Source organism: Urtica dioica, chromosome 3 (genome assembly GCF_054948205.1).
Source record: "Urtica dioica subsp. dioica isolate 48M chromosome 3, U.dioica_male_clone48M_v1_H2, whole genome shotgun sequence".
Taxonomy (NCBI): domain Eukaryota; kingdom Viridiplantae; phylum Streptophyta; class Magnoliopsida; order Rosales; family Urticaceae; genus Urtica; species Urtica dioica.
Window position 1 is genome coordinate 14,319,725 of NC_142758.1, and position 72,089 is coordinate 14,391,813.

A 72,089-nucleotide genomic window follows, 5' to 3' on the forward strand; every position below is an offset into this window, starting at 1 on the left:
GTCATTATTTACGGCTATTTACCTAAGATTTACCAAACGTTGGTTATTTAACAATGTCAAACATTTAAGATTGTTATTTTCTTAATTTTTTTAATGACTTTTATTTAGATACATTATCAAGGGTAAAATAATTAGCACACTTTTTTTTTAAAAAACAACTAAGAGGTATATCGTTAAATACCAGGTAAAATACTTACAAATATAGATATCTAACAGCGATATATCTAAGGAAATGTAGGACCTCAAATCTCAAATTGAATAAAATTCAAAACAGGAATCAGTTGATCGCAAATAGTGTGTGAAAAACCGTAAAAAAAAACTATATTTAAGAGTAACTCTATAGCTCCTTTAATAACCATGCATGGTTAATAGATGAATCCAAATACCCGAGTACCAACCAACCTGAAAAAGAACGTCTGAATATCTGTACGAAAACATCTCGAGTAGAAATTACAAAAGATGACTAATATGTTTTCGGGACATAAACACACAATAAACATAAAACTAAAATCCAAAAGTTGCAATATACAAGAATAATTAAATAAAAAAATTTAAAAAATAAAAATAAAAACATAATTATTCTACTTGTTAGAGAAAAGACCTTTGTAATCGGCCGTTGCTCGGGTGCACGAAAAGGCACTTTTGGGAATAAAATAGCAATCCCATAACGATGGTGGTGCAAAAATGGTGGACGAAAAAACTCATTCGTAGTAACAAGAGAAAAAAACTAAAACAACTTATTTATAAAATAAACATAAACTCCTGTCTCCCAAAGTTGAGACACAAAAGTCTTTGAGCGGAGAGGTTGCGCTCAAAATTAATAGCATACTTATAGTTAATTGCAAATGAGTATTCTGAAATCAACCAAACTTAATAAAAGTATTATCCATTATATTTAGTTCGGGCAAAATTTTATATATATATATAAGGGAGAGGATATTCTTCGTAAATTAAATAAATGTAAATATAACACTAAAATAATATATGATGTTCAAGTGATGAGCATTTAGCGAACTCAGCGAGAACTTCTTTCTGGTTGACTTTTCAGTTTATGTCAACACGACCGCAGATATTTCGCTATCACTAGAGGCTGATCGCGATGAGCTTATTTGGCATCTTGACAAAAGAGGTGAATATACGGCCAAGTCGGCTATATGTTTTGGCGGCCTCATCTGCTGCACAGATCTTTGTCTCTACAGTAGATCCAACACAACCTCACTACTACATAAAGAGCTTTTAGAAGAGACATTGAAGTCGCTTCGAATTAGAAGTGATATTTTTCTTATAGAAGCGACTTGTCACTTCTAAAAGAAAAATCAGGATACCAAAGACGCGTCTAGGAATAAACCATGTTGGCTATAAATATTCGTCAGCCACTTTAGGTTTAGGTCAAGTTTTAATTAGCCGTCTTGGTATTCGAAGCATCTAGGGAGAGTTTCAGGTCGAAGGAAAGGCCAACCTTTGTTATTTATTCATTCAATAACATAATTACGGGAGCACCATATTCCCATAATCTTCAGAAATTTGGAACTCTTTAGAGTAAATCCTTCCAGATCCTATCAAAGTGGGAGAAAGAAAGAGAGAATTATCATTCTTATTACCCTGTCAAGAGACAACGACAAGGGTACGATAAGACTGCGGCACGGGAAAACACCACGGTGGCTGGAGAAGGTTGCTACGGTGGGTTTCGAGTAGAGGAAAAGAAAAAAAGGGAAAAGGAAACCTAAATAACTTCTGAGTGGGTTTCGAGTAGAGGAAGAGAAGAAAACCACAACGTTACATTGACTGAGCTCACCGCTATTATCGAGCTCCTTCACAAAAAAAACTCTTGCTGCTCATTGTTCTCTATTTCTCGCTCTGATCTATCTTTCTCTCGCTTTCCTTCCCTCTTTCTTGATCTATATCTCTCGGATAGAACCTGAAACACCACCATAAATACTTCTTCAGTTCAAACAAGAATTCCATACAATAAATTATAAAATAAATATAAATAATACATATCAGTGTACATAACAGATCTTACCATGTGCCATGTTTGACAAACAATCCCCAAAATTCTCATATTACAATTCCACACAAAAACTTCAAATCACTAGAGGAGATTTGCTAAATCCAAATTATGAAAAACGCAATTCCAAAATTCGTGAACATTCGTAAAACATTCCTCTATGGAATTCGAACAAGAAAAAGAGGATCGATATATTTACCTTGTTGAGCCCGCGGCCATATCATTCTCTTCTCCTGACCGAGAGTGAACCATGGAGAGAGAGAGAGAGAGTTGTTGCTACCTGAGAAGAGGAGGGGTTTAAACATTCGTACGTGAAGAAGAAGAAGAAGAAGAAGAAGAAGAAGAAGAAGAAGAAGAAGAGAAGGGATTCAAACCCTAATTTCTTTGGAGATATTCAAAAAAGAAGAAGAGAATGGATTCAAACCATAATTTTCTTGGAGAAATTCAAAAAGAAGAAGCGAATGAAACAAGATGTTAGACCTACTTCACTTGAGCTCCGACGAAGCTTCTCTCTCTCTAGCTCAATGTTTTTTTTTTCCTTTTTTTCGTTGCTGAGACCCAATGAGGGATTAGAAAGAAGTGATGTAAAAAATAAAAAAGAGTTCCGAAATTTAAGTGATATATTTAGAGGGAAATTTACCTCTTAAGAAATTACTTCATTTGCAACAAATTTCATAATATTTTCTCACTTTCTACCAAAAGATTAATTTAGCCCAAAATATCATCATCTATGTCAACAATATTGACATCTATTTTGTCGTTCACTATTAGATGTCAACATTGTTGACATAGATGGTGGCATTTTGGGCAAAATTAGTCTTTTCGTGGAAAGTGTGAAAATGCTATGGAATTGGTGACAAATGAGACAATTTCTCTTCCCACTTTTTAAAACATTGAAAATTTTGGCAACTTTTTTGTTAAACGTTTACGCTACAGCTTTACATTGACCGTAGTGGATATAAATCTAATTACTATAATTTTGAATTTGAATAGAATATAATAAATCTTTTAAATTTGTTAACCGCAGTCTACTTTAATAGACTACAATAACGACCCAAACTATAGTTAAAAAAAATTATAATTGATAAATAGTTTTGTGGTAGTGCCTATAGTGATTCTTATGCCGTCGTTTTCACAGTGTTAAAACGACATGCCGAAAGCAAAAAAAGGTCATCTCTGGAACAAAAATCATATATATGAATATATATATATATATATATGTATGTATATAAACACAAGATAATGCATGCAATAGCGTGAATGTATGTATGCATAAATATATATATATATATATATATATATATATATATATATATATATATATATATATATATTGCAAAAGACTTTCGGCATTTACTCAACACGGGCTAAGTATATATATATAACATAAGAAAATGTATACATTACGTAAATACATGCATGAAGACATGTATACGTTAATAATATATGCATTATATATATACAAAATACACACTCACCAATGAAAGAAACTATCGGTCAATGCACCTGAATACTATCAGCAGAACAAGAACAGCCTTCGGCCAAGTAAAACTATCGGCCATGTATTGGTGTCCCACGACCAAAAATAGCTCTCTCGGCCCAAATTGCCTTTGAACTCCACACATCACACATCTATAAATACCCCTTCTCCTCCACTCTCAAATGAAGTTTTCTCAAACTTAAGAAATCTCTATTTCACTCCCGACTCACTATATTTTTCTCTCTCAACACTTGAGACGAGATATTAGCCCCCCACCTCGACTAATGTTGAGCATCGGAGCGTGGGATAGGGAAAACCCCTCCGCGTCCCTCTTGTTCACGTTTCTTGTCTTTTCAGGCGAAGGACTCGTTGAACACGAAGAACTTGGCAAATCCGAAGATCGCGAAGAACCCAAAGAACACGACGAACACGAAGTTGAACTAATCACGAAGTGACGAGAAGTTGGAAACCTCTTTCCGGCGAGGCAAAGACGACGAGAAGAGAAAATTTCACCATATCCAACCTACGTGCGGTCATAGGGTCCGGCCCTAGACCGAACCATGGGCGGTTCTAAGTGTTGACCAAAAAACGCGGTTAACAGTGATTAGCTCCAATGTCTGTGACAGTCTCATATTGTTAAGAGATCCATGTTGTTAATTGAGGCATGCAGTGGTTCGTGGTATTTTATTTCTCGTGAGAGAAAAAAGCTAGCTTATACGCTTGGCAAAGGGCCGATTCACAGTATGATTAATAATTTTTTGTCTCTAGAATGTCCTTCATGTATCGAACCTTTTATTTTAGCTGATATGACTGTTTACTATTGATGAAAGGCCACTTCTACCTAAAAAAATAGGTAAAAATTTTTGTTAATCCAAAAAATAACAAAGATATTTCAAAATATATTAAGGCATGAGGAAAATTATACCTATTTCTATAAAAATTTATAGCATAATTAGTTAACAATTATAAGCACTGCCTAAATGAGAAAATAAATGTTGTTGGTCGTTTTCGGAAAACCCGGAATACCGAGAAGACACGCCGTTCAAATGGCTGATGGTCAGGCCGGAAGTCCTGAAGAACGGCAAGCTTTCCGTCACGAGTCGACTAGCAAGTCCTCGTGCCGAAACTTTCAGCTCCTCGAGTCGAGTCAAGCTTTGCTCCTCGATTTGGGTCACCCTCCTCGAGTCGAGCCGTCCTCCTCGAGTCGAAATAACTCCTCGAGTAGAATTACGTGTCCACGAGTCGATTGACGAGTCCTCGTGTCGACTTTAATTACTCGAGTACAGACTTTTATGTTTCACACGACTTGCATGAAATCCTGAGTCCCGAAGGCCCAACGGGCAGAATAAACGAAGACCACTAAGGCCCATAAAAGGCCGACAAGTCAGGCGCGCGAGCGCAGCAAACCGTGCGCCGCGCCAAGCACGCCGCATGCCCCTCAAGGAGAGCGCGCGAGCGGTCTTGGAAGTGAGGCGCACGTGCATAGCGCATTGCGCGCAGCGCCAGGCAGGCCGCGCGCCGCGCTTCGTGTGGGGCACTCTGCGCGCTGCGCGCGCTGCGCTCCTCTTCTTGGCGGGGCGCACTCTCCAGTCCCACATGGACGAGCTACAAGCCTCTTAGGCCCCTCCAACTACTATAAATACCCCCTTTCTTTGAGGAGGAAGCAATCCTATTCATTCTCTTGAATACACACTCTTCTCTCTGCTTCTCCGGATGTCATCTTTGTCAGAAGCACTTTCTACAAGTTCTCTCATTCACAGATGTTCTGATGCACTCTCGGGGACTCCCAGACGTCGCTCCCTCTAATCGAACACCGAGTCTAATGTCCAAGCACGCTCCTAGGGTTTTCCACTGAAAATTCCCTACGCGTCCAGCATACTAGATGCGTCCGCAGTTTCCGACAGAAAATCACCTACGCGTCCAACGCGTCCCACAGAGTTTTGAGACATCGCCGAGGACTCCTCCGTGCTCCGTCTCCTTCATCGAGACGCCATTTAGGCTCCGCGCCTCATATTACGTTACATACGCCTTGAAATACGTTCTGACCTGATCCTACACATGGACACGTAGGCAGCCTACACAAAAAAGGCACGGTCACTCCTCCTATTCACCCCCTCTCTCCTCTGAGAAGCCCTCTAAATGGAGAAAACCCAGCTCGAGACTTTTGAGTTCACACCTTTGGCTCGGGTGCGGCCACTTGGTCCGGCCTTGGGTCGAACCGCCTGAAGTTTTCAATAGTTGTTCATTTTCGTGCGACAACATTTTGGCGCTAGAAGGAGAGGAACTTCCCGACTTGTTCAGCCCGAAATCCCTTTTGTCCATCTTCTTCTTTTCTTCTGAATGCTCGACTTTCTCGGACACAGAGAAAAGATGAGTAATCAAATACCCATACGTTCTGAGGGTGCTAACAACCCTGATAACGCTACTGGTACCAAAAAAATATTCTTGCGCTCCCGACCGCATGGTGACGAAGAGTCGCTCCCTGAAGAGAGCTGGACTCGCTCACCATCTCCATCTCCAGATAGCAGGGACGACCGCATCTTGTCTTTGGAGGAGAACATCCGCCTACTAAAGGCAAAGAATGCGAGGTATCACAGCCGACTGGCTGCGAAATGACCTGCGCATAATGCGGTGATACTGATGGGGATCCCGATAACCTCAATGAGGAAATTCGCAACCGCGACCGTAATTACGAGGGTACTTGCGATTCGGAGGATATCGAGACTTCTCTCACGAAGGACGGGGGAGTCCCTGCCATGAATGAAGCCGGTCCTTCGAGCCCCTTACCCAAGACAGGGGATGTGCCTGCGGCCTCCCAAGAGGGGAAGTCCCGACGTTCGGCCCTTGACCGACTTGGTCAAAGGGAGAATGTTGCAGAAAGTCAGGGCACACGGAGAGTGCGTCGTCTTAGACGAAGCCTGCGCCTCCATGCGGCAAGCCCTGATCTTAGGGATCATCTTACTGCTCAACGCAACGAGTGTGGCAATGACTTGAGAGAGAAACTAAGCTCTCGGCTGAACATCCCCCTGGCAGCCCCAACTAACTAGAACCGCCACACGGGTCAAGGGTCTAATGAGAGGCGGCATGTGACTCCTCCCGAACACGAAGTTACTCCGACTACGGATCTCGATATGGTCACTATGATCCACAATCTTCGAAATGAATTACGAGATCTCCGAGAATACGGAATAGGCGGAAGTGCCTATGGGGTCGTTGAGGAGAATTCCTCGCCATGCACGGCTCAGATATTGGCCGAGGTATGGACGGGAAATTTTAAACTCCCGAACCTCGCTCCCTCCCTATGATGGAAAAGTGGATCCCGCTTACCACATCCAGCATTATGAAACCTGGATGACGATGCAGGGTGTCGCTCCTTGCGCCATGTGCCAAGCTTTTAGTCTTACCCTTACCGGACCCGGTCTCGAGTGGTTCAAGAACATAAGGCCGGGAAGTATCCACTCATTCAAGGACCTGAAGGACATGTTCCTAGCACGGTTCGCCACATCTATGGTCCAAAAGAAGACCAAGATGTACCTGTGGTCAATTAGGCAAGAGAGTGACGAGTCTCTTAGGTGATACCTCGCCCGATTCACTGAAGAGTCGAACAAGGTCGACCGCTTTGACGACGGTGACGCAGTTGCCGCTATCATTGAAGGCTTGCGCACGCGTGACTTCCTCAATTTCTTCGTTGGCCGTGTCCCTTCTACCATGGCCGAGTTGATGACTCGAGCCAAGACCTTCATGGGAATCGAAGATTACCTCGATGGCCGCAAGAGCAACAATAAAAACTCTTGTCGTCAAGACAAACCTAGCCACGAGCAAGGCGACTCTCGTAAAAGACAAAATAAGGGGATTCAGGCTTCCAATAGCCAACCCCCCGTACCCCACAAGCCGCGACTTGTGGAAGACTTTAAAGGGTATTCATCGTTCACACCACTGAACACGACGCCGGATCGGATCCTGGCTTTGGCACGTGACAAGTTCATTCCCCCGGCTCCAATGAAAAAAGATCCCGTGACTCGCGATCGATCTAGATATTGCGAGTTCCATCAGGAATATGGTTACTTGACCTCCGAATGCTACAATCTTAAAAGGAAAATTGAGGCTCTGATCCAATGGGGTGAGCTGAAAGAGTTCGTGTTGCGCATGATCAGCGCTGCGGGTGTTGGAATCGATCTAGGGTTTAAGAAAAAGTTTAACGCTTCGTTAAGCAGCGGAATTTTAAAAATTTTCTTTTTAAGTAAAACTAGTTTTTACTAACGTAGACAAGAGCATGTACATGTAAATAAAAACTAATATGAGCTATTAAAGTTACTAACCTTTCTAGAAGCTTGAACCTTGTAGAAGCTTTTGGAAAGTTGCAACGCTCGTCTCCCCTCGCAGCACGTCTCTCTTTCTTTCCTCGGCACCTCGAGCAACCACGAAAGTTTCTATCACTAAATCACTCGAAAAGAAGGAATCAGTGAGTGGGCACTTTTAAACACTACGACTTGAGAACGAGTCTCGAAGTCGCAGAGCTAAACACTAGGTCGAGTGAGGACCTAGGTGCCAAGACAAGAAATAATCGAAAATAAACTAGAGAGAGAGAGAGAGGATTTTCGGCCAAAGTTCTAGAGAGAGAGTCTCTCAAATCTCTTAAACTTGGATCAATTGAAAATGAGAAGAATGAGGCTCCTATTTATAGGAGAGGTCTCACCTTCAATAAGGTAGTTTCCTCTTCTATAAAATGAGCCAATTTCCTCTTTCTTTTCCTTGAGAAGCTCGGCTAAAATAGACTTCATTAAGTCTTGGAATAGTTTCCTATTTTGTTCCATGCCTTGCCTTGTCTCTCTCTTGGCCGAATTCCATATAGCATCCTCATGCAAATTTGTTTCCTCTTTTTCTTTTGGCAAGTATCTTGATACATTTATGCACAAAATATTCTCTCTTGGTTGGGTATGTTGGGCGCCTATGTCCTTCTAGAATGGGCTTCTAGAAGCTTTTCCATTTGTTCATGACAACATGAAAAAGGCCCAATAAGAATTTTCAATAAAATTCTTATGAAATGAAATTAATTCACAAGGCCCAATGATCAAGTCATGGCCGAGTGAAACATGTCATAAAATGACCTTGTCAAAAATTTATTGACATTCATTTCATCGTTTGTCTCAAAAGACAAAAATACCCTTTTCACTATTTTCGTTCTTGTTTTGACTTAGCTTCCAGTTTAACTATTCCTATCGATGTGATTCGTGACAGTGACCTCATGGACCCAAATGAACAAAGCTTTAGCTAAACACTTGTACTCAAAAGTTCACAAACCTTTTCCAAGTTTAGCTTAATGCCAACTGACTCCACTAAAGAGCTGACACTGAAAATCTCTCGGTTCAAATGAATTTATTTTCTACTCAAGAATTCGACCTAATTATGATGAGCGGATCCACTGAATATTATCTATGTTTACCCTTCATGAATGTCATCAGCTAGTCGGGATTTACTAAATTACCATTTTACCCTTCTAGCTGTTATTTCCTCAACTCCTTTGTCGCTTGTGAATAAGTTAGAAACAATGTATTGACGAGGAGCTAACAAGTCACATTGTTTCATCCAAAAGAGTCAGGACTCAATTTGGACACTGGCCAGTTCATTTATTCACACTCCAAGGAACAAAGCATGAGGTGACATACATTGCATTTCAGCAATCTTGTACAGGAATTCCATATCTATGAGAACTTCACAAAGTTACTCATGACAGACTCACAACTTAGTACTTCACCAATAGGCCTTGTTCGGAATCACATAGTGAGTCCGAACTTTGACTTTCTCAAATGAGAATACTAAGGTGTGAAATGGCATGTCTCATTTCAGGATTAAGGTAAGCATGATGCAATTCATACATAGTGACTTCGAGACATAAGAGGTTAAATGGTTTGTTCTTATATTGTCTCTAGAAGTGCACTGGTCAATTCAGTATCTTCGGAAGATACCTAGAAGAACTATAGAGTCCCAAACTCTCAATGCCTCATAACCAGACATCATAGATTCTTCTAACAATCATACTGAGGTCAATAGTCCTTTGACCCTAAGATTGCGAATATATCGTTTTAAGCAAACTACGAAGAGTTTGTTCATGCAAATCTACATTTGTCTCTTCGTAAGTTGTTAAGTTTGTTTATGGACTAAAAGACTATGGTTTTATCATAAAGCTTCAGACAAGGAAGATTGAATGAACGTTTCAACTTTATTAATGAATGAATAGGCAATTACAAGCAAGAGTCTTCATGAGACTTTATTACATCAAATGTTCAAAATAAAGACTACAACTCTTCTTGTGGGCACCATTGACAACAAACTCCCACTTGACTCAAAGAAGATGTGTGTAGTCTTTCATGCCTAATCCCTCACGATGTTGGTCGAAGACCTTGTTCGCTAGGGCCTTGGTGAATGGATCTGCTAGGTTGTCCACCGTTGAGATCTTCTTCACTTCCACGTCTCCGCGCTGCACGATCTCTCGAATCAAATGGTATTTCCTCTCAATATGCTTAGAGAGCTTATGGCTTCTAGGTTCCTTTGAGTTAGCGACAGCCCCACTATTATCACAATAAAGGGTCATGGGCTCGTCGACGTTTGGAACAACTTCCAAATACTTAAGGAATTTCTTAAGCCATACAGCCTCTTTGGATGCTTCACAAGCAGCCACATATTCTGCTTCCATTGTGGAGTCAGCAATGCAAGATTGCTTAATACTTCTCCACACAACAGCTCCACCATTAAGGATGAACACAGATCCCGAAGTGGATTTCCTGGAATCCTTATCCGCTTGAAAATCGGAGTCGGTATATCCCGTCATAGTCAGGTCAGTACCTGAGTATGTGAGCATCAAGTTCCTAGTTCTTCGAAGATACTTAAGAACATGCTTAACAGCAATCCAGTGCTCGGGTCCAGGGTTGGATTGGAAACGACTAACTACGCCAACGGCGAAACAGATGTCAGGTCTAGTGCAAAGCATAGCATACATAAGGCTTCCTACGGCAGAGGCGTAAGGAATTTTCCTCATGTCTTCAATCTCTTGTGCAGTCTTGGGAGACTGGTCCTTAGAGAGTAAAACTCCATGCCTAAAGGGTGTTTGACCCCTCTTGCAGTCTTGCATCGAGAAGCGATCCATCACCTTATCAATATAAGATGCTTGAGAGAGCGACAGGGTCCGGTTTTTCCTATCTCGAAAGATTTGGATTCCCAGAATGTACGCGGCTTCTCCTAGATCCTTCATATCGAATTGCTTTGCTAGCCAGACCTTAACCTCAGATAACTTACCCACGTCGTTACCAATGAGTAGTATATCATCGACATATAGTACCAGAAACACAACTTTGCCTTCGTGTATTAACTTGTAAACACAAGGCTCATCTATTGACTGTTCAAAGCCGAAGCTCTTTACAGTTTCATCGAATCTAATATTCCATGACCTAGATGCTTGCTTTAGTCCATAAATGGATTTAAGCAACTCACAAACCTTGGTCTCTTGACCTTTATCCACGAAACCGTCTGGTTGAGCCATGTAAATGCGCTCGTCAAGATTGCCATTCAGAAAGGCTGTCTTGACATCCATTTGCCAGATCTCATAGTCGAGAGCTGCAGCTATGGATAGGAGTATGCGGATGGATTTAAGCATTGCGACTGGCGAGAAGGTTTCTTCATAGTCAATCCCTTCTTGTTGGGTATAACCCTTCGCCACAAGTCGTGCTTTGAACGTCTCGACGTTCCCATCAGGACCCCTTTTCTTCTTGTATATCCACTTACACCCTACGGGTTTAATCCCTTCAGGAAGGTCTACAAGTTTCCAGACTTTGTTGACATACATCGAGTGCATTTCAACTTTCATGGCGTCAAGCCAAAGGTTTGATTCAGAACAAGCCATCGCTTGGCTATAGGAAACAGGATCATCCATGTCAGAGACGGCTACAAGAGAGTCTCCATAAGACATGTACCTGTCAGGCTTTTGAGTAGCCCTCCCACTACGTCGAAGTACTACTTGACGAGATTCTGATGAGTTAGGTTGTGTTTCAGTTGGGGTAAGAACAGTTCTTACAGATGAGGTAGACGCTTCCTCACCCAACTTTTCTTCAAGCACAATTTTGTTTCTAGGTTTCGCATCCTTCATAAAGTCCTCCTCGAGGAAACGAGCATTCGTGCTAACGAAAGTCTTATCGTCCTCGGGACTATAGAAGATGAAACCCTTGGTTTCCTTTGGATATCCCACAAACAAGCACAATTCTGACCTACTAGCCAACTTGCTAGTCATTTGCCTTAGTCGTAACTCGTAATAAAGACTCGCTATTAAAATTGATGTAAACCCATGTCGTGGATAGAATGGGCGATCGTCCGGCAAGGGACGGAGAAGCGCCACAGACGTCGGAATGGCGTATGCCTCCCTGAGACCATCAAATGTTCGGTAGATGAGCGAGCTTGAAGCATCGATCCCCGAACAATCGAAGCCCTTGGGAGCAGCAAAGCCTTCCACGGGATACCACTCCGTCCTAGCGAGAGTCCTCGCCTATACTACCGATTCCGGGTCTGAGAACTCGGACCTGGCACCTCACGGTCCCACGGGAGGGCCTTCATCCTCCAAAATGGCCGTGGCAATCGCCGTTGGCCCCCCGGGATGCTCCACTGTAGGACCCTCGGCTCCTGGACACGTCTCCGAGTCACCTCCGAGATCATCTGACTCTGGCCCGAAGTCATCCACGCAGTCAATCTCGTCGAGAACCAACTCTAACAGGGTCGGCGCGACCACGCTAGCAACTTCTCCCGGCGCGCCTTGAACGTCCAGGTCGGACTCTGGCACATTAGAATGGGGCACGTCGTGCGCCCCCTCGCCAACTAAGTTGATCACGAGGCGAGGCGCAGTGTCTGTTATCAATGGTGCCCACAAGAAGAGTAGTAGTGTCTATTTATGTACATTTGATGTAATATAGTCTTACGAAGACTCTTGCTTGTAACTGCTTATTTATTAATAAAAGTTGAAACGTTCATTCATTCTTCCTTATCTGAAGCTTTATGGTAAAACCTTAGTCTTTAGTCCATAAACAAACCTAACAACATATGAAGAGACAAATGTAGATTTGCATGAACAAACTCTTCATGGTTTGCTTAAAACAATATATTCACAATCTAAGGATCTAAGGACTATTGATCTCAGTATGATTGTTAGGAGAATCTATGATGTCTGGTTATGGGACATTAAGAGTTAGAGACTCTATAGTTCTTCTAGATATCATTCGAAGGTACTGAATTGACCAGTGCACTTCTAGAGACAAGATAAGAACAAACCATTTAACCTCTTATGTCTCGAACTCACTACGTATGAATTACATCATGCTTACCTCAATCCTGAAATGAGATATGTCGTTTCATAGCTTACGTATTCTCATTTGAGAAAGTCAGAGTTCGGATTCACTATGTGATTCTTAACAGGACCTATTGGTTAAGTACTAAGTTATGAAGATGTCATGAGTAACTTTGTGAAGATCTCATAGATATGGAATTCATGTACAAGATTGCTGAAATGCAATGTATATCACCTCATGCTTTGTTCCTTGGAATATGAATAAATGAACTGGCCAGTGTCCAAATTGAGTCATGACTCTTTTGGATGAATCAGTGTGACTTGTTAGCTCCTCGTCAATGCATTGTTTCTAACTTATTCACAAGCGACAAAGGAGTTGAGGAAATAACAGCTAGAAGGGTAAAATGGTAATTTTATATATCCCGACTAGCTGATGATATTCATGAAGGGTAAACATAGATAATATTCAGTGGATCCACTCATCACAATTAAGTTGAATTCTTGAGTAGAAAATAAATTCATTTGAACCGAGAGATTCTCAGTGTCAACACTTTAGTGGAGTCAGTTGACATTAAGCTAAACTTGGAAAAGGGTTTGTGAACTTTTGAGTCCGAGTATTTTAGCTCAAGCTTTGTTCATTTAGATCCATGAGGTCACTGTCACAAATCATATCGAGTAGGAATAGTTAAACTAGAAGCTATGTCAAAACAAGAACGAGACAAGTTTTACGAAAATTATCTAAAAGGTAATTTTGTCTTTTTAGACATAGGATGAAATGAATGTCAATAAATTTTTTGACATTGTCATATGATGACATATAAACATTCGGCCATAATAAGATTTTGGGCCTTGAGGATTAATTTCATTTCATGGAATTTTAGTTGAAAATTCTTAATGGGCCTTTCTTATGTTATCATGAACAAATGAAGAAAATTCTAGAAACACCTTCTAGAAGGGCTGCACGTCCGACATAGCAAAAGCGAGACAAATTTTGTGCATTAATGTATGAAGATACTTGCCAAAAGAAAAAAGAGGAAAAAATTTTCCTCTAGAAGGAAAGTGAGGTGGGCAGCAATTAGAGTCAAGGGAGAAGCAAGATAAAAGAGGAAACAAATCCAAGGACTTGCTTGGCAAATCCTGGCCGTGTGACTCAATAGGGTGAAGGGCAATATTAGCTCATGAATATGTGATATTCTAAAGAAGAGGAAACTATCTTATTGAAGGTAATCCCTCCCCTATAAATAGAGGCATCATTCTCATTGTTTATTCATTCCAGAGTTTTAAAGATTGAGAGCTTCTCTCTCTAGACTTGGCTGCCCCATCTCCCTCTCTCTCTCTCTCTAAGTTCTTTTCGTTTTTGTTTTGGCAACTAGGTCCACATTTGACCTAGTGTTTTAGCTCTTCGACTCTTAGACTTGTTCTTGACTCGTCGTGTTTAAAAGTGCCCACGCACTAATTCCTTCTAATCACGAGTGATTCATGTGATAGAAACTATCGTGGTAACTCAAGATCCCGAGGAACAAAGAAAGACGAGCTACGTGGTGAGACGAACGTTTCAACTTTCCTAAGGCTTCTCAACGTTCAAACTTCACAAAGGTTAGTAAATGAGTAATGCTTTTACTAGTTTTAAATGAACATGTACTTACTCTTTGTCTAGGTTAGTAAAATCGTTTTACTTGTTTAAAAGAAAAATTTTAAATTCTGCCGCTTTCTAGAAGCGTTAAATATTTTCTTAACCCTAGATCAATTCCAACAGCGCCCCTAGACGCGTGCCGACCAGCATCCTCGTCCGCACCACGCCCAGTTGGTGTCTACTCTTCCACTCGCTCCCGAGGCTGAGATACAGGCGCGGTCGCGCCTAACTCGCCCTCTTCGAGCCACTATTCCACTCCACTTGGATCCTCCTCCACGTGCAAGGGAACCTCCCCTAATCCCGAGAAGAGGTCGTGCTCAGAGTCCTGAAGCAAGAGATAGAAATCTATCTCGGGATCCTCAGTTAAGAAGGAGAAGGGAATATCCATCATGCAAAAGTGAAGAGAGAGAGAGAGAGAGAGAGAGAGAGAGAGAAAGTGTAGAGAAAGAGAGAGAGAAAAAGAAAGTAGAAAAAATAGGAGAGTGGTGCCTTGGAAAAAGGGTAAAAAATCCCGTCAAAAGTTGACTTTTCTCGTGCAAACGCGTCACCCGCGCTCGTGGAAATTCTGTGAACCGCGCAACGTGCATCGCATGACACGCGTGCCGCGCCACCTGGGGTGCACGCCGTGTGCCACAAAAAAATATGTGTGTATCCTCGCGACGGTGAGGACTTTGAAAATAAAGTTTCCTCAAACACCCGGCTGAAATGACTGAAAGTTCATCGCCAGGAGCTTCCCGAGCGACGAGCCTTCCGTCATGAGTCGACTAGCAAGTCCTCGTGCTGAAATGAGCCTTGCTCCTCAAGTCGAGTTACTCTCCTAGAGTCGAGCCGTCCTCCTCGAGTCGAAATAACTCCTCAAGTAGAATTACGTGTTCACGAGTCGATTGAGAGTCCTCATGTCGACTTTAATTCCTCGAGTAGAGACTTTTATGTTTCACGCGACTTGCATATGAAATCCTGAGCCCCGAAGGCCCAACGGACCAAATAAACGAAGACCACTAAGGCCCACAAAAGGCCGACCAGTTAGGCGCGCGCCGTGCCAAGCACGCCGCGCGCCCCTCAAGGAGAGCGCGCGCGCGGTCTTGGAAGCGAGGCTTACGCGCATAGCGCATTGCGCGTCGCGTGGGGCACTCTGCACGCCACGCTTGCGCGCCGCGCGCACTGCGCTCCTCTTCTTGGCGGAGCGCGCTCTCCAGTCCCACATGGACGAGTTACAAGCCTCCTAGGCCCCTCCAACTACTATAAATACCCCTTCTCATTGAGGGGGAAGCAATCCTATTCATTCCTATTCATTCTCCTGAATACACACTCTTCTCTCTGCTTCTCTGGATGCCATCTTTGGCTGAAGCGCTTTCTACAAATTCTCTCGTTCTCAGAGGTTCTGAAGCACTCTCGAGGACTCTCGGACGTCGCTCCCTCTGATCAACGCTGAGTCTAGTGCCCAAGCACGCTCCTAGGGTTTTCCAGTGAAAATACCCTACGCGTCTAGCACACTAGACGCGTCCGCGATTTCCGGCAGAAAATCACCTACGCGTCCCTAGGAGTTCTGAGACGTCGCTGAGGACTCCTCCGTGCTCCACCTCCTTCGTCGAGAACGCCTTCTAGGCTCCGTGCCCCATACTGCGTTACATACCCCTTGAACTACGTTTCGACATGATCCCACACACGGGTACGTAGGCAGCCTACACAAAAAGGCACGGTCACTCCTCCTATTCACCCCCTCTCTCCTTTGAGAAGCCCTCCGACTGGAGAAAACCCAGCTCGAGACTTTCGAGCTCACACCTTTGGCTCGGGTGCGGCCACTTGGTCCGGCCTTGGGTCGAACCGCCCGAATTTTTAAATAGTTGGTCCGTACGACAACAATAAATATGACAATATTCTCTTGCGCACTAATCAAATTCACATCTCATGTGCAAGTAAATAAAATTAAAGGGTAATGTAGCTAAATAGCCAATTTACAGTTATGAATTTGCAAAATAAGTAAGGTTTGTCTTAATTTAGTGAAATAGCCAAAATGTGCAGTAACTTGCTTTCAATTTCTTTTAACCCAAAATTAATTATTTTTAAAGTGATAAATTGCTTATAATAATCGTCAAAACATATAATATTGGCTGTAAAAAAAATTGAAAACGTAAATTTTGCTACTTTGATGAAAAGTTGAAACATTAGTTATTTTGCTAATCAATAAGTTTCAAATGCCTATTTTATGCAATTTAATTTCCGAAATTAAATCGAGCTTTATGCATTATGTTACTTCGATATTATTTTGATTTGATTAGCTTTGTTTAATTTATTTCATATAATGCTTAATTTAATTTAGTATGATGGTTATCTAATTTAACTGAGAACGCCGTAAATTGCAATTAGAAATTTCATAAAAAAAAATACCTTTGCACAGTAATTAATCCTTATTTTAAAGTGAATAAAATTAACTTTTCAAAATAAGTAAATAAAACTAAATCGAACTCGTGAAGTGTATCGCTTCTATAATATTTGATTGATTTAGTTTTGTTAATCTTATAATTTTTTTCCTAACTTTGGTTCATTTTAATTAGTTATGATGGTAAATTTAATTTACTATTAAAAAAACTATAAATTACACACCGCAGCTTAGAGAGAAGAAGTTTGATCGATCTTAAGGACGAAATTATTCGAAAAATTAAAGATTACAATCATAATCAAGATTTGAGAAAGAGGGTCTACATTTTTTTTTACAACAATTTAGCAATAAGGATATAACCGTAATTTCGTGAAAAGAAAGAAGAAAAAAAATGAACACTCTTTACCCCCATCTCTCCATGATTCATATTGTATCACCACCTACTAGTACTCCCACCGCTCCCTTTTTCTCTCTCTACCATTCGATCTTAAGGACGAAATTATTCGAAAAATTAAAGATTACAATCATAATCAAGATTTGAGAAAGAGGGTCTACATTTTTTTTTACAACAATTTAGCAATAAGGATATAACCGTAATTTCGTGAAAAGAAAGAAGAAAAAAAATGAACACTCTTTACCCCCATCTCTCCATGATTCATATTATATCACCACCTACTAGTACTCCCACCGCCCCCTTTTTCTCTCTCTACCATTCAATCCCCCCGCACTCATGCCGCCATTTCTCTCCCTCCTCTTCCTCCTGTTCTCCCTCTCCGCCGCCTCCCTCCCGGAGTTTCGAGAAGCCCCGGCATTTCGCAATGCCCCGGAATGCCTGTCCCCGGAAAACTCGACTGCGACGATCCACATCGCGATGACGCTGGACGCGACATACCTCCGCGGCTCCGTGGCCGGCATCCTGTCGGTCCTCCAGCACGCGTCCTGCCCGGAGAGCATCGCGTTCCACTTCATCGCGGACCGCCGGCGCAGCCCCCAGTCCCTCCGCCGCACGATCTCCTCCACCTTCCCGTACCTGAGATTCCGAGTCTACCTCTTCGACCCCGACCCCGTGCGGAGCATGATCTCCTCCTCTGTCCGGCGCGCCCTCGAGCAGCCCCTCAACTACGCCCGCATCTACGCCGCCGTGCTCCTCCCCGCCTCCGTCCGCCGCGTCATCTACCTCGACTCCGACCTCGTCCTCGTCGACGACGTCGCCAAGCTCTGGTCCATCCCCCTCAACACCCGCGTCCTCGGCGCCCCCGAGTACTGCCACGCCAACTTCACCGCCTACTTCACCGCCAGGTTCTGGTCCTCCCCTCCCCTCACGGCGGCGCTCCGGGGCCGCCGCCCCTGCTACTTCAACACCGGCGTCATGGTCGTCGACCTCTGGCGCTGGCGCGAGGGCCGCTACACGGAGCGCCTCGAGCACTGGATGCGCGTCCAGAAGCGAAGGCGGATCTACGAGCTCGGCTCTCTCCCACCCTTTCTGCTCGTCTTCGGCGGTGACGTGGAAGGCGTTGAGCACCGCTGGAACCAGCACGGCCTCGGTGGGGATAACCTCCGGGGTCTCTGCCGGGAACTCCACTCCGGTCCGGTCAGTCTTCTCCACTGGAGTGGTAAGGGCAAGCCTTGGCTCCGCCTCGATTCCGGCAGACCCTGCCCGCTTGACTCCCTCTGGGCTCCGTACGATCTCGTCCGCCATAATCCTTTGCTCTCCGACACGTGACCTTGCGAAATGACCGGAAAGGGCATGGCCGCTTCAGGGTGACGCGTGGTAGTGGATGGAGGCGATTTTTGTGATCTGTTGTCTGGTAGTGAAGGCACATTGTGGTAAATATTCGGAATTAAATTATAATTGTATTTTGTACGTAAAGTAGTGTATTTGTTATTTTGTTGGTTAATAGAAAAAGGAAAAGAAAAAGAAGATACCCAGATTGATTTGCTTTGATGATTCCTAAAAAGAAAAAAAAAATTATTTGCTTTGCTTTTCCATAATGTAGTATCTTTGATCTGTCGGCCGCGTTCTTAATTATTATTTTATTATCAAATGAGCAAAATGTTGATGTAGGCGATTTTCGTGATTTGCTCTCAAATGGGGGCACATTTTAGTATAATGAGAACTTAGTGTATTTGTTATTTGGTTGGTTGATTGAAAAAGAAAACACACATGTATATTGCTTTGATTTTTCATTTTGTAGTATGTTTGCTTTGTCGGCAGCGTTATTAATAATTATTCTATTGAAAAAAGAAACGCATTACTGCATGAAATAAAATAGTTATTAATGTATCCACTGCCAAATTGTGGTGAGCTTTTATTTTTTATTTATTTTTTTTTTTTTTTTTGGTTTGCATTGATTATATGCGAAGGAACGTCTGAAAGCATTGAATCGAAATAGCGGGGATTTCTTCGTCTTCTTCTTTTTTATTTTCTTTTTAATAAAGAAAGTTGCAGTTGGTTATCCTTTTCCAACCTTTGTTCTATTTCAATTTTGTACCCTCTTTTTCAAATGTCGCATATAAGTTGTAAGGACTTGGTTTGCTTGAGTGAGATTAAGGTTTATAATAGAGTTCCTATCGAGCTGACATAAATTCCTCGGTAATAAATCACCAATAATAGTAATTTTTAGGTGCCACATTTACACAAAACCATAAGCAGTTTTCAATATAATAGTTTTTTTTTCATCTATAAACTCGTCAATTTTCTTAGTTGGATCTTGTCTTAATTCGAGGATTTTGAATGATAAATATTTATTATCTGAACATTGATAATGTTACGGGATAATTTGCTCAAACGCCGAGCACTGTAGTCGGAATCCCGAGCAGAATACAAAATCCAGCACCGGACTCAGGTAAAATAGACCTAAGAGTTAAACATTGAAGAGGAACGACTCGTTCATAAGATAAGAACGAAACCTACCGATCAGAACTTCGGAGAGAAGAGAAGACCGTAGGTCAAAGACTAGTCAAACCAAAAGAAAACATGTTTCAAATACTTAAACGCACACCTTGACGGTTCAGAAATCATACGAAGAGCAATAACCGTCCACCTCAGCAAGAGGGAAGCGGCAGTTACCCAAAAACAGTCTAGAACGTGGGATTGATCACCCCACGTTCCCCAGAATAACCGTCCGAACCCACGACCGTGTGAAGAAGAAAGCAACCCCAGACGAGTATAAATAGGAACTTACGAAGATTCTCAAAGGGAGGGCACTCTTGAATACTTTTCTTATTTTTTTTCTATTTAGGACCTCTTGTAAACATTGCTCTCTTATATTAGATTCGTCGGTATACAGAGAAAGTCTTGCCTAAACCACCTTTGTACTCGGAGTTCACCTACTCGGAGTCTGTGTATTTTCGTAAGATATTGTTGTACTAGTTTTACAGGTCAACAGTTGGCGCTAGAAGGAGGGGGACACGCTGAAGAATATGGCTAGCTCGTCCACACCCGTGAACGCTGTCTCCAACCAGGAAACGGAGATAGAGCACCATAACCGCACCCTGCCTCTCACCTTGGAAGAAATAGTTGAGCTTCTTCCGGAACCTAGCCTCGAAGAACAGTTCAGGCAGATGCAAGAGCGTCTCTCGGTTCTAGAGGCGAGTAACAAAGAATTGAAGAGGAGGTTGCAGGCAAGGAAAGTCACACTGCGAAGTGCAGTAGTGATCCCAGACGAAGAACCCTCGCACGGATCAGGGAAAGAACCCGTTGAGCAGGATCCGCAGGTTAAGAAACCTCGAAAACATGCTAAAGATCGATATGAGAGGGTGGAAGATGACTCTGAATCCGAGAAGGAGCAGTCCAGTCAGGAAAAGATTCCTAATCGGTACCAGCCTACTATGGATAAAGGTCATTCAAACACTTTCAGAAATAGCATGGGAAGCTCGGAAACTGAAGACAGCGCGAGCACCAACAAAACAAATTTTAGAAGATTGGAGTGTCGAATCGAAGAGGTGGCCCTAGGTCAGAAGGAGTCTATCCCGAAAGTTGGAGAAGCTGTCTCCCCTTTCACAGCACGCGTGTTAGAACACCCGTTGCCTGATCGTTTCAGGATGTCAAGCTTCCCAATATACGATGGAAAGACCGACCCGGGAGACCATCTAAACACTTTTTCTTCTTAGATGCTGTTGCAAGGGGCAGGACCAGAAGTTATGTGCAGAGCGTTCTCTATCACTCTAACTGGCTCAGCCAAAAGGTGGTATAGAAAACTAAAGCCAAACTCCATAGGATCCTGGAAGCAGTTATCCAGAAAATTCATGGAACAGTTTGTCGGCTCCAGCTCGGGGAAAACTCCCAAAGAAAGGCTGCTAGCGGTGAGACAAGCCCATGATGAATCATTGAAAGATTTTATTAATCGCTACTCGGAGCAAGCTCTTCAGGTTGACGATCTGAATGAAGATTTTAAGCTCTTCGGGATCTCCTCCGGCGTCCGAACCGAATCAGAGTTCTGGTGGTCACTTCAGAAGACTAGTCCAAAGGACTACAACGATTTCCTGAAGAGAGCTCAGAAATATATCAACGCGGAGGAAGCAAGGTTGGCGGCAAGAAAAGCAAAGCCACCGAAGAATTACCAAGAAGAGCACAGGGAGCGACATTCTGAGGATAACCGCCCACCCAAGAAGAGCCGGTCTGGAGCAAGACCCCTGAAGCCTTTTTCCAGTAAGTTTGATAAATATCATAAACTCAATACCCCGATAGAGGAGATATTTAGTCTTACACAGGACAAAGAAGATTTCCCTAAGCCCAGGCCGATCAAGAAAGATATCTCAAAGAGAGATAAAACAAAATATTGTGCTTTCCACGCGGACATCGGTCACCGCACTGCTGACTGTTTCAACCTCAAAGAAGCTATAGAAGCTTTGATCCGAAGAGGAGCGTTGAAGAAATTCAAGGCCGAGCACGGGGATCAAGAGGAACAAAAAGGTGAGGCGTATGCTGAAATCTCGCTCATAGTCGGAGGACCACATGTGGGAGGAACTTCAAGGAGCGCTCAAAAGAGCTATGTAAGAGAGGCCTACGCGGGACCCCGACAAATCTTGTTTACAGCCGAACAAAGGCCTAACAAGATAGCCAAACCTAGCTCGGAGCCGATCACCTTTACAGCAGAAGATGCTCGGTGGGTAATGTTCCCTCACAATGATCCACTAGTCATATCAGCTCTTATCGGAAACAGGAATGTACACCGAATATTGGTGGACACTGGGAGTGATGTCGACGTGCTCTATGAAGACACATTCAACAAAATGGGTCTTAAGCAAGACGCATTAGCTCCTTCTCCTGAAAATCTCTATGGTTTCACAGGAGACTCAATCCATCCCAAGGGAGTAGTCCAACTCCCAATAACTGTAAGAGAGAACCCGAGAAGTAAAACCGCTAACACAACATGGGTGGTAGTTCCGGGAAAATCTTCGTTCAACGCGATCATTGGCAGGCCAACTTTGCAGTCCCTTGGGGCCACCGCTTCTGTGGAATATTTGAAGATGAAGTTTCTTACCGAGCACGGGGTAGGCAAAGTAGTCGGAACTCAAGCTATCGCAAGAAGTTGTTATGCGAATTATCTCAAAGAAAGTCAGTACAAAGATGTCCACAAAGTTATGATGATCGACTCAGACTTCGACCCACGCCTTCCAAGTCGAAAAGAAATTGGCCCAGGAGATGAAGTCGAGGAGGTCACTCCGGATCTGAAACAACCTGAAAAGAAACTCAAGGTTGGAAAATATCTTGAATCAGGTACCAAAAATAACTTAATTTCTCTTTTGTCTAATAACTTAGACATATTTGCCTGGTCACAGTCCGACATGACAGGGATAGATCCTCAAATAACATGTCATAGGTTAAATATAGATCCTAAGGAAAAACCTATTAGGCAAAAGAGAAGGGCGTTAAACTCCGAGAGGTATATAGCCTTAAAAGAAGAAGTAGATAAGCTAATCTCTAACGGGTCGATAAAAGAAGCTAAGTATCCAAAATGGGTAGCCAATCCCGTCTTGGTCAAGAAACCTAACGGGAAATGGAGAACTTGTGTAGATTTCACAGATCTAAACAAGGCTTGCTCAAAGGATAGTTTCCCAATGCCAAGAATAGATCAATTAGTAGACGCCACAGCAGGTCATGAAATTTTAAGCTTCATGGATGCCTACTCTGGCTACAATCAAATCCCTATGTATGGTCCCGACCAGGATAACACAGCATTTATAACTGACCGAGGACTATACTGCTACACAGTAATGCCCTTCGGATTAAAAAATGCTGGAGCAACATACCAAAGATTAGTAAATCGTATGTTCGCTGAATTACTCGGGATTACGATGGAAGCATACATTGATGATTTACTGGTTAAAAGCCGAAAAATAAATGAACATACGGACGATCTTAGAAGATCATTCGAACTCTTAAGACAATATCGCATGAAATTGAATCCTCTAAAATGTACGTTCGGTCTCTGCAGGTAAATTCTTAGGTTTCATCGTTCATGAACGAGGCATCGAAGTAAATCCAGAGAAGATCACAGCCTTAAGGAACATGACACCACCGCGGAACATAAAAGAAGTGCAAAAGTTGACAGGGTGCATAGCTGCATTAAGCCGTTTTATTTCAAGATCAACCGATCGAAGTATTCACTTCTTTAATGCGCTTAGAGGCTCCAAGGAATTTGAATGGACCAAGCAATGTGATGAAAGTTTCAAGTCTCTAAAGGAACACTTGGCATGGCCTCCTACTTTAAGAAAAGTACGGGAAGGAGAGCCCCTGGAAATTTACTTAGCCGTATCGGAGCATGCAGTAAGTTCAGCGTTAATCAAGAATGAGGGAAAACACCAGGTCCCGGTTTATTATACTTCGCGACATCTCAACGAGGCGGAAGGAAGATACCCGGAGCTTGAAAAGCTAGCCTTCGCCCTCATCACCGCTTCTCGGAAGCTGAAACACTATTTCCTTGCGCATCTGATTACAGTCCTTACCAATTTCCCGCTACGCCAGGTGCTGCAAAAACCCGATGTGTCCGGAAGATTAATGAAATGGTCGATCGAGCTGACACAATATGATATACGCTTCAGCCCCCGACCAACAATCAAAGGACAAGCAGTAGCTGACTTTATTGCAGAATTCACGTACAGACCAATTGATTTTCCAGTTTGGGACATGTACGTAGATGGAGCAGCCAACGAAAAGGGGTCCGGAGTCGGGATTGCGCTATCCAGTCCAGAAGGAGACAAGGTAAAATTTGCTTTAAAATTCGATTTCAATGCTTCAAACAATGAAGCTGAGTACGAAGCTATGATACATGGGCTACAAATAGCAAAAGATTTAGAAATCAAAAAGCTCAAAGTATATTCGGATTCTCAGTTAATTGTTAATAAAATGAAATTTGAATTTCAGGCAAAAGGCGAAAAGATGTCGCTATATGCCGAGAAAGCCAGAAATCTGGCGAACGAATTCGAACTTTGCGAAATCACCCAAGTCCCCAGAGCCATGAACAAAGAGGCTGATGCATTAGCAAAGTTTGCCACCCAAGGATCCGACTCAAAGTCAATCCCAGTCATCAAGATTGGGCAACCTAGCATTGAGCAGGCTCCCCATGTGCTTCAGGTCGATCAACGAAAGTGATGGCAAACTCCGATCAGGGAGTACTTGCAGCACGGAGCTCTGCCTCAAGATAAAAATGAGGCTAGAAGCTTGAAATTCAGAGCTGCTCGGTATTTCTTAGAAGGTCAAAATCTCTACAAAAGAGGATTTTCTCAAGCTCTCCTCAAATGTCTAGACGAAGACGAAGCTGAATACACTCTTAAGGAGATCCATGAAGGGATATGCGGAAGTCACATCGGATGCGAGGCATTGGCACAGAAGATCATCCGGCAAGGACTCTACTGGCCGACACTGAAAGCCGACGCCCGGCACATGACACAAAGATGCGTCAAGTGCCAGAAGTTCTCTAACATCCCGAGGATCCTTCCTAATCCACTCATCTCCCTCTCATGCCCGATTCCATTCGCAGAATGGGGAATAGATTTAATTGGAGCATTGCCGACAGGCCGAGGTGGATGCAGGTACGCGATTGTAGCCATCGATTATTTTTCAAAATGGGTCGAAGCCGAGCCTTTGAATAAAATAACCGCTCATGCAATTGAGAAATTTGTATGGAAAAACATTATTACTCGGTTTGGGATACCAGTCAAAATCGTATCCGACCAGGGAACTCAATTTGACTGCGATTCCTTCAAGAGTTTCTGTGAAAAATATGGCATTAACAAGGTTTTTTCTACTCCAGTCAGACCAAAGTCCAATGGATTGGTAGAAGCCGTCAACAAAACAATAAAGCACGGCCTAAAAACAAAGTTAGACGAACAGAAGTCGGAGTGGGTGGATATACTCCAAGAAGTCCTCTGGTCATACAGAACCACCAAGCACTCCGCAACTGGCGAAACACCTTTCTCCCTCGCATACGGTTCTGACGCGGTTATCCCGACCGACGTTATGATACCAACAGTGAGAAGAGAAACCTACTCAACAGAGGTAAACAACAAAATTTTGAGAATTAGTCTAGACTTGCTAGAAGAAAAAAGAGAAAAAGCCAGATTAAGAAATCTCGCTAACCAACAAAAAGTTACTCGGTACTTCAACAGGAAAGTCCGACCAAGATCTTTCAAAGTCGGCGACAAAGTCCTCAGAAGAGTTTTTCTCCACACCAAAATTCACCAGGAAGGAGCCTTCAACGCAAACTGGGAAGGACCCTACATCATCCGAGAAGACTTCGGGAACGGGGCATACCGATTACAACAGTTGAGCGGTGATATGGAGAAAAACCCCTGGAATGCCGAGCACCTTCGACGATTCTACGTTTAAGAATTTTCATTTCAAACATTCAAAAAGCGGCTTTGTTGCATGTATTGTATTTACAATTTAAAAAGCGGCTTGGTCGCATGTACTTATGATTTTCAAAATTAGTTTATCCTTCGTTCATTCATATTTTTCTAGTCGGTGCTTAGTCACATAGTTTTTACAATTCACAACAAAACAAACTAGGCGGCAGAATGATTAGCAAACAGTTCTTTTCTAAAGAAAAATTATATATATATTTTCTTCTTCAGAAAACTTAAAACAGGTGAAACTATTGTTTTAAATACTTTCTACTTAGTTATACTTTGTTTTGCCAATATCAGACAATCGACTCCGACCACCGGAAAAATATGTTAAACCTAAAAAGAAATTAATCACATGATCCGACCACGGATCAATTGTTCAAGACCCAAGCGGGTTACAAAAAAATCATTACATATTAAGAGGATCCGACCACGGATCAATTGTTCAAAACCCAAACGGGTTACAAGAAAAAGAAAAAAAAAAACAAGATGGACAAATAAAATTCCTTGTCCTAATCGCCTCCTCCCTCCTGATCGTCGATGGCTCTTGACTCCGAGTCCTCATCAAGATCCGTAGTATCCAAAGTAGGATTCTTCGGTCCAAGGATCCGAACGGCTTCGTTTATTCCAGCGGTATAAAGATCATCGCGCATGTTGCGATAATCCTCGAAAGCTTTATACTCTTCCACTGCCGCCAAGCGAGCTGCCTCGAGATCGGCTTGAAATTTATGCGGAAGCTCCGACCGAACCTTCGCCACTTCGTCCCTAGCCGCGTTCCTCTCCTTGAGAAAACGATCATTCCGTTGCCTCAAAGATGTGAGCTCGGAGCCTAGTAATCCGACAAGGCCGACCACCCCAATGAAGCTCTGTGGTGATCAAAAAGGTTAGCTGCGAAAACCTTCAAGGAAAGGAACGAAATACCGACTAGATAAATAAAAACTTACCGAAACCACGGAGTCGGTGACTTGGTTAAGCCTCTCTAAAGGCTCGGACCCGAGAACCGCCTGGACCTTCTCGGCAGGAAGATGCTCGTGAAGGAAGGTAACGATCGGAGTGAGGTGGTCGGATGCAGAAGAAGTCTCGATCAGGCTTTTCCCCGGAGAAGAGCTCGGATGTTCCGAGACCTTGGAAGTAGACGGAGCCGCCCGTTTGCCCGCAGAAGAAGCCTTGGAGGCTTTAGTGCGCTTCGGGTTTGTGGGGACCTGGTCGGGAGCAGCTCTCTTCTTCGCCCTCTGTGCGATTTTTGTTAAAAAAAATAAGGGTAAAAACAGAAAGTAAGAACGAGCAAATGTTTAAAACTAGAGCATATGCGATTTGATAAGAGAAAAATAGAATGCTCACTCGAGTATGGATAATAATAGTACTGATCAAGTAAGTCTGGGTCCAACAACACAAATGTCGACCGATCAGCCTCCGAAATGTCAAAGATCTCGGAATGGAGTGGCCGCTCGTCCTCGGGATATTGTGGAAGGGAACCTGGAATCAAACATAGAATGTATGAGGAAACCGGAACAAAGAAAAACCTGGTCCGATTTATCAAACAAGCATTCTGAACCAGAGTCACACCTAGTTCCGAGAACGAAGCTCTTATGGGGCACCTATCGTAGAATGAGTTCCCCTCAACCCAAAAGAAATAATCCTTCCAATTTTTCTGGCTGGAAGGGAGACGGGTAACCACTCTAGATTGGTCATCATGGGCCCGAGCATAATAATAACCATGTTGCCCTGGAGCCGACTTAAGCAAATAATATTGCGAAAAATCTTGTAAAGTGACGGGGCGATCGTAAATTTTCGCCCATAGCACAGCCATCCCAAAAATATTTTATACACATTGGGGACGAGCTGAGTAGGAGAACAACTCAGGTCAGAAACGAACTGAGAAATGAGAGGATGCATCGGTAATCCTCCGATCACATTCAAGATAGCCTTATTGAACGCTATCTTCCCGGCAGGAGGCTGATCGGCCCTCTCATTTTCTAAAGGTGCCTAGATGATAATTCCTTCCGCAATCTCAAATTCCTCCCTCAGGTCTTGTATATATCTCTCGGTAACCCGAGAAGTCCAAACTTTAGCCGAAAACTGGCCCTCTTTCCGTTCAAAAACCAAGGCCTCATCCTCTTCCTTCGGGAGATCGACCCCAAAAGTCCTCCCGCTCGGACCCGGAGTGCCTTGAGAATAGCCATCTTCTCGGTCTTGCGAAAGGGAAAGGCTCTTCGTGTCATGAGATTCCGACTCGCTCCCCCTCGAAGAAGCGGACGAGGACGATATCTCCAAAACCATGGTATCCCTACATGACAGGGAAGACGAGTCAAAAACCCTTGCCTCGTTATCAATCCCCTCGGACTCAGGACTAGGATACACGCATGATTCTTCATAAGCGATTACGGGACGGTCCCATCCGATCTCTGGGACATGGTACCAAACTCGACTCCTGAGGAAAGTGAACGTGGTCCCATCCAACAAAATAACACTATCGGGGTCGGGCTCCGATCGCCGAACGACACGGGGGTCGAAACTCAAATCAGGACGCGCAAGTCCTCTCATGTCCCTAAGGAAGTCGAGAAACTATGATCCCTAAGTCCGGAGGGTCCGAATACGAGAAGTAAAGGAAAGTACAGATCACCGAGTAACGACCTTAAAACAAAAAGAAATATATCGGATTAATGATAAAGAAACCTTACCCACAAGATCGAAGGTCGGAAGATCTGAACAGAAAAAACGAGAGAACTAGGAGCACAGTCCGAATAGGCCGATCAAGCCGAGAACGCGCTAAGAGTAAAATCTAGAAGAAAATGTGGAATGAATCCAAAAACTTAGGAAAAGCCTTATATAAAGGCGGCATGAACGGCTCAGATTAAGCGTATCCAAGAAGCCACTCAAATCTGACCCTCCAAATGAAGCGACGTAACGATTCAATACGATCAAACCAAACGACGTCGTAAGACGCCTCGAACTAAAAGAGAATGTGGGGATGGTACTCGGAAGATAAGCAAAGATGAACACGGCCTCTCAAACCGCCGAAATAGTTCCTTACCATTTTTGCAAAAATATTAAGAAACTGGAGGGCTGCTGTTACGGAATAATTTGCTCAAACGCCGAGCACTGTAGTCGGAACCCCGAGCAGAATACAAAATCCAGCACCGGACTCAAGTAAAATAGACCTAAGAGTTAAACATTGAAGAGGAACGACCCGTTCATAAGATAAGAACGAAACCTACCGATCAGAACTTCGGAGAGAAGAGATGACCGTAGGTCAAAGACTAGTCAAACCAAAAGAAAACATGTTTCAAATACTTAAACGCATACCTTGACGGTTCAGAAATCATACGAAGAGAAATAACCGTCCACCTCAGCAAGAGGGAAGCGGAAGTTACCCAAAAACCGTCTAGAACGTGGGATTGATCACCCCATGTTCCCCAGAATAACCGTCAGAACCCACGACCGTGTGAAGAAGGAAGCAACCCCAGACGAGTATAAATAGGAACTTACGAAGATTCTCAAAGGGAGGGCACTCTTGAATACTTTTCTTATTTTTTTTCTACTTAGGACGTCGTGTAAACATTGCTCTCTTATATTAGATTCGTCGGTATACAGAGAAAGTCTTGCCTAAACCACCTTTGTAGTCGGAGTTCACCTACTCGGAGTCTGTGTATTTTCGTAAGATATTGTTGTACTAGTTTTACAGGTTAACAGATAAATATAATTTTTATACTATACAAAATTCGTCGATAACATTCAGTAAATTATGTTTAGTTGGGTAGAGAGTTAAGAATAGCTATACATTTTGATCGCGAAGAAAAAAAAAAAAAAAAAACTCTTCGTCCATATAGTTTTGGATGTTTAAATATTGAAGAAAGGTCTAAATGAGCCGAGCCAAGCACGAGGCTTGCAAAAGCATCCATGCGAACCGACCCATTCCCATACCTCAGATGTTGGAAAGTTCATAAATTTATGTTAAAATCGTTTGTAAATTAAGGAGCTAAGGAGTCGATGATTGGATTGATCGACGTGTAAAATTCAATTTTGTGAACACCTGAATTCCAAGTAATATAGCGCTTTTGTGTAATTTGTTTTCAAATTTCGAATATGAGTTTTAAGTATGTGTTTGGTAAGATAATACATGGAAATTTATAAGCGAAAGAATTCTAATAGGATTAATTACATATTTTTCCTCTGAACTCCTACACGCTTAACAACTTACTATGTGATGTCTAAAATTGTGCAAATATGCCCTTGTAATCCTACACGTCTCCGAAAGTAGTCCTTCGGTCAAGTTTTATTTAATGTCTAGGTCACGTGAAAAGTGTTTCGAGGGTAATTTGGTAATTGTAGTTAAAAAAAGATATACATCATTAGTTAATTATGTTAATAGTATTTTATTATTTAACAGCAATATCAAATATATACATTAAACTTTTTTCTCTCTATGTTACCTACGAGAGTTCTTTTCTCCCATTCTTTGGGTGTTTATTGCAGACTCCTTGCATTAGGATGGAAGACATGATTGGCAAACTCTAAGGAGTCACCCTCACCAGAGAGGAGAGATTGTAAATTTGGACGATGCGTTGATTCAGAGTGGGATGGAAGAGGTCCGGTTCAGCCTCTTCGGGAAACTTCTCACGGCCAAACCGGTACAGCTGAATTTTTTCAAGGACCTCTTCACCTCACTCTGGAATCCAAAGGACCGTGTCGACATCTCCCAAGTCGCTACTGACAAATTTCTGTTCAATTTCAGCAAGGAAGACGACATGAAATGGGTCTTAGCGAACGAACCATGGCATTTCGACAAAGCCCTGCTCATTCTTAAGCAGCCGGACCGGGATTTTGACTCGGACAGTGTTTTCTTCACCAAATCTGGGTTCAGATCCACTCCTTGCCCATTTTTTCTATGACCAAATCTATTAGTCTCTCGGTCGGAAAGCAGATCGGAGAAGTGTTGGACATTGACGAGAGAGGCCACTGTTATGGGTGCTTCATCCGAGTTTGCGTCCGCTTCGATGTCCGTCTCCCCCTGAAACGTGGTACAAAAATCAAATTGGGGGTCTAAGGGGGAGGTGATCTGGAGGGATTTCAAATACGAAAAACTTACGGCCTTCTGCTTTGGGTGTGGATTGCTCACCTATACGGTGAAGGATTGCCCTCAACCAAGCTCGTTGATGATGAAAGATAAAGGTTCCTTCCCCTTTGGGTCGTTTTTGTGTGGGTCTAATTTCAGACCTAACCAGAACAAGGCTCCAATGATCCCCAAGTCTCGGAACCTGACTCGAGGCGGACAGGGTACCCAGGCACACCCCAGCATACGTTCTCCAACGACCTCCAAGCCTAGCGCGGTGGCGGCTAGCCCACTAATTTCCACAGACGAAGCAAGGCGGCTTCCCCTTCTGACGAACGCACGTAATTCAGCGTTTTTCGGCCAGTTCTTGGCAACAACCCCAGTGCTAATCCCTAGCGAGTCAACGAATCTCTCCCCCGCGATCCAAGGCGAATCTCTCGCGCCTCAAGCGACTCTCACGGGTGACGAGCTCAAATCGGGGAAGTACGTAACTGCTGAGAGGATTTTGGGGGATTCTGATTTTCAAATCCACACAAGGAAATCGTGAGTCTAAATGAAGATTTGGACCCAAACCCGACCTATCTCATGGACCTAGGTGACTTTCAATTTAACCCGAACCCGACCCACTTTAATCACCCAATTTTTTCGCAGAGTCCACATTCGTCCCCCATAGCCGACGAAAAAGAAAAAGGGTCTTCTTCCCCGATTAAACAGAACGATCCCCCATACCTTTCTCTCCCCATCGTCATCGGAACCACAAATGAGAGGAGAAAGGCCAGCGGCGCTACTTGGAAGAAAAGGGCAAGGGAGGGCCCGTGTGGGTCCTCTGTGGCTAGCTCTCGAACCGGGATGATGAAGATGAAGAGGAATGAGGTATCTTCCGGCGAAAGTGAAAAAGAAGAGAAGTAGAGGAAGGTAGTGGATGATGATGTCATCTCCACATTGGTATCGACGGAGGCTGCGACCCAGCCTCGCCGGGTCCAATGAATTGCCTGGTCTGGAATTCGCGGGGGGCGGGGAGGTCCATGGCATTCCTGAAGCTTCGAAAGATGCTTCAACAGCTCTCCCCGGGGGTGGAATTTGTGTGCGAAACCCACCTTTCCAGTCAAAAAGCACGTGACATTAGCGGTAGACTCGGTTTCTCCCACTGCTTGACGATCGATAATAGGGACCGGAGCGGTGGGTTGGTCATGTTGTGGAAGGATGAATGGGTAGTGGAGGTGAAGAGCTACTCGTCGTGGCACATCGACTCTCGTGTCTCTGACCCAGTTGGTCGTTGTTTTTTATTCACGGGAATATACGGCCATCCCCGTCCGGAGGAACGATGCCACTCGTGGGAGCTTCTTCGGCGTCTCTCGGCTCTAGATAACCTTCTGTGGTGTTGTGCAGGGGATTTCAATGAGATACTAGAGTTCAGAGACAAGGAGGGTGGCTCGCTTCGAGTCTGCCAAGGTATGTACGACTTCACCGATTGTCTGGATTTTTTGTGAGCTACGGGATCTGGAATTTTCAGGTGATAGAATGACTTGGCAAAACGGACAACACGGGGAGGCATCGATTCGGGAAAGGCTGGATAGGGCGGTGGCTAGCGACTCCTGGGTCAGCCTCTACCCAAATTTTGAGGTGGTCCACAGAGAGTTTTGGGGATCGGATCATCGAGTGATTAAATTCTTTTAGACCCTAAGAAGGCATCTAGAGCAGAAAAAACACACCCGTTTCGTATCGAACCACGGTGGTTCACGGATAAAGAGACCCTGGAAGTGGTAAAGAATTCCTGGGACTCCTCACTACATGCCGGGAGCGCTCATTCCCTCGTCAATTTTATGAAAAAGTGTGGTAAGGACCTTCGGGGGTGGAGTTCGAGCAAGTTTGGTAAGATTCTGAGCAGGATAAAGGAAGCTCAGGAACACAGTACTCACCTTCGTGCCGGGGACCGGTCCAAAGCCAATCTGGAACACATCGCCGACGCGAAAAAAACTCTCTCCAACCTTCTAGTGGCTGAGGAACATTACTGGAAGCAACAGGCTCATTCGGAGTGGTTAAAAGCGGGCGATATGAATACTAAGTACTTTCACCCAAGAGCGAAGAGTCGGAAAAAGAAGAATATGATTAAGGGACTTGAAGACGATCTTGGGGTTTGGAATGACAATGAATCAAATGTGGAGGAGATTGTCAAAAAATACTTCACCTCGATCTAAATCGTCGCAGCCTACAAATAAAGATTTCGAGCCCTTCATCGAGGCGATCAGGTCGGGATTCAACGAGTCGTAGCGGGCAGCGCTTGAGTCCCCTTTCACCAATAAAGACGTCAAGTGAGCGGTCTTCGGAATGGCCCGGGATAAGTCACCGGGACCGGACGGTTTTCACATGGTTTTTTTTAAAGCATGGGACATAGTGGGGGGCGAGGTGACTCGGGTTTGTCTCGAAGTGCTCGACGGCTCCGCATCGGTTAAAGCATTTAGTCAGACTTTCGTCACGCTCATCTCGATGATCAACAACCCAAGGAGGTTAGCGGATTTTAGACCGATAAGCCTCTGTAACGCGATTTATAAAATAATCAAGAAGACTGTAGCTAATTGGCTAAAATTCTTCCTTGACCCTATCATCTCTCAAAGCCAAAGCGCCTTCATCCCAGGAAGGTTGATCACTGACAATGTGACGGTGGCGTTTGAGCTCCTACACTCGATGGGTAAGAAGAAGAAAGGCTCTAGTGGTTGGGTTAGCCTCAAACTCGATATGAGCAAGGCATACGACAGAGTAAAGTGGAGTTTTGTTATAGCCGTGTTGCGCAAACTCGGTTTCAACAACAAATGATGAGGTATTATTCTCGACTGCCTCTCATCTCCGGTATATTCATTTATCATTAACGGTGTGTCACGCGGAGAGGTGATGTCGGAGCGGGGGCTTCGGCAAGGCTGCCTCTCTCGCCATATCTTTTTTTGTTGTGCGCTGATGGTCCCTCTTCTCTTCTCTCTTCTACGACGATGAACGGGGACTTTCTGGGTTTTTCAGGCAGCCGATGGGGACTTCGGGTTACCCATCTCTTTTTCGCCGACAACTCGATGCTTTTTTTCCGTGCGAGACAGAGGGATATTATGACAATCAAATGAGTCCTAGATCTCTATGCCAAGGCCTCGGGGTAGCGTATAAACTTCCAGAAATCCACCATGAACTTCAGCCCTAACGTCGAGGAGCGGACGAGACAAGACTTAGCGGGCTTGTTAGGGGTCTCGTGTGCGAATGTCCACGACAAGTATCTTGGGTTCCCTTGTTTGATACGGAGAGAGAAGAAAACCGCCTTCAGATTGGTACGGGACAGAGTGTGGAGAGGCCTACCACAGTGGAAGGGCAAGATGTACTCACACATCGGAAGGGAGACGCTCATTAAAGCCGTCACGCTCGCCCTCTCAACGTACTCGAGGGGGATTTTCCGGATTCTGGTCTCACTTTGCCGAGAGATGGAGTCGATTATGGCACGGTTTTTGTGGGGAGGCGATCATACACAACGTAAATTACACTAGAGGTCGTGGAAGAAGCTGTGCAGGCCGAAGGAGCAAGGTGGGCTCGGATTCAAAGATCTCCGGAAATTCAATAAAGCGAAGTTGGTGAAACAGGCTTGGCGGGTCCTATCTTGTCCTTCTTTGCTTGCAGCCCGTGTTTTGAAAGCTAAGTATTTTCCTAGTGTCCCTTTTCTTGAAGCTAAGGTCCCGAACTCGGCCTCTCACTTGTGGCGGTCGCTAGTGTGGGGCAGGGAAATCATCGAGGAGCGGCATCGGTGGATGGTTGGGGATGGTCATATGATCCAGATCTTCAAGGACAAGTGGGTTCTGCTGCCCACAAAGTTCAGACCAATCATAAAACCGACGACTTTAAATGAGGACCTGACAATAAATTCGCTCATCGGTGGAGAGCGATTCGCTTGGGATGACTCGGGGCTGGACGAGGTGTGTTGGCCGGTTGATCACGGGACAATCAGAAGTATTCCCCTTAGCCATAACCCACCCTCAGATCGAATCATATAGCATTACAAAGAGTGTGGGGAGTACTCAGTGAAGTCCGGCTATCGACTCGCGACGAGGCAAGATGAGACTACGGCGCCCTCCTCTACCTACACGCAACTTTGGAACAAGATTTGGAAGCTTCAAACTCCACCGAAGGTGAGGGTGTTTATGTGGAGGGCCTTAAATGAGTGTTTGCCGACGTCCGAGGCGCTGCAGCGGCGGGGCGTTAATTGCCCTAATATCTATCTCTTGTGTGGGAAGGTGGAGACAGTGGCTCATGTGCTGATCGAGTGTAGACAGACAAGAAAGGGCTGGAAAGAATCGGTCATTCAAGATCATATTCTGACGCGCGATGGGGCAATCTTTTGGGACTACGTGGAGCCGATCTTGAATGCACCAATGGGCTAGGATGGCGCGGTATTCATCACGATCTGCTTTTTACTGTGGAATTCTCGCAACAACCACATTCATGGGTCGGAGATCCCTCCGCCGGAGAACGTTCACACCGCAGCCAATGAGTGGCTCATGGCATTCAATGAAGCTCACGATCGATGCGGACAGAGGAAGAGCGGGTGAGGTAGGGAGATGGTGAGATGGTTTCCACCGAGTTCGGGTGAGATGAAACTCAATACTGATGCCGCCATTCCTAGTTTGGGGGCAGGGTCTGGGTTCTCAAGTGTTGTCTGGGGCAGTGATGGGAGGGTAGTGGCGGCCTTCAGCAGTAAGGTTTCCAATGTTTTTGACCCCCTGGTGGTAGAGCTGATAGCCTTGAGAGAAGGTTTATCTTTTGCCCAACGCCGCGGTCTTCGTATCAGTGTGGCGGAAAGCGACAACCAACTCGCTATCAAGGCCGTCAACAATGACGGTCCCTGTCCTATTGTTGTTGAAGCGGTAGTGGTGGAGATTCGTCGCCTCCTCCCCGACGTCGGTGTCACTGCGTGCTCTTTCACCCCCGGGATGGAAATAAAGTAGCTCATGTTTTGGCTACTAAATCCTTTTATTTTCAATCAAATGTTGAATGGTTGAACGAGTGTCCTTCTTGTATTAACGGTGTTGTCGAGGCTGATTTAGTCCCGGCTTTTTAATGAGAATGCCACTCCAGTTTTTTTAAAAAAAGTATTTTATTATTTAACAATAAATTGAATATACAAACACCATAATTCGATAATTGGGATATCCTCATAACCTATCATGATCTTCTTAGCTCTTCTTCTTCTTAGGGGGATTGTAGATTTTTTTTTTCTTTTTGGGGGATTGGCTTTGGATTCGATCCTCAGATTTGGTCTCCAGATCTAATGTAGCTTTATCTCTATCCAAATTCCCTTAGCCTTAGGCTACCTTCGCCGCCTCAGAACCCTAGACCTACCTAGGCCAAATCTTCCACTAAATCAATTAATAAATGAAAGCCCATGATAAACCACGACACAAGATCTAAGTTATATCAAGCATGGCAAAACAATTAAATAAACAAGCATAATAAGACAGCATGGTTTGATTCGGTTTGATCTATCCAATTTGACCCTTTATAAATAAAAAGAGATGAACCCAATATCAAATTGGTTCATGGATAGAATATGGACCCATATCTATGTCCCAAAAATAAATCAATATCAAACCATTTAAAATTAATCACATGAACGAATCGATCAATAAAGTAAATTGTTGTCGCTATTTTCGGACAACTATTTAAATCCCGCAACGGTTCGACCCAAGGGCGGACCAAGTGGTCGTGTTCGGCCTTCGAGCGTTTTAGACTCGGTATCCCAAGTCTACTTTAGCGATCGGTGGTGGGAATATTCATCATCGTACCTGAAAATGAGGGTAAACAAGAAGCTACAAAGTGGAAACAAAGGGGTTGCCTCGGTTTACCTCTCCGACGCTTAATATTAGTAGGATTGAGGTGGTTAAGAGGAGCTTAGTGTGTTTAGAAGCCAAGAGTGAGTGAAACGAGTGACTAGAGAGGTCGACAGCGTTTCGGTGCTCAAATTCGGATTATATTTGGGAGAGAGTGGGCCTCTCTATTTATAGACGACCAAGGAACGTTTTGAAGATTCCTTGGCCAAGTGAGCCTGGCCGGCCGATGGTTGAGTGAGCTCGGGCCGACCGATGGCCGAGCGAAGCTTTGGCCGGCCGATGGCCGGGTGAAGCCTTCGCTCGGTCATTGGCCGAGTGAGCTTGGGTCGGCCAACGGCCGGGGGAAAGTGGGCCGGCCATTGGCCGAGCGAGGCTTGGGCCGGCCAATGGCCGAGGGAAGATTGGGCTGGCCATGGCGGGGCTTAGGCCGGCCAATGGCCGAGGGAAGGTTGGCCGGGTGAGGCTTGGGCCGGAGAATGGCCGAGGAAAGACTGGGCCGGCCATTGGCCGGGCGAGGCTTGGGCCGGCCAATGGCCGAGGAAAGGTTCGGCCAGCCATTGGCCGAGAGAGGCTTGGGCCGACAAAAGGTCGAGAAAAGGTGGGCCAGTCATTGGCCGGGTGAGGCTTGGGCCGGCCAATGGCCAAGGGAAGGCTGCGAGGCTTGGGTTGGCCAATGGCCAAGCGAGTTCTTGGCCGGCCTTCTGCCGAATGAGGCCGTCATCGTCGTCGGTCCAGGACGGGCCGATAACATAAATCATCTAGCTCTGATACCACTTGTTGGAGAAGCATGGGTGGTATCAGACACGAACAGTCGCTCCGATACCATTTGTTGGAAACGAACGAGTGGTATCGGACACGAACAATCGCTCCAATACCACTTGTTGGTGACACACGTAGGATATCAAATATGAACAATCACTCTAATATCACTTGTTGGAATTACAGACGTGGTATCCGACGCGAACACTCGCTCCGATACCACTTGTAAAGAAACGAGGGGAGTATCGGACATGAACATTCGCTCCCATACAACTCATCGGGATTATGCGACCACCTTGATAACCATATAAGTTATGGAATAAATTAATTACACTAAAATGAGCTAATTAAAATGATGGTTATCTAACAAGATCTAGATTTACTTTATTAATTAAATAATGAAAACATTCAAACATGTCAAGCAACCAATAAGATCAAAGATCAAGGCTTATAGAGAACTTACGAATTGGGATCACGAACAGAATCTTCTAGCTTTCACAATCCGTCTTCAAATGTCTTGATCTCCTTCTTCAAGCTTTCAGATCCTCGTCTTTGAATGCCTTGATTTGCTTCTTCAAGCTTCTAGATCCTCATACTCCTCTTGATGACACTGTAGTCTTCCGAAACGTAATCTCTGGACGAATAAAGAAATACGACGTGAGACCACACTCTTTAATCTCACACTATCAAGAAAAAATGTTGTTTCAAGATCTAACTCTTATTTTCTAATAATGGAATAGAGCAATTCCAAGGTGTAGAGAGAGAGAGAGAGAGAGAGAGAGAGAGAGAGAGAGAGAGAGAGAGAGAGAGACAGAATTCGGCCACACTAAATGAGTTGGATGAATTTTTGGGCTTCCAAAAGCTTAAATTTTCTCTTCTCATGAACGCCCTATTTATAGTAGTGGAAAAGATATATTCTTGGTAGTTTCCAAAATCTATTATTTCCTTTAATTGTGTTCACACGGCCAAGGAGGAACTCACGCAAGTCTTGTGCTGGGTGTTGTCAATGATGCCCACAAGAAGAGTAGTAGTGTCTATTTATATACGTTTGATGTAATATAGTCGCACGAAGACTCTTGCTTGTAACTTCTTATTTATTAATAAAAGTTGAAACGTTCATTCATTCTTCCTTGTCTGAAGCTTTATGATAAAACCTTAGTCTTAAGTCCATAAACAAACCTAACAACATATAAAGAGACAAATGTAGATTTGCATAAACAAGCTCTTCATGGTTTGCTTAAAACAATATATTCGCAATCTAAGGATCAAAGGATTGTTGATCTCAGTACGATTGTTAGGAGAATCTATGATGTCTGGTTATGGGACATTAAGAGTTGGAGACTCTATAGTTCTTCTAGGTATCTTCCGAAGGTACTGAATTGACCAGTGCACTTCTAGAGACAGAATAAGAACAAACCATTTAATCTCTTATGTCTCGAAGTCACTACGTATGAATTGCATCATGCTTACCTCAATCCTGAAATGAGACATGTCATTTCATAACTTACGTATTCTCATTTGAGAAAGTCAGAGTTCGGATTCACTATGTGATTCTGAACAGGACCTATTGGTGAAGTACTAAGTTATGAAGATGTCATTAGTAACTTCGTGAAGATCTCATAGATATGGAATTCATGAACAAGATTGCTGAAATGCAATGTATATCACCTCATGCTTTGTTCCTTGGAATGTGAATAAATGAACTGGCCAATGTCCAACTTGAGTCATGACTCTTTTGGATGAATCAATGTGACTTGTTAGCTCCTCGTCAATACATTGTTTCTAACTTATTCACAAGCGACAAAAGAGTTGAGGAAATAACAGCTAGAAAGGTAAAATGGTAATTTTGTAAATCCCGACTAGTTGAAGATATTCATGAAGGGTAAACATAGATAATATATTAAGTGGATCCACTCATCATAATTCAGTTGAATTCTTGAGTAGAAAATAAATTCATTTGAACCGATAGATTCTCAGTGTCAACTCTTTAGTGGTGTCAGTTGACATTAAACTAAACTTGGAAAAGGTTTGTGAACTTTTGAGTCCAAGTATGTTAGCTCAAGCTTTGTTCATTAGATCCATGAGGTCATTGTCACAAATCATATCGAGTACGATTAGTTAAACTAGAAGCTAAGTCAAAACAAGAACGAGACAATTTTTACGAAAATTGTCTAAAGGGTATTTTCGTCGTTTTGGACATAGGATGAAATGAATGTCAGTAAATCTTTTGACATTGTCATATGATGACATATAAACACTCGGCCAAGTTAAATAATTTGGGCCTTGTGGATTAATTTCATTTCATGGAATTTTACTTGAAAATTCTTAATGGGCATGTTCTTATGTTGTCATGAACAAACGAAGAAACATCAAGAAGCTCCTTCTAGAGCATGTTGGCCGTCCAACCCAATAGAGAAAAAGAGAGATTGTTTTGTGCATTGATGTATGAAGATACTTGCCAAAAGAAAAAGAGGAAACAAATTTCCTCTATGAGGAAAGAAAAGTTTCGGCCAAGACAAGTCAAGGGAGAAGCAAAATAAAAGAGGAAACAAATCCAAGGTGTCATGAAGACTCATGTTGGTCGTGTGACTTGGATAGAATAAGGGCAATATTTGATTAAACAATAAATAATTAATACTACCATAAATAATTATTTAATTATGCAAATACCCATATTTCAGAATTGATGATGTCAATCACAATTACAGCTTGTGGGATTATAATAATGAAATGCATTATTATTAGAGGTTCTTTATTCGTCTTATCGAAGCCGAATCGAGGACTATGGACCTAGTAATAGAAGCTTAACAAATCCAATGAAAAGACGAAAAAGTTCTTTCTCTTTTCCACATCGATTTGTCTAATCTTGGTCTGAAGATGTCATGAGTAACTTTGTGAAGTTCTCATAGATATGGAATTCATGTATAAGATTGCTGAAATGCAATGTATATCACATCATGCTTTGTTCATTGGAATGTGAATAAATGAACTGGCCAGTATCCAAATTGAGTTTTGACCCTTTTGGATGAAACAATGTGACTTGTTAGCTCCTCGTCAATACATTGTTTCTAACTTATTCACAAGCGAAAAATGAGTTGAGGAAATAACAGCTAGAAGGGTAAAATAGTAATTTTGTAAATTCCGACTAGCTGATGATATTCATGAAGGGTAAACATAGATAATATATTAAGTGGATCCACTCATCATAATTCAGTTGAATTCTTGAGTAGAAAATAAATTCATTTGAACCGATAGATTCTCAGTGTCAACTCTTTAGTGGTGTCAGTTGACATTAAACTAAACTTGGAAAAGGTTTGTGAACTTTTGAGTCCAAGTGATTAGCTCAAGCTTTGTTCATTTGGATCCATGAGGTCACTATCACAAATCATATCGAGTAGGAATAGTTAAACTAGAAGCTAAGTCAAAATAAGAACGAGACAAGTTTTATGAAAATTGTTAAAAGGGTAATTTTGTCTTTTTGAACATATGATGAAATGAATGTCACATTTGATGACATAAATCCACTCAGCCAAGTTTGTTTAATTGGGCCTTGTGGATTAATTTCATTTCATAAGAATTTTATTGAAAATTCTTAATGGGTTTTTCTTATTTTGCCATGAACAAATGAAGAGGCTTCTAGAAGCTCCTTCTAATCTTCTTGGCCGCCCATCACCCAAAGAGAGAGAGAATATTTTGTGCATAAATGTATGAAGATACTTGCCAAAAGAAAAAGAGGAAACAAATTTCCTCTAAGAGGAATAAGGGAAATCGGCCAAGGCTAAGGGGAAGCAAAAGAGGAAACAAATCCAAGTCTTCTAGAAGGTATATTGGCCGTGTGACTCTAAGGGAGAAGGAGGGAATATTTGCTCATGAATATGTGATATTCTATAGAAGAGGAAACTACATTATTGAAGGTAAAACCTCTCCTATAAATAGAGCCCTCATTCTTCACATTTCATTCATCCCAAGTTTTAGAGATTTGAGAGCTTCTCTCTCTAGCTTGGCCGCGCCTTCCCTCTCTCTCTCTCTCTCTCTCTCTCTCTCTCTCTCTCTAAGTTTTCTTTCGTTTTTGTTTTGGCACCTAGGTCCTCATTTGACCTAGCGTTTTTAGCTCTTCGACCTTAAGACTTGTTCTTGAGTCGTAGTGTTTAAAAGTGCCCACTCACTAATTCCTTTCTTACTCGAGTGATTCTTGTGATAGAAACCATCGTGGTTGCTCATGTTGCCGAGGAAAGAAGAGAGACGTACTGCGAGGGGAGACGAACTTTTTCAACCTTCCGAAGGCTCATCAACGTCCAAGCTTCTAAAAGGTTAGTAAATTTATTATGCTCATAATAGTTTTTATTTACATGTACTTGCTCTTTGTCTAGGTTAGTAAAATCGTTTTACTTATCAAAAGAAAATTTTTAAAATTCTGCCGCTTACCCGCCGCGTTAAACTTTTTCTTAAACCCTAGATCAATTCCAACACATCCATAGCCTCCGTATTAAACCGAATTACATGAAGGGCGTCTAAGTTCGGTGATTGATCCATGCCTGAATAGCTTGATCTAAAATAACATATGTGGAACACAAGTGAAGATTGATAACTTTGGGGGAGCATTCTACACTTTTTGTAAGTATACAGCCAGGACAGACTTTGGTTTTTGATGTGTCGTTTAAGTACCATTATGGCACACTAACCAGGGTTGCTGTGATGGTCACAATGAGACGTAATCTAAATCATGAAGTGGTCATTGATTTCTAGGTCGTATTACCGAGTTCTTTGACTCATTCGTTAGTGGCTACTTGAAGATGCCTAAATACTTATCTCTTGGGAACTCGTGATATAATCTAAGCTGGACGAGATTCACAAATATGGAATCTAGCCTTCCTGAGAGAAGGTCAATGTTTACTCACCTAAGGGTTGATTCCAGAACCAATTGATTGTGCACACTTTCGTAGTAAGTACGTACGAAACAATCTTTCGCTAGGGGAAGCAACCTTTCTTGATACGTATGAGCGCTAAGCATCGTTGCTTCCCTAGCGAAAGATTCTTTCGTATGTACTTACTATGAAAATGTGCACAATCAATTGGTTCTAGAATCAACCCTTAGGTGAGTGAACATTGACCTTCTTTCAGGAAGGCAAGATTGCATATCTTTGAATCACTTTCCGCGGAGATCATATCTTGAAATCCCAAGACATAAGTATTTAGGCATCTATATGTAGTCATTAACGAATGAGTCAAAGAACCAAATAATACGACATAGAAGTCTGTGACCACTTCAAGATTTAGATTAAGTCTCATTGTGACCATCATAGCGACCACGGTTAGTGTGTCGTAATGGTGCTTAAACGACACATAAACAACCAAAGTCTTTTCGGGTCATACACATATCAAATGTACATAATGCTCCCTCCACGTGATCAACCTTTCACTTGTGTTCCACATATGTGATTTGAGATCCAACTATCCAGGCATGGATCAATCACCGACCATATTTTAGCTCACCGCCCAAACTTAGATGCCTAACATGTAATTCAATTTAATATGGAGGCTATGAATGATAGTTGTTATTGATTCTAACTGGAACATAACCCACTAATCAATAATGCTAATAAAGTAAACTTTCAATTATATTTAATAATCATTCATGTTTATTCTTTTATCCTCAGCGGGCAACATTTCTAACAATCTTCCACTTTGATCAGAGAAGATAATGCAGTTTCCTTGGATCATTAATGCTCAGCCATCGTAGAACAGACAACTCAGATTGCTGACATTGAGATTTCCAACTCGTGGATTCTCACCTTAATTTATATCTCTATCAATTATGTCGATCGATGTATATGTCTCATTTAATATTATACCAGTATACATGCTTCTTGGCAAGTGATCTTTGACTTACCGCATAAGATCAAGTCAAATTGTTCGAAGTAAATGTTTTAGATCATACATCAGACTTAATATCTTTAAGATAATAAGTCTACCTATTCTTAGTGTACATCCATTTTGGTGCCAAGACTAGTTGCACCATAGCATGTTTAATCTCTCACTACTACCCATGTGTGATTTATTGAACGTATTTATAAGAACTATATATTGACCTGTTTCCATTACTTGGTTATTTATAGTTTGGTCCTTATTAGCCGTGTTCATATTCAAATACACATGACTAAATATTTACTATATTTTAGTAACCTAGTATCTCAGTATTTCCAAAAATGTTAGTGTTGATCAACACTTTATTATCTCTAAGAAAATTACTCTTGTTAAAGGTTTGTTTATTAATCTCGTTAATGATAGAGTCTAGCCTCATCAATCAAGCTTATACCTTATATCCATAAGTATATTTGAGATAAAAATGGAACGAGCTCATTGTTTCTAAACTTTAAGTTGTAGAAATTGTTAGCTCAATCCATTTACCTGCGTCATAATTCAATCAACAATTAAATATTAATGACTTTATTCATGAGACATGTTGTTGGCCCGTTCCGGACTGCCAAGGGTAAAATCTTCACGACGTCTCCCTGGAAGTTTTGGCCCGAGCAGCCCCTCCCGGACGGCCAGTCCCAGGGCAGCAGATCAATTCGGCCAGGCCCAGTTGGCCACCTCGAGACACCAGGCCCGCTCGGCCAACCACTCCCGGGAAAGCAGGCCTACTCGGTCATGGCTGATCAACTGGACCCGGAACAGTAGGTCCGCTCGGCCATCCGACCACGCTCGATCGAAGCCCTCTCGGCCAGTCGGCCCCGCACGTCCAGTCAGGCCCACTTGGCCAGTTAGGCCCGCCCAGCCAGTCGGCCCTGCTCGGCCAAAGGTTCGCTCGGCGATTCATGCCCGCTCGGCCGGTCAGCCCCGCTCGACCAAAGGCCCTATCAGCCATATTTTTGACCCCACACACATATAACTCTTTGTCTATAAATAGAGACCTTGTCTCTACTTCGAAGGTAATCCGAAATTGAGCTCTGAAACGCTGTCGAACCTCTGGGTAACTGATTATCACTCATCTTTGGCATCTGAACCCCTAAACATCTTTCTTCCACCTCAATCCTCCTAATGTTGACCGTCGGAGAGGTAAACAGAGGTAACCCCAATGTTTCCCCTTTGTAGTTCACCTGTCGTTCTCTTTTCAGGATATCTCGCAGGACGTGGAAGACCATTCACAGCTAGGGACGAACTCGGGATACCGAGTTCAGGACGCTCAAGCTCGAACGCGACTACTTGGTCTAGCCTTGGGTCGAATAATTTGGAGCTTCTAAATCGTTGTCCGAAAACGAGTGACAACAACACAAATTTAGAAGTTACACAAATCAATCATTTTCAAATTTCGATTCGTGATAAACCTTATGTATAATTGATTAGTACAAAAAAAAATGTGCTATTTTTGTATATAATCGTTAATATTTATCCACATTAATTTAGATGCATCTGAATATTCTCTTGTTATTACTGATAATAATTTTAGTTGAGGATATTTGTTTTTGCTCTACAAATATTTGATTTGATTCTGCAGGATTAATGGTTGAGATATAGCAAGGATTGTGTTGACTACCATATTTCATTTACCTTGTGATATCCTTGTGCATCCACGTAGAGAGAAAACCTCCAATGCATGACTATATGTGGAAAGAAAGAATTGTAGCATCAAAAGTCAAAGTTGATGTCCCATCTTCCAGCAAAGAGCATTCACAACAACAACCCAATCTCCACTCTCTCATTGTCACGTGTAAATGATTTCCAAAGCAACCAATTCGTGCATGACACGTGGCGAAGGATGACAAAAAAAAATTGCTCACCTTTTCTTCACGTTGGAGATTCAATATCAGCTCCAAATAATACTCTTTTAATTCTGGATATCACAATTTATAAATGCAATATTTAGTTTCCATTTTATTATAGTTTCTCTTTATTTTGTCACCTCTAAAACATTATAAATAAGAGGTTTTGTCTTAGTTTTTGGACACCACATTTTTAATTTCAAAAATTAATTAAATAATATCAGTTTACTCTCTCATATTTTCTCTATAATTTTGTGAGAATGAACTGTATTCTTGGCTAAGTTTCTAGCAAGGCTAAGGACAATCTCAATTGTGTAAGTTTATCTAATCGACTATGGTTCCACTTGTTGTGCTTTAATGTTTAATTTATTTATGAATCAAACTCTTTTCTCCTCTCATAAAATTATACTCTTTTATTTTTCATATGAATTTAGTCATGCTTATCAATTTCTTATAACACTTATTTTGTTGCTTCTATTTTATTACAATTCTGTCGATTCGATATATTGTAAGTTTAGGGATTGCCTATTAAATTTGTTAAAAGAATATTATTGTGTTAGACTAATTCTTTACTGCGTTATAATCACTTTGATATATCGTCATTTTGGTTTAGTCAACGAGATTTTATTCACGGTTTTAATTGAAAGAGTTTGTTATTAAATTAATACATGAGTTTTTTTTGTTGATCTTAACGTTGATTTTCCGATTACTTGTTTGGGATGTGAAACTTGTAATTGAGTTATAAGTGTGGAACCGTATTGGTAATTGGTAAACGGAGCAATTGAGTAACCCGACGCCTTGTGTTTTCCTCTCATTGATTTTATAAACCTTTTAATCTCTAAAACAATCTTTTTCATTTTTATATTTCATTTACCACTTGACGTTTTGTTTTAGTTTTCATTTTCAGTTTTAGCCTCCTCGTGGATACGACTCCGCTTTCTTTGTGCTACCAACGACCGCTTAGCGATTGCACAATTTGGGCGTGATCAATAATTATACTTGGTTTATACGAAACTCGGATCAACTTTTCGTTTTTCAAAAATTTCAATAGAATAACTACATTGATCCGTGTCATAAGTTTTTCTGAACATTATCCAATGTGAATTGTTCACCTTCTTATCTGAAGATCTCGATGAACTAGATCGTGGTATCAAAGAAAAGAACAAGATCGTTGCTGATATTTTTTTTTCTCAATGGTTAAATCCATTTACCAAACAGCTTTTAAAGCTCGAACATGTTCATATGTCTATTTATAGATCTTTCTATTTCCATTAAGTCAATGCCTTGAATGGTCGATCTACTAAAAGCGAGTTTATGACTTTTGCTAGTTAGTTTGATCTTTTGTGATATTTCACGATCAAGTCTTTCTTCTTGAAGAAATGTTTGTTGATAAAGTGGTACTGTTCCAGTTAATAATGCTCCCACTCGCTTACTGAATATCATGACAAGGTTCCAATTAAGGATTCTCCCACTCAATCAATGTATTATTAACACTAACTCGGTTTTGCGTCTCCTTATTACCTCCCACTCGAACAAATCATTACCGATGTTTAAGGTAATTTAGACGCAATAGTTGCTCTAAATAGTTCTTAACTTTAATTATGAAGTTACATTCAACATAAGATATAAAGTAAGCAATAAATGATAGTTAAATTTCTAACAGAGATTTATTACATAGAAAATATAAATTGTGCTTTTGATAACTTATGAACGGACATTCAATTCATCCATCTTTAAAGACATTTATGCGCATCACTGTATCATAAAGCATTCAATAACAATAAAGAAGGAAATATTTATCGACACAACAATGTGTTCATAAATAACAAAATAAATCATAAAGAAAAATAAGATTCATAATATCTGAAATAGTCATAAAATGGCTACAATCCAGAAAACTTGGATTATTATTCTGACACATCATGATGTTCATAAATAAAAATCAATCCAGTATATAAAAGTAACAAAACTAGCGGGTTATTAGATTTTCGGGCTTGAATCCAATATTGTTTAGCAAGCTCCTCGACTCAATCGAGCTTCATCAAATCTACTCTGCAACACAAAAGATGAATGCTCATGATTCATTATCCTCAAAAACAATTTTAGGATACCTTTAATCATGATTCCCACTTTGTTGTCAATGGTCCCCACAAGAAGAGTAGTAGTGTCTATTTATGTACATTTGATGTAATATAGTCTCACGAAGAATCTTGCTTGTAAATGCCAAATCATTAATAAAAGTTGAAACGTTCATTCATTATTCCTTGTCTGTTTGAAGCTTAATGATAAAACCTTAGTCTTTAGTCCATAAACAAACTTAACAACTTGCGAAGAGACAAATGTTGATTTGCATGAACAAACTCTTCGTAGTTTGCTTAAAACGATATATTCGCAATCTAAGGGTCAAAGGACTATTGACCCCAGTACGATTGTTATGAGAATCTATGATGTCTGGTTATGGGGCATTGAGAGTTGGAGACTGTATAGTTCTTCTAGGTATCTTTAGAAGGTACTGAATTGACCAGTGCACTTCTAGAGACAAGTTAAGAATAAACCATTTAACCTCTTATGTCTCGAAGTCACTACGTATGAATTGCATCATGCTTACCTTAATCCTGAAATGAGACATGTCATTTCATAGCTTACGTATTCTCATTTGAGAAAGTCAGAGTTCGGACTCACTATGTGATTTTGAACTGGACTTATTGGTGAACTACTAGGTTGTGAAGATGTCATGAGTAACTTTGTGAAGTTCTCATAGATATTGAATTCATGTACAAGATTGTTGAACTGCAATATATATCACATCATGCTTTGTTCCTTGGAATGTGAATATATGAACTGGCCAGTGTCCAAATTGAGTCTTCACTCTTTTGGATGAAACAATGTGACTTGTTTGCTCCTCATCAATACATTGTTTCTAACTTATTCCCGACTAAGTGATGATATTCATGAGGGGTAAACATAGATGATATTAAATGGATCCACTCACTACAATTAGGTTGAATTCTTGAGTAGAAAATAATCTCATTTGAACCGAGAGATTTTCAGTGTCAACTCTTTAGTAGAGTCAGTTGACATTAAGCTTAAATTGGAAAAGGTTTGTGAACTTTTGAGTCCAAGTTTTTAGCTCAAGCTTTATTCATTTGGATCCATGTGGTCACTGTCACAAATCATATCGAGTAGGAATAGTTAAACTAGAAGCTAAGTCAAAACAAGAACGAGACAAGTTTTACGAAAATTGTCTAAAGGGTATTTTTGTCTTTTTAGACATAGGACGAAATGAATGTCAATAATTTTTTTGACATTGTCATATGATGACAAATGAAACTTAAAACACTCGTCCATGAAGAGTTTATTGGGTCTTGAGGATTAATTTCATTTCATGGAATTTTAGTTGAAAATTCTTAATTGGCTTTTCTTATGTTGTCATGAACAAATGAAGAAAAATCTAGAAACCCATTCTAGAAGCCTTGCACGTCTAACCCTAGGAAAAGAAGGCTTAATTTCGTTCATGCCATAGTGTGAAAGAGAGTTTATTTTGTGCATTAATGTATGAAGATACTTGCCAAAAGAAAAAAAGGAAACAAATTTCCTCTAGGAGGAAAGGATGATGGGCGGCCAAGGCAAGCAAAAGAGAAGAGGAAACAAATTTACTTCTAGAAGCATAGAGATGGCCGTGTGAATCAAAGGGGATAGAGGAAATATTTGCTCATGAATATGTGATATTCTACAAAAGAGGAAACTACTTTTATGAAGGTAATCTCTCCCCTATATATAGAGGCCTCATTCTCATTGTTTATTCATCCAAAGTTCTAGAGATTGAGAGCTTCTCTCTCTAGCTTGGCCGCCCCTTCCTTTTTCAACTTTGAGACTTGTTCTCGAGTCGTCGTGTTTAAAAGTGCCCACTCACTAATTCCTTTTTTCTCGAGTGATTTTAGTATAGAAATTTCGTGGTTGCTCGAGTTCCTGAGGAAAGAAGAGAGACGTGATGTGAGGGGAGACGAACGTTTATACCTTCTGAAGGCTCCTCAACGTTCAAGCTTCTCAAAGGTTAGTAAATTATTTAATGCTCATTAATGTTTTAAATTATATGTACTTGATCTTTGTCTAGGTAAGTAAAATCGTTTTACTTGTTTTAAAGAAAATTTTTAAATTCCGCCACTTGCTCGAAGCGTTAAAGTTTTTCTTAACCCTAGATCAATTGCAACAAATGGTATCAGAGCTATGGTCAAAGATATGCATGTACATGTAATTAAAATTATGAGCTTGAAAATCGTTTACAAAAGTTTACTAATTTTGTGACAAGTTTGAATTCTTTTCTTAGATTTTTTTAATTAATTGCTCATGCCTTTAAATTAAAAATCTTGTTGATTTTCTATGAGTTTGGGATGTTATTAAAATACATTAAATTAAAAATCTTGTTGATTTTCTATGAGTTTGAGAAATTTTCGAGTAATTTTTGTGACTAGTTATCTTGTCTTACTAGTTTCTTTATTTACTTGAATCGTTTTATGCTTGTTGTTATTTCTTTTATACCATGTTATTACCATGTTAATAAAACACAAATAAAAGCTTTAACGACTTCCTAAAACGTTCCGTTACACTCGATTTTTTTTTTCGCACTCAAAGTCCGACATTTAATTATTTCCAGTTGTCTTCGAGCTCGGGAAAACCCGCAGTAAATGTGGCATAACTCTCAGCTCAGACTAAATTTAATGATTCTTGAATCAACTTAAAGGTCAGTTTGTCCTCTTTTCAATGCAATTGGTTTCGGGTCAAAAGGACATCGGAGCCGCTAGTTATGGCGATTTTACTCCGAGGTGCGCGGCTGTTCCGAAAGTCCAGCTTTTTTTAGAAATCCGGATTTTTAGCCCCACTACCATGAGTTATAGAACTCTAATGAGAAAATTTTCTTGAGCAAAAATGTTTTTTTATAAGATTATAAACATAATGTGAAAAATTAAAATGTTTTGATTTTTGAAAGTTTAATTGAATTTGAATTTTTACAAAACTAGTTTGAATTTTGAAAAACCGTTTTCGTTTTCAAACTTGAAATTTTTTTTCATCCAAATCAAATAAGTTTTCAAAATGTTTTCAAAACTATATCTATATCACATATGTTCAAAATCTATATGCTTGAAAATTTGAGTGGGAGGTCTCCTCGTAGACGAGCCGAAAAATAAAAAGATGTGTAATCTAAAACTTTCAAGTGTTCGAGTGAGTTGAAGTTCACACTTCCCTCATGTACTTTCCCGAATAGAAAATAGGAAAATGTCCGAGTATGTACCTTGTTCCTTTATGCACTAACACTGCTCTAACATGAACCTCTAGGATTCTTTTCTAGTTGTCCAATCTATCGCTCTATAACTAGGAAATCTGTTTCCGAACTTATAAGAGTCGATGTATTAACTCCAAAAACTAAGTGGGATGGTTATACTTGTTGTTTGTAACCCACGATCCCCAACACTAATGAAAGAAGTAATTAGCATGAGACTAAGAGTCACTCTTGTGGCCCTCTCTTCAATGGGAGTACTCTATGGCGTTTTTGCTTCGATCATTGCTCAATGGGCTACATCAGAGAGTGAGACAATGAAGACAAGGCCTCCTCTTGGGGGATTGTTTTTTCAAAGTTTTTCTTTTGGACTAAGTTGTTGGTTGCACACTTAGACTCAATCCCTAGTAATCATTCCTTGAGGCTCTGCGAAAGGATATGAGTGATCAAACCAATTTAAAAGGTGGCTAGTCAAAATTGGTGTATTGACATCAAGCATTAATGATGTGTCATTTACTTATAAATGGAGATTTTTTGCGGCCTTCTCTTAAGCGAGTAAATTATCGTTTGGTTTATAACACCTTTGGATTTTATCAAAGTCTTAAACAAACTTAAATCCTAAACCAAAGACTAATCATAAACTTGTTTCAACTCTTATAGGCAATGTCTCTCAACCCTCACTCAACCATTCTTTCCTCGAATAAACTCGAAGGCGATAATTACGTCGACTGGAAACGTAACCTCGACATAGTCCTTACTGTCGACAAGCACAAATGGGTTCTCACCACCCCATGTCCTCAAACGAATGAAAATTCGACGCAAGAGGAAAAAGACGCCCTGGCGGCCTGGCTCCGATCCGATGAGATTGCGAGGTGCTATATTTTAGCATCAATGAACAATGTGCTGTAACAACAACATCGTGACATCGAGAATGCCACTGATATGCTCTACAATCTCCATGAGATGTTTGGAGGGCAATGACGTCAAGCTGGGCAACAAGCGGTCCGACAGTTTATGAACTGTCGCATGAAGGCTGGAACTCTCGTTAGAGATCATATGATGCTGATCATTGGTTATCTAAACGAAATGGAGATCCTTGGATTTGAGATTGATGGGGAGACTAAAATAGACATGATCTTGGAAACTCTCCCCGAGTCTTTTGATACATTCAAACTGAACTACTCCATGAACAAGCTAGAGTACACTGTTACCGAGCTTATGAAGGAGCTTCAAACCGCTGAGGGACTCCCTAAGAAAAAGAGGACTCAAGGAGTGGTACATGCTACTGCCTCCACCTCTGGATCTAAGAAGAGACCTCGCAAAGCCGGGAAGAAGAACCAACCTAAGGTTCAAAAGAAGAAGAAGATGCCGAAGCTCCGAAGGTGGATAAGTCTAAAGACAAGCGCCACCACTGCAAAGAGCCTAGTCACTAGCGTAGGAATTGTCCTGCCTACCTCAAGACTAAGGAAAAATGTATTGTACTTATAAACGAAGCTTGTTTAGTAGCTGATTGTTGTCAATGGTGCCCACAAGAAGAGTTGTAATCTTTATTTTGTACATTTGATGTAATAAAGTCTCATGAAGACTCTTGCTTGTAATTGCCTATTCATTCATTAATAAAGTTGAAACGTTCATTCATTCTTTCTTTGTTTGAAGCTTTATGATAAAACCTTAGTCTTTTAGTCCATAAACAAACTTAACAACTTACGAAGAGACAAATGTAGATTTGCATGAACAAACTCTTCGTAGTTTGCTTAAAACGATATATTCGCAATCTTAGGGTCAAAGGACTATTAACCTCAGTATGATTGTTAGAAGAATCTATGATGTCTGGTTATGAGGCATTGAGAGTTGGAGACTCTATAGTTCTTCTAGGTATCTTCCGAAGGTACTGAATTGACAAGTGCACTTCTAGAGACAAGATAAGAACAAACCATTTAACCTTTTATGTCTCGAAGTCACTATGTATGAATTGCATCATGCTTACCTTAATCCTGAAATGAGACATGCCATTTCACACCTTAGTATTCTCATTTGAGAAAGTCAGAGTTCGGACTCACTATGTGATTCCGAACAAGGCCTATTGGTGAAGTACTAAGTTGTGAGTATGTCATGAGTAACTTTGTGAAGTTCTCATAGATATGGAATTCATGTACAAGATTGCTGAAATGCAATGTATGTCACCTCATGCTTTGTTCCTTGGAGTGTGAATAAATGAACTGGCCAGTGTCCAAATTGAGTCCTGACTCTTTTGGATGAAACAATGTGACTTGTTAGCTCCTCGTCAATACATTGTTTCTAACTTATTCACAAGCGACAAATGAGTTGAGGAAATAACAGCTAGAAGGGTAAAATGGTAATTTAGTAAATCCCGACTAGCTGATGACATTCATGAAGGGTAAACATAGATAATATTCAGTGGATCCGCTCATCATAATTAGGTCGAATTCTTGAGTAGAAAACAAATTCATTTGAACCGAGAGATTTTCAGTGTCAGCTCTTTAGTGGAGTCAGTTGGCATTAAGCTAAACTTGGAAAAGGTTTGTGAACTTTTGAGTCCAAGTGTTTAGCTCAAGCTTTGTTCATTTGGGTCCATGAGGTCACTGTCACGAATCACATCGATAGGAATAGTTAAACTAGAAGCTAAGTCAAAACAAGAACGAAAATAGTTAAAAGGGTATTTTTGTCTTTTGAGACAAAGGATGAAATGAATGTCAATAAATTTTTTGACAAGTTCATTTGATGACTTAATGTCACTCGGCCATGACTTGATCATTGGGTCTCGTGAATTAATTTCATTTCATAAGAGTTTTATTGAAAATTCTTAATGGGCTTTTTTTCATGTTCTCATGAATAAATGAAGAAGCTTCTAGAAGCTCCTTCTAGAGACATGTTGGGCGCCTACCCTATAGAGAAATATGAGAGTTTATTTTGTGCATAAATGTATTTAGATACTTGCCAAAAGAAAAAAGAGGAAACAAATTTGCATATGCATGCATAAGGGAATCGGCCATGTTGAGAGAAAAGGCAAGCCTTGAACAAAATAGGAAACAAATCAAGGCTTCTAGAAGCCTTGTGTTGGCCGAGTGTCTCAAAGGGAAAAAGAGGAAATTGGCTCATGAATATGTGATATTCTATAGAAGAGGAAACTACCTTATTGAAGGTGAGACCTCTCCTATAAATAGGAGCCTCATTTCCTCACATTTCATTCATCCAAATTAAAGAGATTTCAGAGACTCTCTCTCTAGAACTTGTGGCCGAAATCCTCTCTCTCTCTCTCTCGTTTATTTTCGATTTTTTCTTGTCTTGGCACCTAGGTCCTCACTCGACCTAGTGTTTAGCTCTGCGCCTTCAAGACTTGTTCTTAAGTCGTAGTGTTTAAAAGTGCCCACTCACTAATTCCTTTATTTCGAGTGATTTAGTGATAGAAACTTTCGTGGTTGCTCGAGGTGCCGAGGAAAGGAAGAGAGACGTGCTGCGAGGGGAGACGAGCGTTGCAAACTTTCCAAAAGCTTCTTCAAAGTTAGCTCATATTGGTTTTTAATTACATGTACTTGCTTCTTCGCCTATGTTAGTAAAAACTGTTTTTACTTGTAAAGAAATTTTTTAAAATTCCGCCGCTTCCCAAAGCGTTTAATCTTTTTCTTAAACCCTAGATCAATTCCAACACTGATAACGTATCATCGTGGATTATTGACTCCGCTGCTACTAACCATATTTGTTGCTCCTTGACTGGTTTTAGGAAAAGCAAAAGCTTAGAGGATGGCGACTTCTGGTTCAAGTGGGTGATGGGAGCGTGGTGTCTGCGAAGGCTGTGGGATCCATGAAGTCGTCTTTTGAATACTGCACTTTAAATTTGAATAATGTTTATTACATTCCTTCTTTTGGGAAAAACCTAATATTTGTTGCTCAATTTTCGAGCAAGATTATTATTTAAAGTTTATAAAGAAAGGAATTCGTATTTCTTTTTCAAATTCTTTTGTCACTGATGCATGTATGAAGAATGGTCTTTTTTACATTTATCTCACTCAACCTTCTCTTTTAGACACCGAAATAGATAACGATCTAATTAGGGAGCCAAAGAGGATCAAACTTACTGAATCCTCCAATCTAATAAAATCAACATACCTCTGGCACTTAAGACTTGGTCATATCAGTCTAGACAGGATTAAGAGACTTGTGAGGGACGGTCCACTCCAAGCCTCTGCAATAGGTTCACTACCTACTTATGAATCCTGCATCAAAGGAAAAATGAATAAGCGATTTTTCTCCTATAAGGGTCAAAGAGCCACTGAGTTACTGGAACTAGTACATTCTGATGTATGTGGTCCGCTCAGTCAACAGGCACATGGTGGATACGAATACTTCGTTACACTCACTGACGATTACTCAAGATACGGTTTTGTCTATTTGCTCAAACACAAATCCGATACCTTTAACGTATTTAAGGTCTTTAGGGCTTTAGTGGAAAAGCAAACTGGAAAAGTGATCAAAACCCTTCGATCCGATCGAGGTGGTGAGTATATGTCTGCAGAGTTCGATGACTTTCTTAAAGAAGAAGGTATCGCTTCTCAGCTTACCGCACCTGGCACACCTCAACAAAACGGAGTGTCAGAGAGAAGAAACCGAACTCTTATGGAGATGGTTAGATAAATGATGAGTTACTCATCACTCCCTCTTTCCTTTTGGGGATATGCCCTCGAAACAGCCGATTACATTATGAACCAAGTTCCGTCCAAAACGGTTCCTGGTACTCCATATGAAAGATGGACTGGCCGTAAAGTATATCTTGGCCGCATCAAAATTTCGGGTTGTCCTGCACACGTGCTGAGGCAAAAGACTAGCAAGTTTGCTAGTAGGTCAAAATTATGTCTATTCGTTGGATATCTAAAGGAAACCAAAGGTTTTACTTTCTATAGTCCCGAGGACAATAAGATTTTCGTTAGCACGAATGCTCGTTTCCTTGAGGAGGACTTCATGAAAGATGTGAAACCTAGAAGCAAAATTGTGCTTGAAGAAAAATTGGGTGAGGAAGCTTCTACCTCATCTGTAAGAACTGTTCTTACCCCAACTGAAACACAACCTAACTCATCAGAATCTCGTCAAGTAGTACTTCGACGTAGTGGGAGGGCTACTCAAAAGCCTGACAGGTACATGTCCTATGGAGACACTCTCGTAGCCGTCTCTGACATGGATGACCCTGTTTCCTATAACCAAGCAATGGTTTGTTCTGAATCAAACATTTGGCTTGACGCCATGAAAGTTGAAATGCACTCGATGTATATCAACAAAGTCTGAAAACTTGTAGACCTTCCTGAAGGGATTAAACCCGTAGGGTGTAAGTGGATATACAAGAAGAAAATGGGTCCGGATGGGAATGTTGAGACGTTCAAAGCACGACTTGTGGCTAAGGGTTATACCCAACAAGAAGGGATTGACTATGAAGAAATCTTCTCGCCAGTCGCGATGCTTAAATCCATCCGCATAATTCTATCCATAGCTACAGCTCTCGACTATGAGATCTGGCAAATGGATGTTAAGACTTCCTTCCTGAATGGCAATCTTGACGAGCGCATTTATATGGCTCAACCAGACGGTTTCGTGGACAGAGTTCAAGAGACCAAGTTTTGTGAGTTACTTAAGTCCATTTATGGACTAAAGCAAGCATCTAGGTCATGGAATATTATATTCGATTAAACTGTGAAAAGCTTCGGCTTTGAACAATCAATAGATGAGCCTTGTGTTTACAAGTTAATACACGAAGACAAAGTTGTGTTTCTGGTACTATATGTCGATGATATATTACTCATGGGTAATGATGTGGGTAAATTATCTGAGATTAAGGTCTGACTAGCAAAGCAATTCGATATGAAGGATCTAGGAGAAGCCGCATACATTATGGGGATCCAAATCTTTCGAGATAGGAAGAACCGGACTATGTCGCTCTCTCAAGCATCTTATATGGATAAGGTGATGGATCACTTCTCGATGCAAGACTCCAAGAATGGTCAAACACCCTTTAGGCATTGAGTCTCACTCTCTAAGGACTAGTCTCCCAAGACTGCACAAGTGATTGAGGACATGTGAAAAATTCATTACGCCTCAGCCGTAGGAAGTCTCATGTATGCTATGTTTTGCACTAAACCTGATATCTGCTTCGCAGTTGGCGTAGTTAGCTGATTTCAATCCAACCCTGGGCCCGAGCACTGGATTGTTGTTAAGCATGTTCTCAAGTATCTTCGAAGAACTAGGAACTTGATGCTTACACATTCAGGTACTGACCTGACTATGACAGGATATACTGTCACGACCTGCGAGCCTTAGCTCGCCCACGAGCCGCGGCAGAGATCTTCGTATCTTACTTAACATAAATAAAATTCATAAAAACTTTGGTGGAAGCTCTTCCGGAAAACATTTTCTAGAAAAAAACTTTTAAAAATATTTACATAAACGTCTCAAAAATAGGGGCGAATTTTTCGTTTTTCCTACAACATATTATTTAAAACTTTATAAACAAAAAGACTCTTCTTTTGAAAACAAAACAGACTAATTCGCCCTTGACTTAGCCACAGGTCGGCAGCCGTACATACACACGCCTACTTACTTACCGGATTTTGTTGATGCTCTGCTTAATCTTCTTTAGCTTTGCCTTTATCTACAATATCAAGATAATAACTGTGAGTCGAAAGACGCAGTAAGCTGATATCTATATAACTAATGCATCGTGCACATAACACATAAGCAATACACAACATGCAGTTCATATCTTATCATAACTTGCGGAAGTATCGGCTTAGGTCCCGATAAATCCACCTTTCTTAAGAATCAATCGGCTTAGGTCCCGACAAATTCATCTTACTTAAGAATCTTATGGCTTAGGTCCCGACAGATTCATCTTACTTAAGAATCACTCAGCTTAGGTTCCGAGAGATTCCTCTTACTTAAGAATGCACCAGCTTAGGTACCTGTGATTCACATCATAACATACTTACTTTTATCATAAGCTATGGAATTACCAGCTTAGGTCCCGGTAACTCCTACTTACTTGAGAATATGCCAGCTTAGGTCCCGAAAATTCCCATCATACAGTACATTTCCTGCACGGGATCCCTTAATGATATCCGCATGACACATGTCTTATTGGCGCCAGACAAGAGGGTGCATAGTCTCCTGCCTAATCCCTTAACATATGTTCTTTTCACTTATTAATTCGTGACTTATAAGATCTCAGGATGTGACTCCCAGAGATCCTATCATAATATCCTTGCTTTTGAATACGGGTCTTAATCACAGTCTCTCATAACACAGTTCACTAAGATTGGATCTCTTGGGGGAACTAACTAAACATGTAACAAAGGCTCGGGTTCCTAGTTACCTCTAGCCATTTTTGTTAGTCGGACTAATTCCGTTTTCCAGTTCGTTAGTGGCTTAAAGCCCTTAATCTTGATAGTGACTTATTTTTTGGCTAATCTTACTCTTGCTTACTAGAAAGCATATAAAGATGCACGTACAATATATGTATATATATATATATAATATTTCTTGATATTGTAGGTGCCTAAAATCCACTTACCCGGATATGATTCTTTATTTCGAATCCTGAATTCTTCTCTTCCAGATAAAAAGGTCCTCTCAACTTGACGTATAACCCAGTCCACGTAAGCTCTTCCTGCTCGCTGGTAATCCTTATAGCAATCTGGACTTATCTATGGAAGAGAAAGATCAAACATGGAGCGTACTTAATATCTCGTCCATTGATCTACTAACGTACATACTTCTACTGGAAAGAAAGCTCATAAGGAACGTATTCAAAACGTTCTTCTAGTCACGTTATTTAGAGCATCTCAAACACGAGCATCAAAGAATACATGGAGGCAAAACAGAGATACATAAAAGAATCGACGCCTACAAAATAAGGCCTTGACATCGCTTTTCTAATCTAAGCTAAGAAACGTCCCACATTATTCGACCACCTATTCTTCTGACTGGGCAAAGCCCACTGCTTAGAATAGGTTCCCGATGGTCGAAACTAAGAGAAAAGAACGTATAAAGAAACTCTTACTAACAATCTATAGCATACATAAGTTATATAAAAATAACTCAAAATCACCTTTCTCAAATGTATTTTAGAAGATATTTTTTGACTCGTCTCTTTATTGACAAGTTATAAGTATTTGAGAATGTAAATAAAACATTTCTCGTTGAAATTCTTTTTCCAAATTAAAAGAGTCGAGCTTATAGTCGAACTCGATTTTTAATACATACTTAAATAAAGATATTAAATAAGTAATCGAATGATCAACGAGAATAATATAACATAATAATAATAATAACGTATTAATTTTTAGCAAGTCATAACGAAACTATACGAAAATAAAATACTTAATCAATTATTAACTCAATCCAGAAAATTGAAACACTTAACAAACCAAAAAAAAACATAATAACATGATAGTTAAAAGTTCGTAACTAGCACGAGTCGAGACTCGGGACAAATCCCGACTCATCCCATTCACTTGGAAACATCTTAAGTCGCCGAGCCGAGGCCCGAACCTTCACAGTTCGCGCCGCCTCGCTGCCCAGCTTCGCCCCATCGTCGCTCACGCGGCACCTCCGCCAATCTTCGGACAGCCTCCTTGCCGTCCCGAGCCGCTGCCCTGAGCCTTGTTCAGCCTACGTAAAAGCGAGCCTCACTCGACAACACACTCGCAACAAAGACGAAGCTTAACAACCATATCAACGAGTCTAAAAAAAAATCAAAACCATAAAAACTATTACTCGATTCTCAGATTCTCTGCTCATTATTCACGGCCAAATCAACCTCAAAATGAATCACCCAGCCAACAATTACACGGCCAGCAACTTACACGACCAACCCAGCTTCACCAAAGCTAAACAAGGTACCACAGTCTACTCAAAACCCAGTCTCACAATAACAACACTACAGTCGGAACAAACAAGGCAAAACATCACCGAGAATCCACAGCAAAACATCAGAAACATCACAGCAAAACAACCAGAACATCACATGCTCGGCCATCAGAAAACACCCAGATCATATAACAGAGAAGCAACATATCAATCAGAACAACTAGAGACAATCATCATTACGTGTTTAACTTTCCAAAATTCGATAATCATCACTGAATCGCGCACATAAATCCCGATGCTCAAACTTTTGGAAAAATCCCAAATTGAAACGAACCCTAGAAAATTTGGGTTTTGGGATCGAAATTACCTCGGCTCCATCTCCGTCGCTCGCTCGCTCTCTCCTCCTTCTCCGGCGAGCTCTTCTCGGCCGGTGTCTTTGAAGACTCGCGGCGGCTCTTTTCCTCGGCGGAGTGCGCGCGGGTTTTGGGTCGGCTCGTGACGGGGTGTTTGGTGGTGGTCCGGTCAAGCATCCTCTTCCTCCTCGAGCTCACCTCTCGTCGCTACCTCTTTCTCTCTCGGTCTCTCTCTCCCCCGAGTCCTGTCTCTCTCTCTCTCTCGTTTCTCTTCCCTTTTCTTCTTCCTCTTTTTTTCTTTCTTTCTTTCTTTCTTGCGCTTTTCCTTTCTCTGGTTCCTTTGGCCGAGTGATACCAATCACTTGAAGAAGATTCCACACACTAATGACGTGGCAATGCTCAACCTTATCCTATTAATTACAATCCAACCTCTTTTCCTTGTTTTCTTTCAAATGGGTCCATCAAAAATTGTTACAACCACGTCCTTCCATATAATTATTTAATTAAATCCATAACCGAACAGATTATAATTATATGATTCGAACCGAGAATTTTCTCGTTCGTTCTCGATTAATTAAAATATATTTAAGGTTTCTCGGAATTAATTCTCATCCTTGAGAATTTATTTCTTAAATTAATTTCCGGAATACTCCCTCAGAATTAATTTATTAATCGAGATAAACTTGATAATTCCTTTATTTATTCCGAGATTTCTCATAACCTTAACATATTTCAAATTAATTCGATAAATCCATTGAAATATAATTCACTCGAGAATTTAGTTGTAACGACAGAAACTCGTTATTATCTCCAAATCTCCAAAAACGAGTGACGCAGAAACTTGTCCTTACATATACCGACTAAGATTTTCGAGCGGATAAGGATTCCAGGAAATCCACTTCGGGATCTGTGTTCATCCTTAATGGTGGAGCTGTTGTGTGGAGGAGTATTAATCAATCTTGCATTGCTGACTCCACAATGGAAGCAGAATATGTGGCTGTTTGTGAAGCATCCAAAGAGGCTGTATGGCTTAGAAAATTCCTTAAGTATTTGGAAGTTGTTCCAAACATCGACGAGCCCATGACCCTTTATTGTGATAATAGTGGGGCTGTCGCTAACTCAAATGAACCTCGAAGCCATAAGCGCTCTAAACATATTGAGAGGAAATACCATTTGATTTGAGAGATCGTGCAGCGCGGAGACGTGGAAGTGAAGAAGATCTCAACGGTAGACAACCTGGCAGATCCATTCACCACGGCCCTAGCGAACAAGATCTTCGACCAACATTGAGAGGGATTAGGCATGAAGGACTACACACATCTTCTTTGAGTCAAGTGGGAGTTTGTTGTCAATGGTGCCCACAAGAAGAGTAATAGTATCTATTTATGTACGTTTGATGTAATATAGTCTCACGAAGACTCTTGCTTGTAATTGCTTATTTATTAATAAAATTTGAAACGTTCATTCATTCTTCCTTGTCTGTTTCAAGCTTTATAATAAAACCTTAGTATGGAATACTTAACAACTTACGAAGAGACAAATGTAGATTTTCACGAACAAACTCTTCGTAGTTTGCTTAAAACGATATATTCGCAATCTAAGGGTCAAAGGACTATTGACCTCAGTATGATTGTTAGAAGAATCTATGATGTCTGGTTATGAGGCATTGAGAGTTGGAGACTCTATAGTTCTTCTATATATCTTCCGAAGGTACTGAATTGACCAGTGCACTTCTAGAGACAAAATAAGAACAAACCATTTAACCTCTTATGTCTCGAAGTCACTACGCATGAATTGCATCGTGCTTACCTTAATCATGAAATGAGACATGCCATTTCACAGCTTACGTATTCTCATTTGAGAAAGTCAGAGTTCGGACTCACTATGTGATTCCGAACAGGACCTATTGGTGAAGTACTAAGTTGTGAAGATGTCATGAGTAACTTTATGAAGTTCTCATAGATATGGAATTCATGTACAAGATTGCTGAAATGCAATGTATATCACCTCATGCTTTGTTCCCTGGAGTGTGAATAAATGAACTGGCCAGTGTCCAAATTGAGTCCTGACTCTTTTGGATGAAACAATGTGACTTGTTAGCTCCTCTTCAATACATTGTTTCTAACTTATTCACAAGCAACAAAGGAGTTGAGGAAATAACAACTAGAAGGGTAAAATGGTAATTTTTGTAAATCCCGACTAGCTGATGATATTCATGAAAGGTAAACATAGATAATATTCAATGGATCCGCTCATCATAATTTGGTTGAATTCTTGAGTAGAAAATAAATTCATTTGAACTGAGAGATTTTCAGTGTCAACTCTTTAGTGGAGTCAGTTGGCATTAAGCTAAACTTGGAAAAGGTTTGTGAACTTTTGAGTCCAAGTGTTTAGCTCAAGCTTTGTTCATTTGGATCCATGAGGTCACTGTCACAAATCATATCGAGTAGGAATGGTTAAACTAGAAGCTAAGTTAAAACAAGAACGAGACAAGTTTTACGAAAATTGTCAAAAGGGTAAATTTGTCTTTTTGGACATAGCATGAAATGAATGTCAATAAATTTTTTGACATGGTCATATGATGGCCTAGATCACTTGGCCATGATGTGTTCATTGGGCCTTGTGGATTAATTTCATTTCATAGAATTTTACTTGAAAATTCTCAATGGGCTTTTCTTATGTTGTCATGAACAAGTAAAGAAAAATCTAGAAAGGCTTTCTAGAAGGCTTTTGGCCATCCAACCCAAGTGAATTGGAGACCAAATTTCGTGCAGCCCTTTGTGTGAAAGAGAGATTATTTTGTGCATTAATGTATGAAGATACTTGCCAAAAAAAAAAGAGGAAACAAATTTCCTTTAGAAGGAAAGTGCAATTTCGGCCAACTAAGAGAGAAAGCAAATGAGGAAACAAATCCAAAGGCTTCTAGAAGCTCATTTGGACGTGCAAGGGGTATGAGGAAACTACCTTTTGAAGGTAATCTTCCTCCTATAAATACCCCACCTCATTCCTCTCATTTGATTCATCCAACATAAGTTAGAGATTGAGAGACTCTCTCTCTCTAGACATTGTTGGCCGACTCCTCTCTCTCTCTCTAGTCAATTTCGTTTTTGTTTTGGCACCTAGGTCCTCATTTGACTTAGTGTTTTAGCTCTTCGACTCTAAGACTTGTTCTTGAGTTGTCGTGTTTAAAAGTGCCCACACACTAATACCTTTCTTTCTCGAGTGATTCTTGTGATAGAAACTTTCGTGGTTGCTCGAGTTTGCGAGGAAAGAGGAGAGACGTGTTGCGAGGGGAGACGAACGTTATCAACCTTCTGAAGGCTCATCAACGTTCAAGCGTCTAAAAAGGTTAGTAAACTTCTATGCTCATAATAGTTTTTATTTACATGTGCTTGCTCTTTGTCTAGGTTAGTAAAAACGTTTTACTTGTGAAAAGAAATTTTTTAAAATTCCGCCGCTTACTGAAGCGTTAAACTTTTTCTTAAACCCTAGATCATTTCCAACACCATGTAGGTGTCTTACGTGCGCCATGTAGGCGTCTTAGGGGCTTTTTTCCCGTTTATGTTCGGGTTGAGACTTTTTTTTTGTGGAGCATGTTTTCTTGCGGATTCCTTATTGTTGCTAGCCCCCCAAGTTTTTTGGGCCACAAGTTTCACTTTTGGTAACCATAAAACTTTTATAAAGCGGATTTTGAAAGGAAAACCTCGAACTTTACTATTATTGCAAAAAATTAAAAATCCTAAAATATTGACTCGCATGCCTTATTGAAAATGGGAAATTAAAGCAATCAAACGGGGGAAATGCTAGCTATTGGTAGTACTTCCTCAAGTGTTCCACATTCCACGGGTAGCGGATCGGAGTTTCGTCCGTGTGTTCGATGTAGTAGGTCTCGTCATGTATGACTTTGCGGACTCTTTAAGGTCCTTCCCAGTTTGGGCCGAGGACGCCGGCACCTTGTACTTGGGTATTTTGAAATACTCACCTGAGTACGAGGCTCCCGATGGCAAAGGTTCGCCTTTTGATCTTGGAGTTGTAGTATTTTTCGACTTTTTGCTTCTGTACGGCGAGGCAGTTGAGCGCTTCTGACCTCTTTTCGTCGATTAAGTCTAATCTAGGCGCATGGCCTCGTCGTTGTTTTCTTCGTTGAATGACTCAACTCGGAAGGTGGGGATCTCGGTTTCGACTGGCACCACGGCTTTGATCCCGTATGTGAGGGAGAATGGCGTCTCACCGGTGGCATTTCGCGCGGTTGTTCGGTAAGCCCAGAGGACGAATGGTAGCTCTTCGGCCGAGGCACTTTTTTTTCTTCGAGCTTCTTTTTAATATTGCTCTTAATAGTCTTGTTGACTGCTTCAACCTGGCCGTTGGCATGTGGATGTCGTGGTGAGGAGAACGTCTTACTGATCTTTAGTTGATCGCAGATATCTCTTACTCACGCGTTGTCGAATTGTGTGACATTGTCTGTCACAATCGAGACAGGGATGTTGTGTCTGCATATGATGCTTTTCCAGATAAAGTTCGTCGTATTTGCTTCGGTTATTCTGGTGAGTGGCTTGGCCTCTACCCACTTGGTTAAATAGTCTATGGCAATTATGGCGTACTCATATTGTCTTGGCGCTCTAGGCACGCCCCATTTGGCAAAGGGTCACCAGACAATGATGTTGCTCAGTGGGGTCGGCGGCTGTCTCGGGATTTCGGAGAAGCGTTGGCACTTGTCGTAGCGCCTCGCCCATTCACATGCATTTCTTTTTATGGTAGGCCAAAAATAGCCTTGTTTAAGCGCTTTGAGCGCGAGGGAGATTACAGCAGCGTGGTTCCCACAGATGCCCTCGTGTATTTCGTGGAGGACGTTGGTCGACTCGACGCTATTGAGGTATTGGAGCAGCGGTGTTGAGTAACCGCGCTTGTAGAGTATGTCATCTCAAAGCATGTACTTGGACGCTAAGACTCTCAACTTATTTGCTTCTTTGCGGTCTTTGGGAAGTTCCCCTCTTCACAGAAACTCGATAATTAGTCCATCCAAGTTGGCTGAGACACATCCTCTATTGTCCCGACATTATCTCGGGAGATGGATGGTCGTGGAAGAAATTCGATGGGTACGGTTCCCAATCTATCTTCGTCGATGCCAGATCTGAGACGAGCAAGTGCTTCAGCCTCTAAATTTTGTTCTCTCGGGATTTGGAGAATCTCGATCCTGGAGAAGGCATCGAGTTTGGAGTTCGTCTTTGCCAGGTAGGCGACCATATTAGGCTCCTTGACATTGTAATCTCCTTTAACCTGGTTCACAATCAACTGCGAGTCGCAGTGTATCTGCAAGTTCTTTGAGCCGAGCTTTTGTGCCAGCTCTATCCCTACAATGAGGGCTTCATATTCGGCTTCATTATTGGAGGCTTGGAAGCTGTAGTGAAGGGCATATCGTAACTTTTCCCCGTCGGGGTTAGTCAAAATGATTCCGGCACTGCCCCCCCCCCCCCCGAGCATTAGATGTCCCATCTACGTGTAACTCCAAGATGTCACACGTTGGGTCAACCTTTCTTTTCTGCATCATCGCGTTATCGGTTAAATCTTTTTCTGCTCTTCCCACATCGGGACTGTAGGAGAATTCTGCCACAAAGTCGGCTAAGGTCTGACCCTTTATAGCCGCTCCTAGGTGGAACTCAATCCCGTACTCGCTCAATTCTTGGGACCAGATCGCTATGCGAGTCGATGTTCCCTTTTGAAGAGCTTTATCGATCGGATGCTTAGTTCGCACCACGATTGGGTGAGCTTAGAAATACGGACGCAGCTTTTTGGCTGCCGTCACAAGAGCCAGAGAAAGTTTCTCTATCTCGATGTAACGTGCTTCCGCGTCGAGTAAGGCTTTGCTCACATAGTAGATTGGCCACTGGACCCTATCTTCTTCGTGGACGAGAACGGCGCTTACGGCTCTTTCAGAGACGGGAGGTATATCTATAGCACCTCGCCCTCTTTTGGTTTAGAGAGAAATGGTGGAGACCTGAAGTAAGCCTTCATCTCTTGAAAGGCTTTTTCGCATTCATCAGTCCACTCAAAGTCGTCTGTCTTCTTCAGAGCTTTGAAGAACGGTTGACACTTGTCTTCTTCAGCAATCCTACCAGTCAGGCTTTGCACCTGTTTGACTCGTCTTGGAGACTTCATCTCAAGGAGTGCCTTGATCTTTTTGGGATTCGCCTCTATCCCTTGTCGGCTGACGATGTATCCAAGGAATTTCCCGGATTCAACCCCGAACACGCACTTGTTAGGGTTGAGTTTCATTTTATATCGGCGGAGGATTGTGAACATCTCCCTTAGGTCGCGTACTTGATTATTTGCCTGTAGGTTTTTAACGAGCATGTCGTCCACGTACACTTCCATGGTCTTGTCAATTTGATTGGCGAAGATTCGATTAACCAATCGTTGGTAAGTTGCTCTCGCGTTCTTAAGGCTGAAAGGCATGACATTATAACAATAGAGACCCCGATCGGTGACAAAAGTTGTCTTAATTTGATCGGGCTCATGCATTCGAATTTGGTCGCAGCCCGAATAGGCGTCCATGAAGCTGAGGAGTTCATGGCCAGTTGTGGCATCGTCTAGTTGTTCGATGTGCGAGAGTGAGAAGTAGTCCTTAGGGTAGGCTTTTTTAAGATCTTTGTAATCTATGCAAATGCGCCACTTCCCATTAAGTTTTTTTACCATTACCACATTGGTGACCCACTTAGGGTACTTAGCCTCTCGAATGAAGTTTGCGGTGAGAAGTTTCTCGACCTCTTCATTTATGGGCAGGTATCGTTCTGGATTGAACATTCGTCTAGCCTGTATTTTTTCGGCGACCCTTGGGTCGTCGTTCAATCGGTGCACTATTATTTTGGGATCAATTCCGAGCATATCCGCATGAGTCCATGCAAACACATCCTTGAATTCTCGGAGGAAGGCAGTGAGTTGAGTCTTGATGGCGAGTGGAAGTCGGGTGCCGATCTTTACAACCTGGTCAGGTTTAGATTCGTCTAGCACGACCGGCGCGAGATCATCGGAGGTTTCCACTTTGAGTCTCTCGACTTCATCCCGAGGGTCGAGTTCTCCGAATTTCCTTGCATCCCTTAGGTTGCATAGATAATCATCATCCAGATGGAAGATTGTGTTAACCATTTTTCCAGCGGACTTGCCATCGACTCCTTGCACGTAGCATATTCTGGCCTAGGATTGGTCTCTGGCCATGATGCCAATTCCCTCTTCAGTGGGGAATTTCACCAGTAGGTGATACGTAGAAGTAATAGGCCTCAGTCGGTTCAGCGTGGGTCGCCCGATGATTACGTTGTAGGGCAACTCCTGATCAACCACTAAGAACGGGACCATGTGTACGACTTCAATACCTCGAGAGTCCCGAAGGTGACCGGCAGATCAATGACACCTTCGGTCATGACTCTCTCCCCAGCGAACCCAAACAAGGGCGTTTGGGTCGGAGTTGGGCATAGCACCCCGAGCTTCATGCGCTCTAGGGTGGACTTGAAAATTATGTCGACAACACTGCCGTTGTCGATGAGAACCCTTTTCACCAGGTTATTAGCCACTTGGGCTTTGAGCACTATCGCGTCATTGTTCAGATGCACAACTCGCCCGGCCTCTTCATTGGTGAAATACATTGTCTCGTGAGGCACGGACGGAGGTTCCTCGTACGTAAAGTTGACGTGCACATCAGCGTCTTCCTGAGCCACGGCCCTAAGGAATTTTTTCTGTTGTCGGGCTGAATCTCCATCTTGTGGACCTCCCAATATGGTAGTCACAACGTGGAGCTGAGGATTGGCGTCGGTAGTAGCCGCGGTTCAGTCGGCAAAAGCGGTTGTTCCTCCTCCCCTGCCAGACTGTGGTCTGTTTGTGGTGGGGCCCGCAGCGCTGATCATGCGCAACACGAACTCTTTCAGCTCACCCCGCTGGATCAAAGCCTCAATCTGCCTTTTAAGATTGTAGCATTCGGAGGTCAAGTGACCGTATTCCTGATGGAACTCGCAATATCTCGATCGGTCACGAGTCGCGGGATCTTTTTTCATTGGAGCCGGGGGAGTGAACTTGTCACGTGCCAAAGCCAGGATCCGATCCGGCGTCGTGTTCAGCGGTGTGAACGACGAATACCCTTTAAAGTCTTCCGCAAGTTGCGGCTTCTGGGGTGCAAGGGGTTGGTTGTTGGAAGGCTGATTCCCCTTATTTCGTCTTTTACGAGATTCGCCTTGCTCGTGGCTAGGTTCGTCTGGGCGACAGTCCTTTGATTGTTGCTCTTGCGGCCGTCGAGGTAATCTTCGATTCCCATGACGGTCTTAGCTCAAGTCATCAACTCGGCCATGGTAAAAGGGACACGGTCAATGACTGACTTGAGGAATTCACTTGTGCGCAAGCCTTCAATGATAGCAGCAATTGTGTCACCGTCGTCAAAGCGGTCGACCTTGTTCGACTCCTCGATGAATCGGGCGAGGTATCGTTTAAGAGACTCGCCACTCTCTTGCCTGATTGACCATAGGTACATCTTAGTCTTCTTTTGGACCATAGATGTGACGAACCGTGCTAGGAAAATTTCCTTCAGGTGTTTGAACGAGTGGATGCTTCCCGGCCTTAAGTTCTTGAACCACTCGAAACCGGGTCCGGCGAGGGTAAGACTAAAAGCTTGGCACATAGCGCCGCCGGGAGCGACACCTTGCATCGTCATCCAGGTTTCATAATGTTGGATGTGATAAGCGGGATCCGTTTTCCCGACATAGGGAGTGAGGTTCGGGAGTTTGAAATATCCTTTACATACCTCGACCAATATCTGAGCCGTGAAAGGCGAGGAATTCTCCCCAACAACTCTATAGGCACTTCCGCCTATTCCGTATTCTCGGAGATCTCGTATCTCATTTTGAAGATTGTGGATCATGGTGACCACACCGAGACCGGTATTCGGAGTAACTCCCTGTTCGGGATGAGTCACCTGTCGCCTCTCATTAGACCCTTGACCCGTGCGGCGGTTTCCGTTAGTCGGGGCTGCCAAGGGGATGTTTGGCCGAGAACTTAGTCGCTCTCTCAAGTCATTGCCACGCTCATTATGTTGACCGGTAAGATGATCCTTGAGATCGAGGCTTGCCGCATAGAGGCGCAGTCTTCGTCTACGACAGCGCGCTCTTCGCGTGCCCTGACTTTCCGCAACATTCTCCCTTTGACCAAGTCGGTCAAGGGCCGAACGTCGGGAGTTCCCCTCTTGGGAGGCAGCAGGCATATCCCCTGTCTTGGGTAAAGGGTTCGAAGGACCGACTTCAGTCACGACGGGGAGTCCCCCGTCCTTCGTGAGAGAAGTCTCGATATCCTCCGAATCACCAGTACCCTCGTAATCAGGGTCGCGGTCGCGACTTTCCTCGTTGAGGTTCTTAGGATCCCCATCGGGGATCACCGTGTTATGCGTAGGTCTCTTCGCAGCTAGTCGGCTGTGGTACCTCGCATTCTTCGCCTTTAGGTGGCAGATATTCTCCTCCAACTCCATGATACGGTCGTCCCTGCTATCTGGAGATGGAGATGGTGAACGGGTCAAGCTCTCTTCAGGGAGCAACTCTTCGTCACCATGCGCTCGGGAGTGCAAGAAATATTTTTTTGGTCCCAGTAGCGTTATCAGGGTTGTCAATGCCCTCATAACGTACGGGTGGCTGACTACTCATCTTTTCTCGAGTCCGAGAAATTCGAGTCTTCAAGAGAAGAGAAGAAGATGGACAGAAGGGATTTCGGTCTGAAAAAGTCGGGAAGTCCCCTCCTTCTAGCGCCAAAATATTGTCGCACGAAAATGAACAACTATAAAAAGCTTTGGACAGTTCGACCCAAGGCCGGACCAAGTCGCCGCACCCGAGCCAAAGGTGTAAACTCGAAAGTCTCAAGCTGGGTTTTCTCCAATCAACGCGCTTCTCAGAGGAGAGAAGAGGTGGGGAGTAGGAGTGATCGTGCCTTTTTGGTGTAGGTTGCCTACGTACCCGTGTGTGGGATCACGTCAGAACGTAGTCCAGGGCGTATGTAACGCAATATGAGGCACGGAGCCTGGGGGGCATTCTCGACGAAGAAGACAGAGCGCGGAGGAGTCCTCAGTGACATCTTAGAACTTTGTGGGACGCGTAGGATGCGTTGGCGATTTTCAGTTAGAAATCGCGGACGCGTCTAGTGTGCTAGACGCGTAGGGGATTTTCAGTGGAAAACCCTAGGAGCGTGCCTGGGCACTAGTCTCGGCGTTCTATCAGAGGGAACGACGTCCGGGAGTCCCCGAGAGTGCTTCGAAACCTCTGAGAATGAGAGAAACCCATAGAAAGTGCTTCAGGCCAGAGATGGCATCAAGAGAAGCAAAGCAGAGCGAGAATTTGAGCGAATGAATAGGATTGAATCGGATTGCTTCCCCCTCAATGAAGGGGGGTATTTATAGTAGTTGGAGGGCCTTAGGAAGCTCATTTCTCGTCCATGTGGGACTGGGAGCGCGCGCCCCGCCAAGAGGAGGCGCACAGCGTCTGCGGTGTGTAACTCACGGCGCGCAGACAGCCCCGCGTGGTACGTGTGCGCACGGCGCACAACCCGCGGGCGTAAGACGTGCCGCGCCGCGTACAGCGCGAGTCCAGCCAGGCGCGGCGCGCGGCATGTTGGGTGCGGCATGCGCCTGACTGGCTTTTTGTGGGCCTTTACGGCCTTTATTTTATTTTTCCCGTTGGGCCGTCGGAGCTCCGGATGTCATGCTAGTCGCGTGAAATATGAAAGTCTCTACTCGTGGAGGGTGACTCAATTCGCGGAGCGAGGCTCGACTCGAGGAGAACGACTCGACTCGAGGAGCGAGGCTCGACTCTAGAAGAATGACTCGACTCGAGGAGCGAGGCTCGACTCGAGGAGAACGACTCGACTTGAGGAGCGAGGCTCGACTCGAGGAGAATTACTCGACTCGAGGAGTTAGGCTCTACTCGGGTAGAGTGACTCGACTCAGGGAGATGAAACTTTCGGCATGAGGGCTTGCTAGCGTCTCGTGACGGAAGGCTTGCGACTCTTCAGGACTTCCGGCCTGACCATCGGCCCTTTGAGCGACGCGTCTTCTCGGCGTTCCGAATTTTCCGAAAACGACCGACAACAATAAATATCACTCGACCAAGTTAAGGAATTTGGACCTTGAGGATTAATTTCATTTCATGGAATTTTATATGAAAATTTTTAATGGGTCTTTCTTATGTTGTCATGAACAAATGAAGAAAAATCTAGAAACACCTTCTAGAAGCTGTCTTGGCCATCCAACCCAAAGAGAAAGAGAGACCAATTTTGTGCATTAATGTATGAAGATACTTGCCAAAAGAAAAAGTGGAAACAAATTTCCTCTAGAAGGAATTATTTTGGGCGGCCAACTAAGGAGAAAACAAAAGAGGAAACAAATCCAAGGACTTGCATAGGATAGCTTGCACATCCAAATGAGAGAAAGGGAAGCTAATATTTGCTCATGAATATATGATATTCTATAGAAGAGGAAACTACCTTTAAGAAGGTAATCTCTCCCATATAAATAGAGGCCTCATTCTCATTGTTTTCTCATTCCACATAAGTTAGAGATTGAGAGCTTCTCTCTCTAGACATTGTGGCCGCCCAACCTTCTCTCTCTCTCTAGTTCTTTTCGTTTTTGTTTTGGTACCCTAGGTTCACATTTGACCTAGTGTTTTAGCTCTGCGACTCTTAGACTTGTTCTTGAGTCGTCGTGTTTAAAAGTGTCCACACACTAATTCCTTTCTTTCTTACGTGATTCATGTGATAGAAATTTTCGTGGTTGCTCGAGTTTCCCGAAGAACAAAGAAAGACGAGCTACGTGGGGAGACGAACGTTTCAACCTTCCTAAGGCTTCTCAACGTTCAAGCTTCACAAAGGTTAGTAAACGAGTAATGCTCTTTAATAGTTTTAATTTAAATATAAACATGTGCTTTCTCTTAGTCTAGGTTAGTAAAATCGTTTTACTTGTTTAAAGAAAATTTTTAAATTTCACCGCTTGCTCGAAGCGTTAAATCTTTTCATTACCCTAGATCAATTCCAACAAATGGTATCAGAGTTATGGTCAAAGATATGCATGTATATGTGATTAAAACTATGAGCTTGAAAATCGTTTTCGAAAGATTACTTGTTTTTGACAAGTTAGAATTGTTTTCTTATTATTTTTTTTTAATTTATTGCTCTTGTCTTTGAATTAAAAATCATGTTTATTTTCTATGACCTTGGGATGTTATTAAAACACATTAGAATCAGTTCTAATTTTTTTTTTTAATTTTTTATAATGAAAAACGTGTTTTTAAAGTTTGAGAAAATTTCGAGTAATTTTGTGACTAGTTATATTGTCTTGCTAGTTTTGTTTTATGTTTGTTGTTATTTTCTTTTATACCATGCTATTACCATGTTAATAAAACACATATAAAAGCTTTAACAACTCTCTAAAACGTTCCATTACACTCGATTCTTTTTCGCACTCAAGTCCGAA

The 72,089-nt window shown here is 42.1% G+C and overlaps 3 protein-coding genes and 2 long non-coding RNA genes across 6 annotated transcripts; 3 read left to right on the plus strand and 2 right to left on the minus strand.

The window, feature by feature from the left end:
* Positions 1-1,063: 1,063 nt before the first annotated feature.
* On the minus strand, positions 1,064-2,526 carry LOC149402405 (uncharacterized). Of its 2 annotated transcripts, none has more exons than XR_016296182.1 (3): positions 2,489-2,526; positions 2,024-2,288; positions 1,064-1,918 (listed from the first exon to the last, which is right to left on the minus strand). It is a non-coding gene; the product is annotated as an uncharacterized LOC149402405 (long non-coding RNA). The 2 variants fall into 2 exon arrangements; XR_016296181.1 differs by having other exon boundaries at positions 1,065-1,918; positions 2,024-2,284.
* A 14,843-nt stretch (positions 2,527-17,369) lies between these two features.
* On the plus strand, positions 17,370-19,006 carry LOC149402406 (putative galacturonosyltransferase-like 3). Its single transcript, XM_089609201.1, has one exon. It carries the CDS (start codon positions 17,557-17,559, stop codon positions 18,547-18,549), a length of 993 nt encoding a protein of 330 aa, XP_089465327.1. The 5' UTR covers positions 17,370-17,556; the 3' UTR covers positions 18,550-19,006.
* A 2,935-nt stretch (positions 19,007-21,941) lies between these two features.
* Positions 21,942-23,270, plus strand: LOC149402407 (uncharacterized). The gene is made up of 3 exons (XM_089608364.1): positions 21,942-22,526; positions 22,611-22,714; positions 23,267-23,270. The coding sequence occupies exons 1-3, from the start codon at positions 21,942-21,944 to the stop codon at positions 23,268-23,270; spliced, it is 693 nt and encodes a 230-aa protein (XP_089464490.1).
* An 8,484-nt stretch (positions 23,271-31,754) lies between these two features.
* Positions 31,755-32,927, plus strand: LOC149402408 (uncharacterized). The gene is made up of 3 exons (XM_089608365.1): positions 31,755-32,001; positions 32,119-32,181; positions 32,407-32,927. Exons 1-3 carry the CDS (start codon positions 31,755-31,757, stop codon positions 32,925-32,927), a joined length of 831 nt encoding a protein of 276 aa, XP_089464491.1.
* A 23,842-nt stretch (positions 32,928-56,769) lies between these two features.
* LOC149402409 (uncharacterized) lies at positions 56,770-59,950 on the minus strand. Its single transcript, XR_016295983.1, has 3 exons — positions 59,620-59,950; positions 57,955-58,087; positions 56,770-57,036 (listed from the first exon to the last, which is right to left on the minus strand). It is a non-coding gene; the product is annotated as an uncharacterized LOC149402409 (long non-coding RNA).
* Between the last annotated feature and the right edge of the window lie 12,139 nt (positions 59,951-72,089).

Coding starts and splice junctions, on each gene's coding strand:
- LOC149402406 (XM_089609201.1), top strand. CDS start 17,557: ATGCCGCCATTTCTCTCCCTCCTCTTCCTCCTGTTCTCCCTCTCCGCC.
- LOC149402408 (XM_089608365.1), top strand. CDS start 31,755: ATGGCATTCCTGAAGCTTCGAAAGATGCTTCAACAGCTCTCCCCGGGG. Junction 32,002..32,118: donor TCGTGTCTCTGACCCAGTTG/GTCGTTGTTTTT, acceptor GGTGTTGTGCAG/GGGATTTCAATGAGATACTA. Junction 32,182..32,406: donor CTCGCTTCGAGTCTGCCAAG/GTATGTACGACT, acceptor AAATTCTTTTAG/ACCCTAAGAAGGCATCTAGA.
- LOC149402407 (XM_089608364.1), top strand. CDS start 21,942: ATGTTCCCTCACAATGATCCACTAGTCATATCAGCTCTTATCGGAAAC. Junction 22,527..22,610: donor AACCTGAAAAGAAACTCAAG/GTTGGAAAATAT, acceptor GCCTGGTCACAG/TCCGACATGACAGGGATAGA.